At 38.6% G+C, this 60,948-nt stretch overlaps 1 protein-coding gene across 3 annotated transcripts; it reads left to right on the top strand.

Annotated features, from left to right (window-relative positions):
• The first annotated feature begins 12,633 nt into the window (after positions 1-12,633).
• AKAP11 (A-kinase anchoring protein 11) lies at positions 12,634-57,236 on the top strand. Of its 3 annotated transcripts, none has more exons than XM_051625354.1 (12): positions 12,634-12,713; positions 18,017-18,124; positions 25,614-25,730; positions 29,129-29,176; positions 30,646-30,780; positions 31,753-32,017; positions 32,480-37,136; positions 39,051-39,206; positions 43,368-43,451; positions 44,206-44,252; positions 47,367-47,527; positions 52,822-57,236. In XM_051625354.1, the coding sequence occupies exons 2-12, from the start codon at positions 18,065-18,067 to the stop codon at positions 52,966-52,968; spliced, it is 5,877 nt and encodes a 1,958-aa protein (XP_051481314.1). In that variant the 5' UTR covers positions 12,634-12,713; positions 18,017-18,064; the 3' UTR covers positions 52,969-57,236. The 3 variants fall into 3 exon arrangements, with proteins under 3 accessions (XP_051481314.1, XP_051481323.1, XP_051481333.1); XM_051625363.1 differs by lacking the exon at positions 12,634-12,713 and adding an exon at positions 13,346-13,373; XM_051625373.1 differs by lacking the exons at positions 12,634-12,713; positions 43,368-43,451 and having other exon boundaries at positions 17,960-18,124.
• Positions 57,237-60,948: the final 3,712 nt, after the last annotated feature.

Here is a 60,948-nt window from a genome sequence, read left to right as displayed (position 1 = left end):
TAAAGATCATCTAGTTCCAACCTCCCTGCATGAGCAGGGACACCTCCCACTAGAACAGGTTGCTCAAAGCCCCATCCAACCTGGCCTTGAACACTTCCAGGAAAGGGACAACCACAACTTCTTGGGCAACCTTTTTCAGTGTGTCACCATGCTCACAGTAAAGAAATTGTTCTTAATGTCTAATCTAAATCTACCCTCTCTCAGCATAAAAATTCACCCTGTTGCTCCATGCCCCTCTAAAAAGTCCCTCTCCAACTTTCCTGCAGGCCTCTTCAGGTCCTGGAAGGCTGCTATAAGGTCTTGCCAGAGCCTTCTCCTCTCCAGGCTAAACAACCTCAACTTTCTCAGCCCATCTTCATACGAGAGTTGCTCCAGCCCTCTGATGATCTTTGTGGCCCTTCTCTGGACTCTTTCCAAGAGTTCTTGTGCTGAGGACCCGGAACTGAACACAGTACTCCAGGTGGGTTCTCTACAAGAGCAGAGTAGAGGGGCAGAATCACCTCCCTTGACCTGCTGGCCCCACTTCTTTTGATGCAGCCCAGGATGCAATTGGCCCTCTGGACTGCAAGTGCACATTCACAGCTTATGTGGAGCTTCTCCTCAACTAATGCTCCTAAGTCCTTCTCCTCTCAATCTATTCTCTGATCAGCCTGTATTTGTCTTTGAGTGTTGAAGTCTTTTTACTGGACTAAGTATGGGAACAGGGAAATGCACTTTTGAAAACACAGATCATACTGTTTCAATATACAGAGTTAATCCTTAACTGCTGCCATTGCTGCTTGTTGAGCTGAAAGTAGAGTCTGTAATGGCTCATACTCATGACCATGTCATGGGGTACCACATCAGCTGAGCTGTGGTTATTGCATCTGTCACAGCAAGTATGAAAGAATCCAACTACATCACTATGAAGGAAGCTTAAACTAAGGTACAGCAAGAGCCTGCATGCTGATAGTTTTCATTTATTAACTTGATGCTGTGTCTAAACAATTTGATAAATCACCTCTAATATTTAAGAAATGAGTTCAATATTCTGTGATTTCACTGCACCGTAATAAATAAAAACTGATATTCCCTGAATTCATCACACACTAGTGCAATTTATAAAATGGATGTATAAATTGTGTAAATTGTACTTTTAATCCTCTCTTGCCCACTGAGATGGATAGGATTTCTCATCTCCTTTAAAAGCAGGCCACCTAGTGCTTGCAAAGCTTCAGCACAGTGAAAAACTGACTGCGAACAGCTTGGCTTGCTCCTTGATTTGCACTCCCTTTAAACCATGGAGCTGCTCACCTGCTTTTCAAGAAATACTATGCTGTAGTGTAACTTAAATGAAATCTTAGGTTGTGATTTCACATGCCTGTTCCTGTCTTGCTCTCTGCTATTTACATAGCTCCAGCACTGGTTTTTGTCAGACCTATCTTGCAACAACCATAGCTCCCTAACATGGTCAGGAAGAGGCTATGACCACAACAGGATAGGGATCCATTTGGTTAACCAAAGGATAGAGGGATCTAGCAACAGGACTGGCCCAAGGAGGAAATAGTACTGGGACAAAAGAGGAATGACAAAAGGAAAAGAGGAAAATCTCCTGGCAGTAACTGCATCCTCAGCTTCAACAGAGAACAGAACTGAGGTAGAAGTCCTGATGAAAACTTCTCCAGAACAACACCAAAGCACAATTAGAGGAGTGAAAAAGCCCCAGTGCTATTAAAAAATCATGAGCTAAGTACTTTCTGTACTGGAATGTGACATCTCCAAAGAAAGACGAAAAGCATAGCTTGGAATGATGTTACTAATTCTGTAGCTGTCTGATTTGACATGTAAGCAGTGTCCCGGGAAGATACTTCATCCCAGCATTTTGCATTGAGCTTTCCTTCCTCCTCCCAAGTGAAACAGAAGGAGAAAACTCATTAAAGCTCCTATGTCACTTTTCATGGTGTGTCTAAACTCTGGTGATGGTCAATCCTGTTGGAATTTTCGGTGATCTCAAGTGAGAGGTGAGTCTGGGGCTTTTTGTGCTTATGTAAGAACCGTAAATACTGAGCTATTCAGCCTGGTATATGCTATAGCATAGCTAAATTCAGCCCTGCATGGCTGCCAATGTATTTAACAACATTGTACTTTTTTTTTTGGCATGAATTCAGCCTTTCAATTAAAGTAAAAATTCAGTGATTTCTCATTCCAACCTGCTTTTAAAGAAGTGCAGAACTTTTGCTTTCATTTTTATTTATTTATTTTTAAAAGGAAATTTAACACTAGCTATAGGATCATATTGGTATCACTAAGAAGAACATTTGTAGAAATACCACCTTGCAGACAGGATTGAGAAAATTATTAAATGCCAGATGTTTTAAATAAATGCTTTCTATATTTGGTCTTCATCAGATAATGGGCACCTTCATGTAACAAATCTTTTGTCAACTACCATCAGAGACAGAATATGGGCTGGGCTGTTGGATCTGGTATGGCAATGCTGGCTTCCTACAGTTGTAGGAAATGTAAGGGAAGGAGTTCTAAACAAGCTTCTTCCAGTAATAAATTTCAGAAAATTACAGAAAGACAGAATTTTAAAGCAAACTTTGCAATCTTCAAGAGAATGTGGCAAACTGTACTATACTCTACTGCCTGTGTGCTTTGTGCAGCTTCTTGTCAGGTATTTCAGAGGACACCTGTTATGTCAAACTGACAGAATATTTTGTCCCTGGTAAAAATAGTACATGCACATGTGAAAAAAAAAACCCAACAACAAAAACCATCTATCAACATCCTCCTCAATGCTTTGCTCTGTTCACTTCACTTTTGACTTAGAATAATCTCACACTAGTTTTGCATCATCCATGGTAAAAGGACATTGAATGGAAAGAGAGTTGTACATGATGACACTTCTCATGAAGGTAATTGAGCTTTTTAATATATAATAAAAAAACAGCAGTCCTGTATGTATACACAGAATATATCTTTTAGCTCAGAACTGGGAAATACATTATTTTGTTTTAATGCAAATGAGACATTCTCCCTTATGTGGTGTGTATTTTTCTCTCAAATACACATATATATTGCCCTGAGAAATACCAATTAGCCATGCTAAGTGGCAACTTATTATTTAAACGAATTATAAATACTAATTTCACTTTTTAAATCATATCTTAAAACTTGACAGCTATAAAAATTAAATTAAGTTTACTAAGAAACTCAGCCTTAACACCATCTATACATATCAGGTTTCTGCAGTCTCTTCAAATACATTTGAAAATGTGCCTCCTGGCACACCTGAGACAGAAGAGAACAAAATCAATGTCTTGAATTAAAAAAAAAAAAAGAAAGAAAGAAAAAAAAAGATGCTCTAATCTCTAGATCCTGGCATATTTCCCATGTCCCAGGTTTATGCTCTTCCCCCCACCACATACCAGCTATCAGGAGCGGATTTGTGTGTTCTAACACGTGCCTCATAAAAAACTCCTCTGTTTTTTGTGATAAGGAAAATCAGCCATTCAAAGCTGCAAGGCCCGAAAGGGTTCCCCCTGCGTGGACAATGAAGGAGTCAGGAGAAAGTGTGCTTTCAGGCAAGCCTGCCTTGTCAGAGCCTGAGGGAACTAGGATCTAGGATTAGAAGACAAAGCATTAAACTATTCCCTAACAAAAGCTTCGTGCAAACTCCCCAATGCTTCTTCTGAAACCCTTATGTTCTTCCCAACACAAACCATTCACATCACTCAGCTTTCAACCATAGAAAAACACTTTTGATGCCCTGAAAAATCCACTGAATTTTGCTGATTAATAAGCTAAATAAGATTAATGTAACTTTGTTTCCAGATATAAACATGTAAGTTAGGCTTATAGGAGAAATTAAATCCATTCCCATTTTTCTCCTCTGGATAGGGTGTATTACTAAAGAATCCATCATCAGAACATTATTGTAACTTATCCTTCAGCGACTTTATTGTACCACTAACTTCAGCTCATTGAGGATTGGATAGTTTTACATTTATGACTGTTGTAGACATTTTAGCATAAAGAAATATGAATATTAGAGGCTTCAGACATTAACTTGTTTCCTGTACCCCATCTTCACTGTTCCCAAAGAACAGAAAATCACAATTGGTTAATCCTTACCTAGCATTTTGTAGCAGGAAAACACTTAAGAAACCTTTTGACAGCAATGTCTCCAGATAACCATCTTGCAGGGACAGGCCTCAACATTTCCATATCTTCAAAGCTGATGAAATGAAAAGCTGTTGGTAATTCTGGAAACTTTTTGGCAGATAAGGAAAAAACTAAACGGTTAGTTTTACAACACAGCTTTCAGGGTCAAATTCTGACTTATCTAAAGCACATCTGCTTTATTACACAGCATGTGACCTGGGCATTTATCTGAAAGCAAATATTAATTCTCATTTTCCATTAATTTATAGACAGAACATCCATCTATTTATAGATGCTGTCTTACTGCTCAAAGCAAAATCATGGAACTGCTTCATCCAGAAAGTGCCAGGCTTGCTTCTTTTTAAGCTGCACCTTGACTTAATGACAGAATATGACAGACGTTACTGTGACCATTATCCACATACCCCTAGATGCAGAATTTTAAAAAATCATTCCTATTTAGAGTCAGAGGTAGTTTTCCATTATCCTGCCCATTCCACTACTGACCCAACAGACTATCCAGATGCTGTACTCCATACAACAGGAATCCATGGGATAGCCATCACTCCCAATACTTCAGCTAAACTAGATGTATTCCAGAAATACATTTCAGACATTGTTTACATTCTACATAACTGCTCTGATTGGCTTCAGTGACAGTTGAAAAATTTAACTTATTTGGTTCTCATTAGGCCATGTAAATGTAACATTACTGAGCTGAGAAATTTTCCTGAAGAAAATTCATCAGGAAAATCAAATAGCCTTCAGCAAAGGCAGCTCAGAAGCAGCTACTCAGAAATCTTACAGTGGTAGGGAAGAACTCACAGTATTTTCTTTCAAGCATTTCTATTGTTTGTCTCATTCTTGCCAAGATTTTCTGTCTTCAAACAGTCATTTGCAAAGACTTCCTTGGAAAGGAATGTTGCAGTGGCCATTTTTCACAATGGCAGCCCCCACAGGGTAGTATTTCCCTCTCTCTGACATAAGGCTTTTGTTTAACAGTGAGCTCTTACACAACCAGGTGGAGTGGGGTGCTGCTAGTTTGTCAGGCCATTGATTCTTTTGATTCTTTGTCACTCCTCGTTTTTGTTGTTGTCCTTGTTGTTTTTTGTTTGTTTGTAGGATTTTTTGTTTGTTTATTTGTTAGTTTTTGGTTGGTTGGTTGGCTGTTTTTTTCTGGAGAAATGAAAAGGAAGATTGGGAGAAGCTATTGAATGTTCCTATTCTTGCTGAAAAGGTGTCACCAAGCAGCGTAAGGATTTGATAGTTTCCCTGCCTTATTTTGATGGAAAAGACAGTAACACTTCCATTAAAATGTGCTGATGTTTAAAGAGCATTTATTTTATATTCTGAATCAGGGAGGAAATGAAATAACCTCTGAATATGTGGCAACACCAAGGAAATTAAGAACCAGATAATTAAATGTCACAAGAGAGTAGTTACTTGTGTGTGGATTCAGGCAATTGAGATTAAACATATACTCAAGTTATTGCATCTGTGATGAAGAGCATTTTTTAAGGTGTGTTGCAGCAGTGCACAGCAAACTGTACAGCAAAGCCACCAGAAATGAAGAAGAAACTACACCATGAACAGTCCACTAAACTATTTTCATTGTGGGAAAACACTCACAATGCAAAAAATGTCCAGCTCAAGAATAAATTCTGTAAAACCAGTAATAAACTGGACCATGCATAGAAAATATACAGGTCAGTGAAAAGCAAAGCAACTGCCATAAAATTAATTTGGAATCCAGATGGTAATAGCACTGGATTCACCAAGATGCTCTAGCATCTCCACAGAAGTTGAATTTGAGAAAGCAAGCAAGCAAGAGAGAAAGAGTCAGGTTTATTTACATGTGGAAGGAACAAGATTTGACATGTAGCTCAGTAAAGCATCTGGTGTTCCTCTGATTTCACAGCAGGAGTATTAGAGACTACTTAAATAGATGAAGTTGCAGAAAATTTAATTACCACTAAACATTTGCAAGGGAATTCATTGTTCCCTGGAGTTATCACAGTTGAAGTAACAATGGTATATGAAACCTCTGGGCTTTAAAGAGGAAGTATACATAGCAACTAGTTGGAAACAAATGAGAGAAGCGTACAGAGTGTACAGTATCTGCAGATTTAAGAAATGTTGTGTTTTATACTACAACAAAAATTATCTAAACACAAAAAAAAGCAGCTGATACCTTTTATGATGATAACATAATCTGCAGGAAGGCAAAGATGTAATTTTTCTTACAATTTCCAAAAATACACCAAAAGGGAAAAATAACTGGAACGCTGCCAGAATTCTGCAAGAATGTTTAAGGTTACATTCAGCAAACTCAGTAGCTGACCATGGCTACTTCTGACAATGACGGGGGCTCATATCAACACTGACCTCAGCATCACCAATTACCCAGTGAAGATCTGTATCTCTTACCTAGTTCAGAAGCTATATTTGCCTCATTATTGCATTTCTTGGCAAGTTCATTCTAACTTAAATTCATTCACAAATACAGACTGAAGACAGTAAGATAGTGTGTTATCTAATAGCAGACAGAAGAGTTTGTTTCAATCTAATAGTGTTTACTGTAGCTGTACCTGTTGGTTAGCAGGCATACACAAGCAGATACTATTTGGTATTGCTGGCATGCAATGTTATTTGAATAACAGTAATCACAAAACTAGCAATGAAGGACACCCTGAAAACTCCCTCATGGGCTTGGGTATCGTCGCTGATCCTTAAGCAAAAATTAATTTATTTAATCAGCTCATTGTAGCAATAAATGTGTTTTGCAAAAGCTGGAGCAATCTGTAAGGAATCCAAACTGCAATATAGTTTCATTCTTTTCTGACAGTAGTCAGGTATTGAGAGTATGTTTGACCATTTCCTAATTGAACAGATTGGCACTGGAAATGCTGGATTGCCCTGGTTTCATCAAAACTTTCTACAGGAGCTTAAGCTGTGATCTGGTTGTGGCTGCTGGCCAGAAATCCAACCAAGCTGGCTGCTTACTGTAGCTCAGCTGACTGGCCATCTAGCTCCCTGGCATTATGCCGACTGCTCAGTTGGTTTCTTGGCTCCCCAGCCTTGTCAGCTGGCAAAGAAATAGATTGTTCATTTTTGCCAGAAAGGCTGCAGAGCCAACGTGTTTTGTTCCAGCGCTCAATGAAACAAAATATTGACAAGCTGGAATTTCCTGTAGAATAAAAAATTTGCTTCCCAGCCAGCCCCACTTATTATTGTACACTCTTGTGTAACACAGGGACGGCGTTATCACATCCTCTAAGTAAACACAATGCACAGAGCGGATGTGAATCCAGAGAGCCTTCCAAGCCTGTGGATAAGAATCTCATAGCATCTGAAATCCATCTCTATGCAGTACAATGCAACATTTGACAAACTGAGTATGTGGCGCGTTCAATTTTGCATTAAAAGGCCTATTAAGGTGGCTCTGTGTCCTGGTTTTGCTGGGACAGAATTCAAAACTCATTTTTCTGTTCAGAGAAGCGGTGATTTTGAGAGACCCCAGAGTCCCATTCTGTGAGAACAAAAGAGGGAAGATGCTCTGGTGTGCAGGTTTCCATAGTGACCAAGGTTGAGGGTAGTTTTGAATATGCAAGTGCAGTGGGCCAGGAGGGGCAAAGCACAGGGCAGCTGTCCCAGGCTGGACAACACAAGTATTCCATACCATAAATGTCATCCTCACTATAACTCAGGAAGTTTGTGAGGATTTTGGGGGGCTTTTTCCATTGCTGCCTGCCAATAGGGGTCCCATCCATCCTCATCAGTTGTCCTGCACTCCTTGTCTTGGTGTGACCACCACATTCTCCTTGGAGCTTTTGTGCTGGCAGTGTTGGGCATTCAGCCTGCACTGCTAGAAATGCACAGTCTGCGACCACTATCTGGAGCTAAGCATAACTTTGTATCTTACATGAGCATTTGGATTAATATTAGTTCTTTATCACTATTCCATTAAATCTGTTTTCACTTCAACCCATGGGTCTCCTTTCCTTTTCATGATTCTCCATCCTGGGTGGGGTCAGGTGATAAAGCAACTGTTCAAACCTGATAATTCAGTAGTGTCAGCAGGATGTAACTGGCCCGTGAAGGGATGAGTTCAGTATATAGTCTATGGAATATATCCTTTATGCTTGTTGTTTTGGAAGATGACTTATATAGGTTACAGATCAAACACCAGGGAAAGAAAAAAACCAGTAATAGCTGCATCATAGTTATACATAGAAAGATTAGGTTTTCGCTGTGGAAAAAGGGAGTGAAAATATTCATGAACACACAAATAAAAATGACTTCTCAAACTGGAAATGAGAGATTCAAGAAATACTCAGTGAAACGAAACCAGAAAATATCATTGCATTACACCATAACACCATAAACCCAACCCTTGTCAGAGACAAATGCCATGGTGCAACCCTGGCCAAAGATTCATGACAGGATGCGTAATGAAACTAGGCACTTGGTCGAAGAGCTCCAGTATGGTAGTTGGTAGCTGGTAGGTGTGTCAAGAGTGTTTTCAAGGAGACACTGAGTGAAGAATAAATGGCAAAGTGAGTCAACACATGGGCATGCACCTGGTGGCAGAACAAGCCCATTTAAGCTGTTTCCATTCTCGGTTGTCTCTCTGCTGTCCCCAGTGCTACGCTGACACATTTATTATGTTGGAGAACTGGATCAGCAAAAAAGGAAGGAAAGCAGGTTGTTTTCTAGTCCTCTCAGTTCAATCTCATTTACTGCTTGAATTCACAAATGTTCACGCTGGCACAGTCCAGAAGCAGTGCAGATGCAGAAGCAGGTAACGGGGATGGGGAGCAGAAGGGTATGTTATAAACAGATAAGCCACTAGAAGTCATTCATTAAATTAGTACATTACGAGCATTAGACTTTGGGGGGATGAAACAGTATCAAGCACAGCAGATCCTTCCCAGCTTGCTATGAGGGGATCAATGGAAAGGCTTACCCAGGCTTTGAGAGCGGAAGCATATGCTGTGCCGACTGTTCAAGGCAGGAATACCAAGACTACGTGTTACCTATCTGCCTTTGAGAAGGCAACCTCTGTTATTATACATTGCACCACTGTAGTTTATTGGATGTAATTTAAAATCTTGCCTGAACTTAATAAAGCTTTAGTTATACAGGGATATTTTTCAGAGGGAGTATCATGAAAAAACAGCCCCAACAAACCCCGAACTCAACACAATTATGAAACTGAGTATTTGTGCACAGAGGAAAAAAAAAAAAAATCTAAGTAGGGAAGGTACTAGTAAGAAAATGGATGGAAAATGGCCATGAAGTTACAGCCTAGTTCTTCATCTCCTTTTATAGAACTGGCATTCAATACCTTAGGGAGATGACATACAAGTCAGTCTGAGATAATCTTTCAACAAGTTGCTCCAAGCTAGTGATCCTGAAAATGCCAAGCTGAAAAGACAAGGGCAGACAGTGACTCAGGATAGGTCCAGGGACATGACCATATTTCTGACAAAGATTCTAAAGATGCTTATTTTTTATACTGAAAGTGCAGGCAGAAAACAGTACAGGTGCATGATTCCAGCCAGCCAGCTTTGCCTGATGCTCTTTGAGCTCACTGAGCCTAATCTTGTCTCCCACACAGGGACTGATGTTCCAAGCCTGGCCTTGACCTGTCCCTGTCCCCATGGAGGTGCCGAGTGTCCTAGGCTGGATCCCTACCCCGCTTGCCCTGCTCCCTGGCTGGTGCTAGTGGGATGGGCTCCAACTGGTCAGCCCCTGCCCTGAAAAATAGAAAACAGAACACAAAATATCAGTCCAGAAATCAACACTCTATTTCTTCATAATTGATATACATTTTAAGAAGTGTTCGTTGACCAGCCAAGTTTCCTGTGCTTTTCCATAGGCAGTATTCAAATAAATTGTAAAAAAAAAAAAATAAAATCACTATTTCAAAGAAATCCCCATTTTTATTATGGCATTAAAACCCTTTTTTCCCCCCCTAACAAACAATGGTGTGCTGTGGGTTATGTTTCATAGTTTCCTGACAAGGGTAAATCTTGATTTTTCCCAGGGTTTTGGCAGGGAGCCATAGGAACTCATTATTCTGAATAGTCTCAGGGGTATTATGAAACAAAGGGAATAAAAGGTTTGAATTTATTTTTATAGCATGCTTTCTCATGTTTACTTTGCTTCCAGATCTATTTTGTTTTCAAAATTTTTTATTTACTGGAAGTCTTGATACTTGATAAACAACAAAACCCTCTTACAGAATTTTTAACTGTAATGAAAACTGAAAAGTATTTTGAATGAATTTTGAATGAAGGAGTTTGTCAAAAAGCGGCTGTTTTTTTGGTTAACCAAAGGGTGTGTAAAACTGTTATAATTTCTTTAATCAAATGACAGTGTATTTCCAAGCCAGGTTAGTCTCAGTGGGCACTGAAATGATGACTAACTTGAGTTAAATTTCATTCTATTATTCATTTACTTTCTCTCCATCCCTGGGAGATGATGGAGAGGTCCCCTGCAGTCCCTGGGAATATGAGAAACCTTTTGTTTGTCCCACTTAGCTGACACACTTTGGAACCAGTACCTTTGCTTCTTTTACCTACCTGGTCTGGGCATGGCTTGTAGGCTTTGTCGCACAGCTTATTAGTTTTTTAGTGTAAATAAAATTAGTTTATCTACCTATTGGCAAAATGACTAAGTTAATATGAAGTGTCGAAAATGATCATACAACCCAGAAAATTTCTATGATCCAGGACTAAACAGAAATAAAAGCTACAGCTTAAGTAAAACCAGAAGCTAGGCAGAAGGAGGATTGTCCAGAAACATAGTGGGAGATCCAGCAGCAAAAGTTCTTTTACCCTTTTCATGGGTTCAGGTCGTACCCAGAAGCAAATGCAACTTACTGGTGAGGCTGCACATCAAGTACTGTGTTCACTCCTGGGCCCCTCACTACAAGAAGGACATTGAGGTGCTGGAGCATGTCCAGAGAAGAGCAACCAAGCTGGTGAAGGGTCTAGAGAATGAGTCCTATGAGGAGAGGCTGAGGGAACTGGGATTGTTTAGTGTGGAGGAGGCTGAGGGGAGACTTCATTGTTCTCTATAACTACCTGAAAGGAGGTTGTAGGGTGGTGGGTGTTAGCATCTTTTCCCAAGTGAATAACAATAGGACTAGAGGAAATGGCCTGAAGTTGTACCAGGGGAGGCTTAGACTAGATATTAGGAAGAATTTATTTACAGTAAGAGTGGTCAGGCACTGGAACAGGCTGCCCAGGGAGGTGGTGGAGCCACTATGCCTTGAGGTCTTCAAAATGTGTACATTTGGTATTTCAGGACATGGTCTAGTGGGCAGGGTGTTTTTTTTTCTGGACTGACTGTTGGACTCAGTGATCTTAGAGGTCTTTTCCAACTGCGATGATTATGTGGTATCTGTAATAAGGACGTCAGGGTAGGATCTGTCTTTCTCTCCATAAAGTGAGACTGGTTACTTTGAAAAAGCTAGGCAGCTAGCATTTTTTTATCTACTAATTAATTGAATTTTTTTTCCTACTTCCTCTCCCAGTACCCAAAGTTTTGGATTCTTGCTGAATTCAGCTTTGGGAGCTCTTTCTTTTCTGTCTTCCAGAAGCTGTTGCAACCACATCACCTTCTCTGCGCCTGTAGCCACAGTGGGACTCTGGTTCTGTTGTTCCTTCTCCTGAGGTTCACTCTGTAGGCTGGGTCTCAGAAAGATCTGTTCCGTATTTCAGGAGTCTCCCCTGGGGATACAGTCGTTAGTGAACAACCTTCAACTATCCACTGCATGTTATTCCACGCACTTCCTCCTTTGTGTCATCCTTGCTGCCAGCTTAGCGTCTCAAGGAGCTGCTGCTGCAACGGAGTGATGCTGGGAAGCTGCGAAAGGCTACTGTTCCCGTGCAGACAGAAAGAAATCCCAGCCCCTAACAGCACATGGGGTTAATTACACACCTCTCTGTAGCTTTGCAATTTTAAAATCAATCCCGTTATTTCCTAGGGAAAACAGCGCACATGACGCACCGGGGAACCTGGCAGCAGCGTGTTTAACAAGGAGCGGGGAGGAAGGCAGCAGGCATCTCAGCCAGGGCCTGACAGCTGTCTGCCTGTGCCTCATCGGACTAAAACCAGGCTCTGTCCTCCAGCTCACCCGCCCGGCCAGGCCAGACCAGCCTGCGGGAAAGCGAGCCTGGCGCCAGAGGCTCTCAGGAGCAACCAGAACCCACCTGCGGCCCCGGCTGGCGAGGCAGGCAGGACCCACCTCACCGGCCTCCCTTCCCCCGCGGCTGGGCGGCCAGAGCTCAGCCCCCCCCCGCCTCCCGGGGGCTCCGCCAAACCCGCCACCGGCGCGCGCCGCAGGGGAAGCGCCTCCCGCCACCGGCGCGCGCGGCGGGGCGCGGCTCCCGTGACGCGCTCCCGCCCCCCACCCCGGCCGGGGGGGCGGGGCTGGCGGGAAGCGTCGCGAGAGCGGAGTCTCGCGCCCGGGGGGGCGGGGCGGCGGGTGCTGGCTCCGGCGCCCCGGGTGGGGAGGTGGCCGCGGGTGCCGGGCGCCGAGGAGCCGAGCCGGGCAGGTACGGGGCGCCCGCTCCCATCGCCCCCCGCCCTGCTTGGGAGGGGGGGAAGGGGGGGGGGGGGCTCTGCCGCTGCTGTCCCGGCGCCGGGCGGGGGGCAGCGCCGAGGCGGGGCGCGGCCTGCCGGGCGGGGCTGGCTCCCACAGGTGGCCCCGCTCCCTGGGGACGCGGGGGGGGACGGAGCATCCTCCGCCGCCTCTCCCCGCGGGGAGGAGGCGCGGCGGCTGGCGCCTGCCCAGCGGGAGCCGTGTGGCCGGGGGAGCAGCGCGGCTCCTGGCGGGCCCGGCGGCCCGCACCCCCGTGAGGGCAGGGCGGGACGCGCTTGCACCGCAGCGCGGAGGGGCGGGCGGGAGCGTGTGGGAGGCGCAGCGCTTTGGCCCCGGAACCCGCGGAGCGAGGGTGGGCTGGGTTGGCGGCATCCCTCCCTCCCTCTTTCCCTCCCTCCTTCCCGGTGAGCCGTGTGGGAGGCGGCGGCCTGCGCCGAGGGCCCGCCGGGGGAGAGCCGGGCTGGGAAATCCGGTGACCCCCTCGGCGCGGGTTGTCTGCGGTCGCGGCTGGAGACGCCGACTCGTGTCGCTGTGTTGTTGTGGTCGGTGCACGGGGGCACCGTGCGCTGGTGTTGCCTCCCGCCTCGGCTGGCTTGTGGTTGGTGTGCGTGGGGTAAGTGAGTTCACGCCGCTCTCAGCATTTCGGTTTTTGAAAGTGTCTCCTCCTCCTCCCTCCCTCCCTCGTCCTAATTGTTTTCCTCACAGAAAGAAGGAGGAGGGACGAGCGTTGCTCGTTCGCTTTCTTGGCTCTTCTAAGGAGCTTTCTTTATTCCGGCGTAAATACCTTTCACTGTTTTTTCCCCCCGTTGGTATAAAATGGAGAAAAAAATGGCTATGAACTTCAGGTCCGGCGTTACAGCCTTCTTATTGAGGCCCTCATATAATACCAGAGTGAGATAGGGAGGAAAAAAAAAGTTGTATCTGGAAAAGATCAGTGATGCTAAATCAGTGGTAACATGGTGCACTTGATTTATCCACCTTACGCTTGGGAAGAGTCTTACGTTGCTTTGTATTTGCAGGATTATTTCAGAATTGTGCAGTTAGCCTTTAGTGATACATGCTGCCGATATTTAATTAATGATTGAGAAATTAAGTGTTATTCAATGATGTTGGTCCCGTTGATCCAAGGCTATTTCTTGGTCTGTAGTCAAGGTGAATTTTTTGGGGCACGGTAATTGAATTATGCTATCTTGGTTGATGTATCATAATTTCATTCCCTCTGGGGATCCTTTCTGTCAGCAATTCGTGAAGTATAGTGGTAGAAAGTCTTAAACAAGGTGTAAAAATAGTAAAACAGATTATATTTTCCCCTCTTTCTGGTAATCACTTGATATGATATAACTAAAAAAAAAACAACCCAAAACATAACAGCAAAATAATAAAAAAGTATTCTCTGGTGATGTTTTTTCTGAGGGGAAATGAAGCTGTTTGAGGTAATGCTACATTAGGAATTAGACGTGCTACATTAGACATTAGGAAGAAATTCTTTACTGTGAGGGTGGTGAGGCATTGGAACAGGTTGCCCAGGGAGGTTGTGGATGCCCCCTCCATGGAGGTACAAGGCCAGGCTGGATGGGGCTTTCAGCAACTTGGTCTAGTGGGAGGTGTCCCTGCCCATGCAGGGGGTTTGGAGCTAGATGACCTTTGAGGTCCCTTCCGACCCAAACCGTTTGGTGATTCTGTGGTTCTGTGATACTGATTAAAAAATAATGTTCCCCCCCCACCTTATTTCATATAGTTGTGTTATGTACAAAATACACAGCAATAAAGTACAGAAACTTGAAGTTAATTTTACAAACCACAAAGTCTAGACTAATGGATGTTTCTGGTATGTTGAGCAGTATTTTTTCCCAGGATGTATTTGAGACTCCAGACCCAAGAGCAAGGGGAAAGTGACAAAAAATGCAGCATAAACCAATTAGAACCCAACAAGGAAAAGAAGATCCAACCTTCCATATCTATCATTAGTGCTGAAAAACGATGATGTGTTCCATACACACCCTTCCTCCCTTTTTTTTAGTGTGGATGTGGTCAAGACAACTTGTCATTTTATAAATCGACTTTTGCAAGACTGACAACCCAATTAGTGAAAGAGATAAATAATTAGAAATGAGAAATAGAGAAGAATCCAATAGACTATTCTGCCTGCTTGTCTGTGTAGGCCTGATTAATTTTCAATAGCAATTGTTTTGCTAAGGTTGTAAAAGAAGAGTGCATATTATTGTTTTTTAAGGTATTTGTAATTTCATATTTGGAATTAATCTTTCAAACCTTAGTATTTAATTAAACCTGGGTTTTGCAAAACATCAGCAAAGTTATTCTGGCTGCTTCAGCCAAAGTACACCAAAGTACTTTTTGGAAACATAATTATCAATAGACTGCTGTCCACTGCTTGAATCTTTTATTGGAAGTATAATTGAATAAGAACATACTATATATCATATCTATTGCCTACATGGTTCAAATTCCTCATGTCTGTGTATGCCTTTAACATAGGTATGCACCTGTATAGCTATTTAAGATATTTACTCAATGCATTTGCACTTTACAGAAAAATGTTGCAGTTTTCTTCTATTTTGTCAGGTAATGATTGTCAATACACATTGACTTTTAATAGAACTATGTATAGGATAAGTTTATATAAAGTGATGAAATCCATGACAAAATTCTTGTTGGATTCCCTTAGGCTGCTTTCACTGTTTAGTTTTTCTCCTTAAATGCATCCAAACATGATTGTTAAAGCTCACTAAATTCTTATTACATGATCTGATGACAAAGATGTTGCTCAACAAGTACTGGGAAGATGGATTTAAGGTGAATCAAACTTGTTAGAAAGGTAGAGACGGTTACACTTAGTGTAGGTGTTTATCAGTTACCAGTATCTACTGATGATTATTCAGTAACAGGTGCCATTTGTTCCCCCCATTTTTGGGGGGGTTTTTGAGTTTAGAGTAAGAGGAAATAAAATTTAATAGTCATATATAATATGAAGAACTAAAAAATATTTTTTAAGAGTAGGGTTTATTTACACAAGAAGCAGGCTATTAGCTATTTCCAGGCTGTTTTGTTTGTTAGTGCTTTCACTTCCTTTCCAGTTAGTCTTAAAGTTTCCATACTTCTCAGATTATTGAACCATTGTTATTTTGAAAAAGGATATTTTATGTATTAAAAAAGGCATTTTCAGGTTTAACTGCATTGTTGGACAACTGGATCCCTTCACATTTTTTGGAAATGGATGATGGAGAGTTGAAATGTCATAGGTGCTGGGGAGAACCTGTATAATTCGATTTCTGAAGGACAGGATGAAGACAAGACAAAATGGTTCTAGTGTTGTGTTGGTATTTCTGTCCAGCATCTTTCAGAGCCTTTGTACTGTGATTTACAAGGCTGTTGATTTCATGAGGTAGGTGACACTGCAGGTGAGTCTGTGTTGATGCATGGGTCTCCAGAGTTTACTAGCTGATGCCACAGGAAAAAACTTACTCCCTGAAGGCAGTGTAACTGCAGACTGCTGTTCCTGCGTAAATACTTCGGGTCCCAACATAGGTATGAAGTCCCCTCCATGATTTTATTGTGCCAGGCTTTTGCTGCAAGGAGTGATCAGTCAAAAAATGTAGAGCTCAAGAAATTGACTTGACCCTAGATGAGAAACCAGCTTTTCCCATAGATGGCACTTAAGGATGTGTCTGAGAGTATTTCTCTGAGAGTATTTCACTGATATGATTAGATTAACAGAATGGATTAGCCATTTAAGACAGAGCAGTAGGAACAAGTGAAGTGTGTTTCTTTTTCTTGCTTGATATTGTTTCATGGCTTTTTTTTTTTTAAACATACGAATCTTCCATCCAGAAAAGCTTGCTGTGATTCCAGTTTTTTATTTGTTCTTGTACATGTACCTGCTGCTTCATATAATTGTATTAATTTTCCAAACTTCAGACATCCAGTTAAGAGAGATGCTGTATTCCAGAGATTAAAATCTTGCAGTTTATTTACATAACTGTAACTTTTTTTTGAGGACTCTAGCAAGTTCATCTGTATGAAGGAAAGCAGAAATGAAGGTGGAATATGAATAGAAGTACCAAATTATCTCTTGCCATTGTATTCTTGAGGAGATTTTACTTTTATGGGTGCTGAGGGAGTTGGGATTGGGAGGGTGTGAAGAATATAGTTTCTTGATGCCACTACTCCGAATCTTATTTAAATTACATATCCTCAAGAACAAACCAATATAAATATTTCTTTCCTATATAAAGGTTACATATGTGCTTGAGATGAGATTGAGAAAACCATGCCAGTCAGTTGTGCATAGGAGACCTGTACTCTTTTTGTTTTCTGTTTTGCGGTAACTTTTACATGCATCTGCTCCTTACCTTATTTGTTTTGGATGATTTAGGAGTTCTTTTATTTCTTTTTTCCTCATTACATTGTGTGATTGTGGCAAAATATGAAGCATTGAAACTTCAGTCGTACTTTCTGTCTTTACTAATACACTATATTTACTGCCTGTTTTGTGGATGTAGAGATGAACGAAACAAGCTAGGTTATTCTGTTTCTTTTCATTGCTAGTGATTAGACAAGGAAACTTGAAAAACTTGATTTGATTTAATTGCTGTACTTTTTTTGTTCTTCATGTTAGAATTAGATCTGGGCTCAATAAGGGTAGCTGAGTTGAGCAGAAACTCTTCTGACCAACTTTGTTGAACTAAGAGTGCTGGTAAATGCATCTTTGGTCCCCTGTGTCTTGCCAGCAGAGGCAGGACTGGCAAGTGCCAGGGCAGTGCCAGAGGAGGAGATTGTTGGTACACGTTAGCCTGAGCAGGAGTCATATGTATGTGTTTGTACTACTTACAGTTGACAGAAATAAATAGACCAGTTGATTGAGTAGGTAAGTAGTACATTTCCTCTTGAGATTCTTGAAGGGTAGTTCCAGTGCGTTGTATGGTTTGTCTCCTGATAAACTTCACCAGAGTATCAGTGATAATAAAACAATATTTACTGTAGTGTTTCCCCACCCATTCAACGCAGTCTTGAAATCTAGTTAAAGAAAAATGTAGGAACTAAGGTGTGTTTTATATTTTCTGTACTGGTGTAAAAGTTCATAAGGCAATACTTTTAAAAAGGCACTAATTGGTATGGATGAGGTTTAGAATGCTTTTTAATTGTTTTTATTGGTTCTTGTTTGGTCTACTTGCATTTTCAAAATGTATACAAAGTAAAAGGGGAAACATAATCAAGTATGATTTTTTTTTTTGGTAGGTATTTTTGAGCTGACTTCTTTCATCAAGTGCTAAGACTGGTAAAATCATGGATTTGTACACCAAGGCTCAGAGCAATCGAATGAAACCAAGAATATCTGTGAAAAAGGTAACTATCTGTATTTAAAAAAAAATATTTCAGAGCTTTTTGATCTTTATTGCAACAGTCTTATAATGAACCAAGGGAACTGATAGGTTTAGGGGTTTTTTCTGTTTTTGTTTGTTGTTTTGTTTTTTCTTTAAATGAATCGTAGAATCATAGAATGCCAGGTTAGCAGGGACCTAAAGGATCATCTGGTCCAACCTTTCTAGGTACTACTATAGTTTATATGAGATGGCTCAGCACCCTGTCAAGCTGAGACATAAAACTGTCTGATGTGGGGGAATCTACCGCTCCCCTTGGAAGACTATTCCAATGTTTGACTGTTCTCATGGTGAAAAATTTACCTCTTGTGTCCAGTCGGAATCTCCCCAGGAGCAACTTGTGCCCGTTACTCCTTGTCCTTTCCATGTGACTTCTTGTAAAGGAGCCTTCCATCTTCTTGGAAGCCACCCTTTAAGTACTGGAACATGCTAATAAGATCTCCCCGAAGCCTTATTTTCTCAAGGCTGAACAAATCCAGTTTTCTCAGCCTTTCCTCATATGGCAGGTCCTTCAGTCCTCTTGTGGCCCTTCTCTGGACCCTCTCCATCTTTTTTGTAGAGCAGGGACCAGAACTGAACACAATAATCCTGGTGTGATCTGACAAGCACTGATTATAGTGGGATGATGACTTCTTGATCTCTGCTGGTGATGCCCTTGTTGATGTAGCCCAGCATCCTGTTGGCTTTCTTTGCCACTGCAGCACACTGCTCACTCATGTTGAGCCTGTTATCCACCAAGATCCCTACGTCCCTTTCCACAGGGCTGCTCTCCAACCAGGTGCATATCAGTCTGAACTGTGCTCCTGGGTTACGAGTTCCCAGGTGCAAGACCTTCCACTTCTCCCTGTTGAATTTAATAAGGTTCCTGCTAGCCCACTCCTCCAGGCTGTCTAGGTCATCCCGGAGGGTGGCTCTTCCTTCTGGTGTGTCAACCCCTTCAGTCATCTTGGTGTCATCAGCAAACTTCATCAGGGTGCTCTTGATCGCAACATCCAGGTCACTTATGAAGATGTTAAACAGCATTCGGCCCAATATCAATCCCTGGGGGACCCCACTTGCCAGTTGGAGGAGGAACTATTTACTATCACCCTCTGGGTATGGTCAGCCAGTTCCCCACCCACTGGACAGACCACATGTCAAGGCCGTAACAAGTCAGTTCCTCCAGGAGGAGGTCGTGGGGGACCGGATCAAAAGCCTTGGAGAAGTCCAGGTTGACAGTGTCCACTGCTCGCCCTGCATCAACTGGTGGTTTAATATTGATTGCCTAATATTGCAAGGAGGCAAAGAAACTGTCCTTGCTTTATGCTTTGGCATATTTAGCATAGTTTAACTGGGATACAGAAAAAATTTCAAGGAAGGAGTGGAAAGGAGTGCGTGCCTTTTCCTTGCCTTTTGTTTAAAGTGATATGATGAAACACTGGTGTGTTTATTTCCTAAAATTTGCCTTTTTCATTGGAGTGTAACTTTTATTTTGAGCACAGGAATTTCAAGTTTATGTCATAAATTAAAATACAAATATGTAGTGTATGTTGAAAACTGTTCTGTGAAGTTCATGTTCTGACTTTCTGTAATAGCTTTATCTTTACATCTTGGTTTCTTGACTGGCTTATCCCTGTGTTTGCATGACCTTCTAGGCAGTGCTCTGGTGAAAAATAGAATATGCCCAGCACTTACAAAAAGATACCAGTGGGGTTTTTTAACAGTATTTATCCTTTATTATTTGGTCACTTCAGCTTAGAGGACATAAATACTCTTCCTCAAATGTTCTTGCAACTTTACTGTAGGCACTTACTGAAATTAAAGTTGCAATTTATCCTGAAGGAAAAAAAAATATGTATCCAATTATAAGCATTAAGTACAGATGAGTATTTTTGTCATTCTGTTCCTATTACTAATAAGTTATTTATTTACAAGTGTGTACAATGCTCAAGAGCAGAAGCTGAGCTAGAAAGTGTCTTGTCACATGAAAATTACTTTTATTTTATTCCATAAGCAGATTTTGTGGTTCTAAGGAAACAAATTCTGTGATACAGGTTCTGTAGAAACTTCTTGAAGGCAAAGGTAAGCATTAGGAGTCTGCTAGGCTGGTAATCACTTGTTCCGGGTCCTGATCTGGAATATTAACTGCCATCCCTTAAGCAGATTGTAACTGTAGGTGATGTTCTTTTGTTTAACATCTGGTATAAAAACTTTTATTTTATTGGTTTATGAGACATCTCCAGCTGAAATAGAGTTCTGTTACTACAGTCAAGTCATTCTGTGTTCTCAACCTGAACATAGTGTTCATAAAGGATTTTAGAGGACTTTTTCAGTCTGCCCTTTTCTTTGTTTTTCTTTTTTATTTTTTTTTTTCTTTTAAATTTAGGAACTAAAACACAACCCTAACTTCCCCTAGGGTTTTTAGACCTTTGGCTTGCAGAAACATCTTTCTAATAGTGAAAGTGACCAGTGATTCCTCACTGATTCCAGTGGTTGCCTAAAATACTAGGTCTGTGAATTTCTCTATTAATTGCCATCAAGCATGCTGGACTGTGTGCTTCTAGGAGCTTGAATTCCACCCTTCTTGGGTGTCTTTCAGAATTCTACATTTTCATACAGCCAGGCTTCGATGTTCTGGTCTGTAGCTGCCTCCTCTTGATTCTTCCCTGAGGAGTGGCTGCTTGTAGTGTGGAATTTTCATCCTTTCTCACAAAGTCAGGCAGCACTATGTTTCATCTTCTCTTGATTGACAATTTGCTGTCTGATTCATGTCCTCTTTGTAGTAACTTTATAATTCTCAATGGGGATTGTTGCAGTAGCACTTAAGAAGTAAGTGAATGGTTGGGGTATGCACATGTAAAGCCTAAGTTTCCATTTTTACAAAATTACTTCAAAATATTCAGTCCATTTAAATATTACAGCACACGAAATCAGGAAGAGCTATTTTGTTACTTAAGAGCAGGAGCTACATGACTCTACAGCACTGGACTTGACTTCTCTGCAGATCTGGCAACTTCCAGGTTTGTGGGTTTTTTGAAATGTTAGAGAGCAGTTGTTTCAAGCAGTTAATGAGACCGGTTAGTACAGAATTTCTTCCAGTGTACTGTGGAAGACCAATAGATAATGACTTCTTGATTTGCTGGCCACAAATGCAGAGCTTTGAATTGCTTATTTGAACTAGAGGCCTGTCAAGGGTTTTCATTATTCAGGTCTGTCTTGCTCTGTGCACATTTGAGGATATTTGTGTTTTTTCCCTAGTAGGACTTAGTAAGTTCAAAATCTGTGCTCACAATTGAAATAGCATTTCTTGTGAAATGTGTGGCTTCAGAATTTCTGTGAGGAAAGAGTATGCAGGCCTAGTAAGTACAGCCTTATAGATTGTTTTTTTTTGCCTATTTGTTGATGTATATTGGAAGTAGTTGTACTTTCATAGTAATAAATTGCATCCTTTCATGGAAGATGACCTCTTGTCCTTACCTAAACTGACCTGATGGTCTTGGGAAGTTGTTTGTTTTCAGTTTTTAATGTAGTTACCTCTCCTAGACTGAAATTGTGAGAGAACTTGCTTTCATTGTCTGTTGGATAGGAGGGTTTCTCTGAGATTCAATTGAGTCCTTAGCTGCCACAAGCACATTTTTTATAAGAATATGGAAATATTATTAAGTATAGTCTCACAATTAATGAAGGAAAATTAAAAAAGCTCCAAACAATGACAGACCTACTGCTGCTGTTAAGTCTCAAAGAGCCACAGTGCTGTAGTAGCTAAGAATCATGAATTCCAGGCTGAAGCTATACACAGCAAATTTGTACCTGTTTGTTCATGGGTGTCATTATTCTTCAAGTTAAATAGGATTTTTATTTTGCTGATGTTCACCCTCGTCATGTTTTCACAGATGGTGATCTGTCCTCTGTTAGCCTTGGTTTTTAGAAACTGTTTAGACTAAGGTTTTAGTCTGCTTTTATATGAAAGCCTCTGCATTCCAGCGATTATCCTTCATAGTCCTACTTTCTGTGCTTGTTGTGAGTTAATCTTAGATGATACTGTATGTGCGATTACACAGAATGTCCTTCTCAGTGACTCAGATTATGTCAGTTCTTTCACTAAGGGATGTAAGGTCACGTTTACTGTTTTCAGTGCTGTATCTTATTGAACGTTCCTTACTGTACCATGATCATGAAGTCAACTCGGGTCTTTTATTTCTCATCTTGGGAGTTCACAATTCTATTTTAATGCTTATTTTTACCTTTTACAGACATAACTGCACTTCATACAGTTGCGTTTTAAAATACTATCACATTGAGCATATTCTTCCTGGATGGTATACTGTTCTTCCTCTTAACTCATGAAACCTGCTTACTCTGAATTTTCATCATATTTTGTCTACATACTCCACCCCCCCCAATACATTTATTAATGATGATGATGCTTGAATACAGTCTCAAGATAAATTTTGAGGTAGTTGGCTACAGAGTTACTGACCTACATCTACTATATCCTCAAAAAATGCCTTTGCTATCTCCTTCCAGGAAGATTCTTTTATTCCAGAAACAGATATTTTCGTAAACTCTGCCTTTTTCTGGTTTTGTTAGCTCTTCATATTTCAGTATAATCAATCTGTGAAAGTCCAGATGGATAGGATCTTTTTTCTGTGTATGTATTTTGCTTGTTAATTTCACTATCTTTATTCTTGCCATGGTCTGAACTCTTATATTCATTAATGCGATCTTTAAAACAGTCATTGATTCCTTCCTCCTCCATTTTTGAGTATGGTTATGTTATCTCTTCAGTTATGTAGTGCCACTATCAGTGTGCTACCAGACCTACATGTAGTGTTGTATTCTGATTCTTCCAGACCTGAAGGACATTTTTGCAATTGTTACATCTTTCTTTTTCTCTACTTCCACTTGGTGTTCTGCAAAATCTTGAATTTTCCTTCACACTCACCTATGGTAGCTGTACTGTACTCTTGTTCCAGTTATCCATCCTGCCTTTTATTTCAGGATGTAAAACTAGGAAAAAACCAACTTGCTTACAAATAAGGAACATGTAGTAGTTTGTAGTCTTAGAAAAGCTAAATAGTAGAGAATAATGATAAACTCATCTCAAACTGAATCACTCACTGTTGGTCTGCAGAAAATTAGCAGGTCACCTTGTATGACTTTTTAAAATTACTATTTTGAGTGCTGTGACTGATTAAGTTATTGTATAAGCTGAACATGAGACATTTCATCATGGTTGCTTGACTTCCCAAATGACTTTTGTATGTGATGAACAAGGGAAGAGAGTCTGGAGGAGAGTCTTGGAGCAATATTGGTGTTGCAGCCACCTGTAAATCTGGAAGATCCAGAGAATCAAAGAGAGACACTGTTGGCATACTTTGCCAAGTGCAAAATAGTATGGAGGTAAATTGCAACTAATGTGGCAACAGAGGAATAGATGAAAGTAGAAATTGGGTGAACAGTTCATTAATTTATTTCATATGACCAGTTTTCTTAAATGCATTTTAAAACAGTTCAACTGTTAATTATTCATAAAAATGAGTGTTTTAACTGCTTTAATGTCATTTGGCCTTGGCTATATGATGGGGTTCAGGGTTTTGTTTGCTAACGTTCTGAAATACACTTTGGTAATTTCAAGGATCCTGAAGCGAAGTTTCTATTTTGCTTTTGTCTATTGATTCTAGAAATACTTTCCTGATTTTGTATCGCCATAAACACAAGGATGGTGACACTGGCCAAGCTGTAATAATTGGGCTTGCCGTGTAGTAGTACTCCATGCTGATTTTCCTACAGGAAAAAAAAAATATCTTTCTTGAGGTTTAACTGTGATACATACGGTCACTTTTTACTAGAAAGGGATTGTTTTTGCTGTGGAAGTATCAGGAAACACAAAACATTCCTTGACTAAATTTGGCTATCTAGCACTTCTACTGTTGTTTAAGGAGCTATGCAAATTTGAAATAACTTGTAGTAAGTTGTACACACTGATTTCTATTTTTAACAGGGCAATCACATAGAGATAAATAGCCAGATTAGCAGTTTATAACCATGTCATAGAATCATAGAATAGTTTGGATTAGAAGGGACCTTAAAGATCATTTAGTTCCAACTCCTCTGTATAGGCAGGGACACTTCCTAAGTTGCTCAAAGCCCTATCCAACCTGGTCTTGAACAGCCACAGCTTCTCTGGGCAACCTGTGCCAGTGTCTCACCACCCTCACAGTAAAGAAATTCTTCTTAATGTCTAATCTGAATCTACCCTCTTCAAGTTTAAAACCAACACTCCTTGTCCTATTCCTACATACACTTGTAAAAAGTCCCTGCCCAGCTTTTCTGTAGGCCCCTTCAGGTACTGGAAGGCTGCCATAAGGTCCTGCCAGAATCTTCTCTTGTTCAGGCTGAACAGCCCAAACTCTCTCAGCCTGTCTTCATAGGAGAGGTACTCCAGCCCTCTGATCATCTTCGTGGCCCTCCTCTGGAACCACTCCAACAGCTTCATGTCCTTCTGATGTGTGGGGCTTCAGAACTGGGCACAGTACTCCAGGTGGGGTATCTCTTCCTTTGACCTACTGTCACTTCCACTGTTCATGTTGCCAACAAAGACGTTAAACAGCTCCAGTTCCAGTATGAATCATGATCTTATTTTTCTCCTTAACCTTACCACTCACTAGACAAGATGACAATTTTTAAAATACAAAAGTTTTCAACTTCCTCAAACAAATGAGACGATGTTGTCTTTTTTACAAGCTGAGTGAACAAGTTTTTATTGTTCTTCTGTGTAATTGTTTTATTTAACTTTAGATACCAGTCATGATAATTCTTCTATTTTGCTGCACTTCATTGCACTGGAAGGAAAATTCTTAAGCCTTTTTTAGCCATCCGTGGGTGCTTGCAAGTCACCATAAGTATAAATACAATAAATGTTACAAGAAGTATTTATATGGGATTGTTTTAGTGGTTTCGTATTCCTCAAGGAATGGGAGAGGAGAATGTGAATTTCTTGGCGTTTTGTTTGTTTACTTTCTTCCTCTCTGACTTTTGAAGCCACCGCCATTAATTAGCTAAATTTGCTTTTCATCCTTTTTTAGGAAAAGCTGGTGAAAAAGTTCTGGCTACAGGCTTTGATGCATGAAATAGATGGGGCTTAGATTTCTTTTTACATTAGTCTCTTTCTTTTTCTCGAAGTCTGTATGTTCTCACCTTTTTTTTTTTTTTCCTTCCCTCTTTTTTTTTCTTAATACAGAATGGCCAACTTCTTTTGGAATAAAAGTATCGCTTGAAGGAAACACCTGTTTTAGTTCCATGTCCTGCAATAAATTTAAGCTTCAAACCTTCAAAGTCATTTGAAATAATACTTAGAGTAGGGAAACCTATGGGGGCAGAGGATAGATAGACAGACACAGACAGCCTCTATATCCAAAACTGAAAATGTGGTGCTTTTTTTTTTGTCTTATGTATTTTTCATTGTTTTTCAGAGTTTTGATGAAGGTGTACTGCACTCTATGAAGTCACTGCTACACAGCAGAAAAGAGTTATGCAGTGTATCAGCAGAGGAATGTCTAAATCGGGAAGAACAAGATAATTTTATTGAGGTTTGGCATAACCTGACCTTTTTATATATGTATATATTGTGGCTATGATAGAAAATCATTTAGCTTGAAGCAGTATGGAAAGTTGCAATATAGTAAATGTGAACAATGCTGCAGGTTACTGGCCATAAAATCTGTACTCCCTAGTGTGATTCTTGAATCAGTCACTGTAGTCTTGAAAAGAGGTATGGCATTTCAAGATGACGTTTCTCTGCTTTCTAGGATTTGTGAAACTAAAAAGCCAAAACACATAGATGATTTTGGAAGAATTGTGTAACTGTGTGTGCTGCAGTTGTGAGTGCTCCTGTTGTCAAGGTTGTATGGATGGTACCCTAACAAAGTAGAAGAACATTTTGATCCAGGTTTGAAGATAAAGGGTTTGCTCCTTGTTTGCCCTGTGCTCAGCACTAACAGCTGAAGCCTCAGCATTGCTGATCTAGGCTTCTTTTACATTAATACAGATGGGCTGAAATCTGGACAAGGTCTGGAGAGAAGCAAACCTTGACAGAATGCAGGACTTTTTAGGTAAATCTCCAGCTGTGAGGAGGAATGACTGGAGCTGTTTGAGTGACAAGACTAACAGCAGCTTCTCCAAAGGGAAAAGGAAAAAATAAGAAGCAATGTATACCATGAATCTCATATTAAGTATCTTAGAAGACTGCTAAGTAGTAGTTGACAGAGAGGAAGACCTGAACTGGGCAGGCAGAGGAGCTGAGGTAGGGAGAAATTAAACCAAAAAAATTCAGGAAGTAGTTAGGGAAAACTGACAACTGGGCAAGAAGTACTAGGAGGAAGGGAAGAGGCAGGTTGTTTGATCAGCAGAGATGAGTTAGGATTGCCTGGATAATATCAGGGGGTTTGGGACTGGCTGGATGGTGTAATTGTGACTGCATGAAGCTTTTATGGAGCAGAAAGAAGCTAAATTTGTGAAAGATGATGAGCTGTGGTAGATGAGAGTGTAAGGAAGAAGAGCTAAGCAAAGGAGGAGTGGGCAAATCCTTGTCTCTATCTGTTCAAGCAGACCATGCTCTAAAACCCATTTGGGTTTGTTTGTTTTTTTCTATTTTTTTTTTTTTTTTAATAGCTGGCAGTGTTTTTTATATGCCTATAATGATGGTCCCTGTAGAGAATGACTGACTATATTTAGTTACCTTATTAGCTCAAGGAATTAAGAGTCCACTGGTTGAAATGTAAGAGGATCAAAATCCTGCTGCAGAACAGGTATCTTCTTCGTAGGAAAATATAGGGAAAGACACCCAAATGCAGAATAATGTTGAAAGAACATTATTAGGACTGCAAAGATAATTTACTCAGACTTGGGAAAATCAGAATTTTCCTGTACCATTTTAATTAATTTCCTCTGTACATATAGGTTATGATAACCTTCAAATGCAGTGTTTCATACACTATTTTTAATTTAAAGAAAAGACTTGAATTACCGACTGTTGGCCTGTTTCCCTGTCCTACTCCCCAACAGGTTTTGAACTGGTATATTGATGACAGACATGTTCAAGGTATTAAAAGGTGGTTATTTTTCTGTGAAAATTGAATTTTGGGCACAATAAATAAATGACAATTAGTGTTGTCATTGAGGCAAAAACAGGCAGAGTAGGCAGTGGTGTGATATCTTTGACAGCAGTCTGCTGGCCTGCCTGTGTACACATGGACTTGTTTGCCTTCATTTTTGTGAAGCTGTGACTCCTGCACACTGCCATGTCTTGCACAATGAGTTATCCCAATGGGATATCTTGAGGAAGAGGAAAGGGTATGTAAGAAGACAAAAGAGCAAACACCCATCAAAAAAACCAAAACCCTACCAAAAAAGACCCCAACACCAAAAAACCCTAATGCTTCCCAAAATGATCTTGGGAAAATTCTTTCCAATGCCTTTAAATTGTTTGCTGTTTCGCTTCTTCTCTGGAGGAATTCAGTTCATATTGTAGCTACTGTATGGATAAAAAAATGTAGAATTTAAAAGCGTCTTGAAGATATTGAGCACATAAAAGATTTAGGAGTTGAAAAAAAGATGTAGGAGTTGAAGTGTATGTTGTTTCAAACAGGCTCATTTCATAGTTAATACAGTGCTGGAGACCTGTAATTTGTCTGTAGCTATTTGGAATGCTACTGCAAAGCATTGTTTCATTGCTGATGTTATGATAAGTGAAATAAGGGTAAGTGGACATAAACAGGAAGGTATTTTCTGGGAGCACAGTAGCTTCCCACGATGAGACCCCCTGAAATAAACAAATCAGAATTTTTCAAATTTTAGTTTTATTTCAGTTTAAAAGTTTGGGTGTGGGTTTTTTTTGTCACACATTGAAATAACATATTCAAAACTCAAATACAGAATTGTTCTTCAGCCATTTCTTTTCTAGCTCTGTGCCTTTCAGAGATTCTGTGTATGCACAAGCAAGTAGCTGAACCAGTTAATAATAAATTATTATAAACATAGTGATGTTCTTTGCTTTTTTAAACTTGCAAACTGGCTGACTACCTTGGAGTAACATGGAGTTACTACAAATTACTACTTATTATTACAGGTTATTAGAAGTTACTAGTACAGGGAGCTGCTACAAATTTAGTATGAGTTGTGGCTTGAATATTAAAAATTTAGTCTCTTGCATAATGCTCTGAAATAATTGAATCCAAATAATATCAAGCTTAAGTCCAAACGTCAGTGGAAGTATTGAATCATTGCACTTTATTCCATGTGTATAAAATGGAAGTGAAGTTTGTTATTACAACCTTGTTTTGGAAATGGACTTTTTTTTGGAGCGTGTAGATATCCTATTGATTAGGGTAATTAGGGAAATTTCATTACGGAAATACTAAATTACTCAGGAAATATGACAATTGAAGCAAAGTTTGAGGAGTGGATGTAGAATAAATGATGATCTGACACTGAATAACGAAGATAAGACAAAATACTGACTCTTCAGTTGGTTTGTGTTGAACGATACAAAGACACCGTTAGACAGAAGAGTGAGACAGTGGGTGATGAAATATCTTCCCTACCCACAAGCACAAAAATCTGAGCTAAAACTAACAGTTCCGTTGTATTCCAAGTTCTTGACCCTGACAAGAGAGGTTTGTTTTTGTGGGTTTTTTTTGAGGTTGAATATTTAAATTCTTTCAGGGGTTTATCTATTGGGTTATTACATGCAAACGTGTGGCTTAAGTAATCTGTATATCCACGTTAGTTTGATCTGACTTTTCACAAGTCAGATACCATAACAGTACAGCTGCTACTGTTTGAGCAAGCTATGCTACCCTAAGATATCGTTTTCATGGCAGTAGAATGAAGTTTTATGGTAAAGCTTGCTGGATTTTTAACTCTGAAGTATCTATAGAAAACAAACAAATTTTCTGTGCTTCAGTGTATTCATGTATTTATTTTACAGATGACATTTATAGGTTTTGCTGAAGAAATGAGTGCTGCTCATTTGCAGGTACAGTATATATTTATCTATATTGGAAAACGGTGTTCTTGAGCACAGGTGGTTTCAGCTAAGTAGTAAATAATTTTTAGTTGGAGGAATTTTGGTGTTTGAGATATGAAGTATGTTTACCTTTAGCATTTAAGAACATAAGTTTTAAATATTGTAGAAAGGTTGGAAAAATAATTACTTTCATGTGATCATCAGTGTTTTATATGTATTTAAAATATTACCTGAGCCAATCTTTGTATTGGAATGATCTGGAATAGCTTACTTAAATTCGAGGGGGATTAGTTTTTTATGTGTTTTTTTGGGGGTGGGCAGGGTGTTTTGTTTTTTTTTTTTTCTTTTTGTTAAAAACCTTTGTGTATAGTATTTTGGTTTATAACTTTCCTTTTAGTAGGGTTGTGCGTATTAATATGCTGCAATAGTCATCTGCAAAGCTAAAACTGAATTGACTGCTAGCTTTGAATTGCCATTGGAAGTCTGGGAGTCAGTGCTGTGGTTATGCCTTAAGATGTTATTCTGGAGAGTCAGATGAGGAAATTATTTTAAAAGGGGAAGTGTAGCAGGCTAGTGGGGATGTGCCATGCCATTTTTAGAAGTTAAGGATTTAATCCTCCCATGCAATTGACACATCAGTGTAACCATAAAATACATGTTTACAGTGCACCTTCACCCTTCTACTCTGTGTATATCTTGGTAGATAGAGATCTCTGTAATAGTTTTCTAATGTTTTAAATTAAAAAATAGACTCTGAGTCCATTTGTGTTCAAGGTTGTATCAATGATGTTAATTAATCAAGTTACAATAGTGCTAGACATTCTTTCAAGTATGGTTAAGAAGTTTTGTCTGGAGTTAGATGGAATTTAGAGAAAATTGGGCTGAAGAAGTTTATGGAGACTTGTTTTGTACTGTATGGATCAGTAGTGTTTAAACTGTTTAAAAAAAACCAAAAATCTTTCATAGGCTTTTTGTATATTGGGTAAGTCTAAAAGTTACCCAAGATGGTGTGTAAAGAAGTGCCTTGTCCCTGTTTTTGTAGCAGTGAGCTAAAACACTATTCCAATAACACACACTAATTGCGTGCAGAATTCCATTGAGAATGATTACTAGGCTGAGTTGTTCTCTTTGCAGTTGCATACCTTGTAGGATATGCAGCTGCTTTTCAGTGCTTACAGGGTTCTCCTTTGTGACTTTTAAGCCTGTTCTGGCCCCTGAGAATCACTGGAATTTCTTCTTTTGGTGAAACAGTGAGTTGGGAATCAATGTGCACTGAATTAAAGCTTGTTTACACAAGCATTGCACCACAGTTCCAGAAAGTAAGTGGGGAATGGGACAGGAAATAGCGGAGAAGAGACAAGCTTTACCAAATATAGCAGCTGTTATTATTTAGGGGGGATATGAGATCAAAACCATTATCCTTTGCATGCTTGGTTTTTTCACTGTGTATTCTCAATGTGTTTTTATATTTAAATCAGGAGTTGGCAGCTGTTTCTGCAGAGCTCCCAGATGTTCTGAAATCGCTCCAGTTGTGCAAACTAAAGGAAAATGAGGTTATGTTTCTAAAAGATGTTAAGAAAACTTTAGCAAAACCTTATGTCATGAAACATCAGGTAAACGTTGTGCATCTTCTTGCATCTCTTAATTACAATAACATTTTATTTGGTGTCATAAAGAGTTTACTCATACCACATCTTGCCTTACTTGTGGTTTTGGGCCATCTTACCCACAGTAGTACTAATGCTGTTATATTTCAGTGGTTTCTTTAAAATGAATGTTAGGAAATCTCAAAATAAACTTGGTGCTTTCAAGTGCTGTTTTATTAACAGAAAATACGTAACAAGTATTTCGTTACGGTGCTGATCCTATGCTTCTGCTAGGCTACAGTCCCTTTCTCTTTCACTTTGGAAAGAACATTGTCAGGTTACTTCTCTGCTCATATAGTTTTCATCCTCAACAGACTGCAGTTCTTGAAACAGAGGTGCCAAAAGTTATGACAATGTCAGGTGTTCATAAAACTCAGTGGGCTCTTATTTTAAAAAATTTACAATTATAAATGTTACTACTTTCCTAATTTCTACAGTCTTTATTTCCAGCATATTTCTATTATTATTCCTAATTTGTATTATTTTCAATTATAAATGTTGTTAAAGCAAAATTCTTACAACTATATTTAATAATCATGCAGGTTAACTTTAGCTGTGTTGTATATAAGGTAAAAAAATACCTTGAAGAAACAGTTACCTTATAAAGCGAAGCACTATGCAGCATAAACATGCTTTGAAATACTGTCATCCTCTACATATTTTTAACATGCATTCTTTAGTTTGTAGATTCTTGAGTACATATGATTAGGGTCGTACTACACAACTTTTTGTTTTATTGCAATGATTTATTCAGAATGCAGAAGCTATGAAAATGAGGAAGTGATTCTAATTATCACTCTACATAAACTCTTCAGTTAATTTTCTTATATTTAAAATATTTTTTGTTTACTATTCATGAAAGTGCATCGAAGGAATCCCTTGCTACTCGTAAGAGTTGAAAGTTGTTATGCTTGTCTTATTTTTCATTTCTTTTTCAAGAATCAACTTCCTGAAGTGTTCTGTGTGATGAGACTGGTTCCTTCATTTCCAAGGATCAAAGTTGATTATATATTTACCTTACTGAGCAAGTATACCACAGGCATAAAATATGCAGTGGAAATCAACTCATCGCAAAAACATCAAACAGAGACATCCCATGGAGAAGATGATGACACTAATCAGTCAGTTTCTTCAATTGAGGATGATTTTGTCACTGCTTTTGAACACTTAGATGAAGATGAGCCTTCAAAGATACAAAGTGCTGGTAAGTTCTTGCATGCTGTTGACTTGTAGAAATTGTTATTTGAAGTTTAGGCTGTCGGGATTTAATGAGAAAGTAAATGTAAATAAGTAGTAATTTTTTTACATTAATGATATTCTGTAAAGGGTTATTATGCAATTGAAAATTTATTTTTTTTTCTGTTCTGTTCACGATAGTTTATCAAATAATAAAGAACAGATTCTAATTTCAATGTCAGATACAGATCAGATAAAATCTTGTTCTAATTTTATGTGCTAGAAAATGCATTAATTTGTCAGTGATTAGATTTGTATAAGAAGTTTTGAAAAAAGTTAAAGATTGCTTTAATCATGGAAGATCGGTTAATATTTTGCAGCAATAACAAGCCCAGCAGTTGCCATCAAAATCTGTCCCCAGTTTTCTGTAGTTCTGCAGAAATTCTTGGTTTTGAAGCAATCTTTTTATTTTATTTTTTTTATTTTACAGGTGCCTGCAGCTTAACTTCTCGAAACCATCGAGATGCTGCTTCACAGACCATCCCTGCTCAAAGTTTAGAAGCCGTTGACTCAAAGATCCTTGTGGGTTCTGCACGTCGGAAGTCATCTGCCAGATCTTCTACTCTGATTGATATTTTGGGACTTAAGGAACTGTCCTCAGTAAAAAATTCAGTTACAACCTCCATTTCTGATCCATGGATACAAAGGAGTTTCTATAAGCCATATAATCCTTCTGATCAAGGTGTTAATTTTTTATGTAAAACATTGTTTTCTTCCTCTCCTGCTGAATCCTCTGGGTCAGATTGCTCCAGCCCAAGCCCCATCATCTTCTTAGATGAAGAAGGATATCAGAAAAGCTTGAAAGCAAAACTTCAACTGCCAAAAATTCCAGTAGTTAAAGATGGTATAGAGGATTCAGACTCGGAAGTAAGTGAATTTTTTGATAGTTTTGATCAGTTCGATGAGCTGGAACAAGCCTTGGAAAACTCTTGTAAAGTTATTAGGGATCCCATCTTAGGGAATACCTCCCAGAAAAGGAGGACTGCACATGAACAATTGTCTTCTGTAAGCATTACCATGAATCCTCAGAAATTCAAGTCTGATCGTCCTGCTCTCCCAGCCAATGTAAAGAAACCAACTCCTCGAAAACCAGAATCACCATATAGCAGCATCTTTGATGTCCCGGATTCCCCTCGTCCAGTTAAAACTTCAGGGGAAGAGAATGGAGGCTTGTTCAGCCCTATTAGATCATCGGCTTTCAGTCCACTAGGGAGCTGTGGTTCTTCTGAATGTTTATGTCGAATTAGTCTCTGTGGAGATGGGACAGGTCAAAATCAGCATGATGCAGTTTATAATAGTTACTGGGCATACGCTGATAGTGTTTCATTTGAAATACTGGGTTCTGTTTTTCACTCTGAGTCCTCGTCAGAGCAAGCATGTGTGGGAAATTGCTCAAAACACAAAGGGATTGCTTTGAAAGAGAAGAAAGGTCAAGCTGCAGATCTCAAAATGAAAACAGATAAAGAGCCAGATAAGCAAGCAAAATCTAAACATAAGTCATTAATGATTAGAGATAGTATTCAAAAGTTCGCAACTGAGTTAGTTGAAAAAAGTTTTGGCAGTGCATTTAAAGACCTGCAAAAAGGCGTTTCTTCGTGCACCAATGCACTTTGTCATTTGGCTGCTAGGTTGACTTCTTCCGTCTTTCAAATGGCTTTTTATGAAATTGGAAGACGTAGAGCAATCTCCCTGAAGGAGCGTGCCATTAATGGGATAGCAAACTTTTTGGTGAGTGAAGCTATAACTGGTGCTTTGAAAGAACTGCGGCATGTAAAGAAACAAATATTTACCAACACCGTTGCACGCTTTGCGGCAGACCTTGCTGAGGAACTTGTGTTTGAAGGAATCATGGAAGTATGCCAGTTTTCATATCCATCAACACCTACAGCTGTCCAGCCCTCATCGTTTGATTATGAAGACAAAGTGGTAAGATCCTATGCCAGAGATTTATCTGAATCTGTCATTCAAGAGGCTTTTATTGAACTATCTCAGGTTGATGTGACCTTCACAACACAAGCAGCCATTAGTGTTTCCATGGACAACATTAAATACGTGAGCGCAGAAAGTATGCTGGAGTCAACACAGACTTCCACAGTTTTTCCTCATTTTAATGACAGGGTGGCACTGAATCCTGTCCAAGATTCCAAGAAGGACTATACAGTACAGCAAGCTCTCTTTTGCACCTCTGGTGTTGTAAGTTCAGTACCTGTGCCCTTAGCTGGAAGAGCTCTTTGTCAACATCAGCTTTCGTCTGATGCTTCTAAAGCAAAAGTATCCACTACTTCAAATTCTGATGACAACACAAAAGGACACAAAGATTGCACTCATCCATTTTTCACAACCAGAAAGAGAGAGGAGGAAGTAGCTTCTTTCAGAAATATATACCTAACTTCAGATGGCAGTCAAAGTACTGAAAGTACTCCATCACTCCTACATAACCAAAACGATTCCAAGCAAACAAATAACAGATCTGGAATGAACAATAATTCAGAATTAACAAGTGGGTTGAAAGGCATTAATACTTTCTCTGGAACTATGGTAGATATGATAGTAAATGAAGCTTATGATGCCATAACCTCATCTAGAGTAACAAAAGCAGAAGAGTATACAGATTTTTTAACTGGAAAAATAGGAGATAGAGAACCTTATGCACAATGTGTTGTTGAAGATTTCCCCAAGAATATGTTTGCAGATCAGCTGGCCAAGTATGTCATAAAACAATCTGTGGATGAAAGTAAAACTGTGTTATGCAACACGAGTGATAACTTAGCGTGTAACATGAGCTCACAGACTTATGCAGATATAAGTAGAAAAGAACAATGTGTGATAAAGAAGCAAGAGGCAGAGAAGCAAAGTAATGTTTCTGTAATTGTGGAACAACAACAGATGCCTTTGAATAATCCATGTAAATTTTTTCTTACTCCAACTCATTCTGTTCAGTGTTTTTCAGAATCTAAAGATTGTTGGCAGGAGCAAAAAGGACACATGTTTCCTTCAAAATCACCACCACCTTGTTCCACAGTGACTTTTGCTAGGCATGTGCTAGAGGACTTAGCTGACACAAGAAGCTGCTCAATACCATACTTAAACAAGCCCTTAAAAACCCATGACACTCTGAAACCATCATCAGGACCTTTGGCTTACAGGCAGGCTGATTGTTTTCAGCATACTAATAGCTTTTCTTCAGTGAGGTTTGGCAGTGAAGATGTATTGCAGATGGAAGATAAATCAAGTCTCAAAGATGGAAGTACCGGTGTAACGCCTGATACACCCCCACCAACTCCTTTAGTACCATGCCAGGGCAGTTCTGAAAGAAACCTAAGAAAACTATCTAAGAAACTTAAGGGAGAATTAGCCAAGGAATTTGCACCTGCAACACCACCTTCTACTCCGTACAATCCATCTGTTACTGGTCTCTCTGAAACTGAACATGACTCTATGGAAAATGAGGAATTTATGTTGAAACTCATGCGGTCGCTTTCTGAAGAAGTGGAAAGTAGTGAAGATGAATACCATTCTGAAATGCCCATTGAGAAAGAGAAGCGTTCAGAAAAAACAATTCAATATGCAGATTGCTTAGCTAGCCATATAATTTCAATAGCAACTGAAATGGCTGCTTCCCATTTAGATGGTAAAACAAATGAAAGAGAAGCTGATAGACAGGTTCAGTTAGGTATGCGAAACAAAAGATGTGGATATACTGCATTTATAAATATCCCAGAAGAAACATGCACTTCTGTATGGAATTATGCAGGGAATATGGCAGGAAAAGTCATAAATGAAGCCAAGAAAATAGTGAAGTCAAGGCATTGTAAACTGTTGAGGTTGAAGCGGGTTAACTGTCAGGTGGATTGCCTGTATCTGAGAAAAGGTGACAAAGATTGTGGTTCCAAAGAACTGTGCGGTCCAGTGCGGGACCAGTGGCTGGGCGAGGGAGATCTATCTGTACTTCCTTTACCTCAAGGTTCAGGCATGGCAGGTTTGACTTCCAAATACCCAAGCTGTGAAAGTGTGACTGATGAATATGCAGATCATATTATTCGAGTTTTGAAAAGAGAAGGTGGTAATGGTGAGCTGTTAATGGATCAGTATGCTAACAGACTGGCTTACAGATCTATTAAATCAGGCTTACAGCAAGCTGCTAGAAAAACCAAATTGAGGTACAAAAGAAAGACACTTCCTGGGCAAAATGCACAGGTAAATGATAAACTGGAGCTGACCAAAGCAGTGAATAAAGATCGAGCACAGCAAGTGAAAAGCAGTATTCATCACTGTGAAGACCAAACGTGCGAAAAGAACGTCAGCTCACGAAGAACAGAGTGTACTGAGTTGTTATGTTTTTCAGAATCCCTTGCTCACAGTATCACTTGTGATGTCAGGAAGAAATTGAAAATGTCAGGAGCGTGTTTGCCAAAGTCTCTAACAGATTCCTGTCTATATAAAAAGACTGAACTTGATGAAGTCACAGGGGATCTTATTAAAACAAGATATTCTAGGACATTTCTTCCCTTCTCCCCAGACCATAAACTTTATCATAGTACAGGCAGTTTAAATGAGAATGGCTACAGTGAAGGCATAATTCAAGCTATAGAACAATATGCTAGGAAAGTAGCAGATGATACTCTAGAAATGAGTTTAGAGTCAGCTGTTCTCCATGTGGCTGAAAGGAGAAGAAATGGGGATGGGCTGTCATATATTGAGAAACTGTCTCCTTTTTCTGGAACTGTCTGTAGATGCTGCAGTATGAAGGAACATAGGTACTGTAGTGAAAGTACATCTCATAGTCTACCTGTGCAAGAATCCCCCATTCCAATGAGGCATTTTCTTCCTGCTGGATTGGGTGGTGCCTGTCAAAAAGCAAGAGTGTTTCAACTTGATATTCCTAAAATTCACCTTGATGTAGAGCAGAAGACAGTGTTTTCTGACAAGGGGACTACTGTGGCCATCAAGAAAGCAGGAGAGCAAAGTCACACAAGTCTGGCAGCTGACAGTGGTATTGGACAAGAAGGAGTCAGTTTTGCTGAAAGCCTTACTACTGAAATAATGACGTCAGCTATGACTAATATTGGTCAGACAGTTAACATAAGGTAATACTAATTTTCTCTTACTTGTTGCATTATATGCCAGAAAAAGGATTGTTCATACAAATACCTGCTCAGAAGGAATTTTTTAAGTATTTTGTTAGAAATATACACTTCATGTTCTAATGTTTTTATTTGTCTGGTGATGTTTAAATGATGCAGAATTAGAAAAACAAAAACCTTTTTTCCACTTATGGGAGCTTGAAACGAAGGTTTCTATGTGTATCAACACACATGCATTCCCTCAGGTGACTAGTACTTGCCACGGAAACTTAGCAGAAAACAGCAACTGTTTCTTAAAACACACTGTGCAGTGATCAGAGTGACTTGAAATCTCCTCTTCATCAGGCCCAAGAGCAATCTTTACCATATTGTTTTTTTCCAATTTATGGTAATACTTATTTTCCTGCTTTTGTGTGTGTATGTGTGAATTACTCACACTATCTGCAGATTTCTTTTCTTGGTTTCTAGAGGGGCATCATGATGAATAATAGATGTTCAGTTGCTAAAGGCCACAGTGGGACTGAATGAAATTTGTCAAGGTTTTATATGAAACACATGCATACTAGCAGCATGAAAGTGCTCATAAGATGTTTATGTTGGCTCTCAGTGCAACAGTGTTTAGTTCTTAGTGTGTGACAAAAAAATTAATGTGGTGATGCTTTTCTATACCTGCAGTGTCAAAGATGACACTTTGTTTCTGAATCACTTCTTAAAAGTATTATTTTAAAAAATCTAGTTAGAATATGACAGCAATAAAATGCAAGGTTCAAATACGTACTGTTTATTGTTATATCTGTGACAAGGAAGTGGTGTTAGTGTTTTACTGTAGTAAAATTTATAAATGTTTCTTGCCATCTAATGTATGATATGTGATGTATGTTTTTCGAGAAGCTGCCTTGTGTGGTGAAAAACACTGCTGCTAGTGCTTCTATAACTATAAATAAAAAATGGGGAAAAAAAAAATCACTGTATTACCCAGATGGGTTCCAATTCAGGCTGTGTATGTTGGCCCAAATTCGTGCTCACAGTGGTGTGGTTAAGGTTAACTTTTTAATTAGTGAATGTTACAGTGGTTGTTTGCTATGGTGTTATTAGGATGATAATTTTTCTTCAACTTTCTAGCACTTCATAGATAATCACAGTTTGCTGCTGGAAGTTAGTTCATAACTGCATGTTCTTATTGCAACTTTTTGTCTTATAAGGAGTTTAAACTTCTTTGAAGTTATAAAACTGGGTTTTTTGAAGTGGATTCTGAAATTTACCTTTTTTGAGCATATTTGCTTGCTTGTTTTTTGGATAAAAAATTTAAATTTCTTTCCTGAGGGAAAAATTCTGTGCAAGTCATGCATTGTTACACTTCTGTGAAGTGGGAAGACAAATCTTTTTCTACAGAAAGACCTTTTTAAAAAATGGAATCCTAACATTTTAAACATTAGCGTGTACTTCAGTGCTTTGCCTGCAACAGCAGACCACCTAGTTGGTTGTACCAGAAGCAAGCAGGGGAAAATAGTCTGTCCTCTGGTAAACAAGTATAAAACTACTGAGTCTTCTGCTTTAAAAGTGTACCTTGATATGCAGTCTGTAACACTACAATGCTTTCTATGCTTTAAAGCAAGTCATCTTCATAATCGGAGAGTTTTTTGTGCCATTCCCTTTGTCTTCTTGTGAAAAAATTCAAAATAGCAATCCCTGTCCTAAGCCTGTTGACATTTCAGATTAATTTGGTTGCTCTGTTTCTTGTGTAGAGAATAGGGTGCAAATTAATGGATTCATTCTCTCTCTCTTTTTTTTTTTTTTTTTTCCTTCTCCTTGGAATTTACAGTGGGACTGGTATTAAGTGTTATTAAATTCCTGTAAATGAGCCAACACAGATCAGCATGAAATGTAGTGATGTTTTTGTCTTAATGTTTTATTTAGCTCTGTTGGAAGAGAAGGATTTCACTCTGCTGAATCTATTGTTAGCCAGCAGATGAGTCTTAGTATTGGTGATGATAGCACTGGGAGCTGGTCAAATCTTAGTTTTGAAGATGAACATCCTGATGAGAACAGCAGTTTTCTTCACCTCAGTGACAGGTAACTATCAGCATATTAATGTAGTTTTACAGTTACCTTGACATCAAATAACTTGGCGTCAGGCGTGGGTAGGGGAGAAGAGATTATTTTGTCTTCAACACATACTGAATTTTTTATTACAATTAGCTCTAATACTATGTTTGTCTTTTCATAAAGAATGTTGTTGCCCATGAACGTTCATACTATACACTCTGTAAAATATGTGGAGTATGCATTGTCATTAATATCAGGGAATCCCATCAAGTAAAACTGTATATAATCTAAGTATTAGCAAAACAACTACAGTGTATAAACTATACCTTGCAAGTACTGTTTATAAGTTATGCTCTGAAATATTAAAATGTCATAATTGAGAATGTTTTATGTAAATTTATTTTTGAAAATACGTAATATGAGCTTAATTTGCAAAAGGAGCTTTAACAGCTATTTTTGTCTTTTTTGGGACTTAAATTTATAAGCTGTTCTAACTGATCTTAATGGAGTATTTTTGTGCTACTAACCCTGAGCTTATGGCTGAGTGATATTGGGACTTAGCTGTTCAGGGTAGTGACTTTTCCCACAGAGCTTCTTACTACATGTGCCTAGCGGATAATAACAAAGAAAGATTAGAATGGTAATTTAAAAAATATATAGTGTCTCTGCCAGGAAAAATTATATTGTGAGTTGTGGCCCAAGCTTTTATATAAGGACTGTGTGAGGAATGAGTAAACTTAGTTTTTTATGATTGATTTGCCACTTAGGTTACTTAGGAAGTTCAGAATAGCAAAAGTGGGGGGAAGGGTTTTCCTTTTTAGTTAATACTTTGGGCGTTGCTGAGATTAAAGAAAATATGGGAGATATACTTCCTTATGTAATGTACAAATAGTTTATTTGGTACCAAAGTGAAATTGCTCGCTTAAATGTCTACAGCATTTTTCATGTTTTGCTTAGTAAATATTTCAATCAAACCACTACAGAAATCTATCACTCATACAAAGGAATTTGTAAGAGAATAAATTGCCTTGAAGTTATTTTCATAAAGTGTAATCTGTTGAATGGGTGAAAATGAGGTGGATTTACATGATGAAATTCAGAGTATAAAGCAGAGTACTCAGCATACTGGCAGTTACAAATAGTGTATAAAATATAGGCTAGTTGATGCTGGAAAAAATATATTTAAAAATTGCAGGACCTGTAGTGCCCATGTTGTATTTTTTTTTGTTTATCATCCGCAAATAAACATATTAAAATGAAGATAAAGTAATTTCTATAAATTGCAAGGAAATTTACAGTTCATTAGAGGAGGAATGACCTAAATTAGCATTAGGGGAAACATAATGTGGATACCAAGGTGTTGGCAGAAGAAACTGGCTTGTGCAAATTGATCGGCTAGTTTTACAAAACTATCTGGATTGGTAATAGCACATGTCTTCATTTGTGCTTCTGAGGATTAACAGGTGGAAGTGACAGGATCTGGGCTTATTGCGCTGAGTAAAAAGACAATGATACAGTATAATTAAGTGGCACAGTGAACATTAAGCAAGTTTTACTGGGTGAGGGGAGGACCTTTTCCTTCCCCCAGTATTTTCCAGGGTGTTTGCGTTATCCAGTGGATACTGGTATTTGAGACTCCTTTAGCTGGTATGTTGGGAATTATTTTCATAATACTAAATCTAGAGATTCCATTAATGGTATTTGAAAGTATTTTGCTATGCAGGATCACAATACCCAGAAAACAACACCACAATGCAAGCTACAGTGGTCCAGTTTAATTTACCTTCCTTTGCCTTACTTCAGGAAAAAAAAAAAACCAAAAACATTTTTTCTAGGAGCTCTGCTGAAATGGTACATACCCTTTGCATCTCAGATCAATATAAAAAAAAAAAGTACTTTGGTGCTTCACAGAGGATTAAACTATGTGTAAACAAGGGAGCAAGACAACTTGGAAAGAATTATCAAAGCGTGATCTCTGCAGTTCCATTTGAATGGAAATTGGAATTAGAGTTCTTCAGTGGACTTTGTAAAGCTAGTTGTACAGAGGTGTGGTGGTGTCTTCTTTGCATACCTAATGTTAGTGACTTCAATTTAGAAATAAAAGTCTTAAGTTTGCTCTGTAGTTAATGTATAGGTATAGACATAGACAAAGGCTTTTCCAGGTGATGAATCAGAGCATCCAAGTTAGATTATAATTAAAGTAGCAGCCTCTTGCCTTTGATTGTATGTACATAATGCAGAATCACAAGGCAGATGGTCAGAGTTATAGTTCCCATATATACTGTCTGTATATGTGTATATGCGCACACACACACACACATATATGTTGAGAGGTTTTCTTGCAATTCTGCTGGCTTTGTTGAAGACTTGCAAGGTGCATGAAACATTATAATAGCATTATGATGCCTTAGTCTGTGTATTACTTGTTCAGCAGTTGCAGGACTTTATTTTTAAAACTGTTTATTTAGCATCTTAAAACAACAAAAAGGTTGCATAACGAAAAAGTCTCATACATTGCTAAATCATATGGTTCAATGTATATTATTATTTCAGACCACGTTTGACCTCTGAAATATGTTCATCTCTTACCTGATCTAAACAGCAGTATGCAGGAGGTCATTCTGTTTGATTGCAAATACTTTTTCCCTTAGTCCAAAAACTGGGGTAGCTTTTACTTCTGCTTATATGTATATTACTTGTGAAGTTGGCTGATGGAGTGCAAAGTATTAGTACCAGCAGGCTAATAATTCTTTTCTATACATGTAATCCAAACCAAATGTAATACTTTTTACTGTGATAGCCTCACACAGTAGCTTGAGGAATGTTCTTATGACCAGGTATGGATACTCTATGCAAATCAAGTTGATTTCTTTGGAAGCTTCTGCTCTTTGTCTTTTTTTATTTTTTTCTTTGTTTGCATAATGAGAGAGCTGCTTGGTTGTTCTGTGTGCGTGCAGTCTAAATAAGCTACAGTGTGCTGAATGAAGCACCTGCAGCTTTGTATTTTTTTTTCCAGCTACAGTGTGTTTATATTGCAGGCTTGCTGACCTGCTGCTAGTCTTCTGAAATTAGGATCTAGGCAGGTGTACTGGAAAGCAAAGGACAGTGATAGGTGATACTGGCAGACTCTTGAAAGAGGTTAATGTCTCGTCTGTCTCTTTAAATATTTCTTTCCACCATTTGTGATTAAAAATTTTACTATTTGCCTTGATTGGAATGAGTAGAAAATAAGAGCTTTAACAGTCATGCAAAACTTAGGTGAAGAAAGCATCTTCTTGCAGCAGTTTTTCTCTGTAGCTACTTCATGGCTTGTCTTAGCATCTGTAGTAGACAATGCAGTTTTCTGAAAGAATGATGGTTATCTTGAAATTTTATTCTTGGAAGGCTTCCAGATGTACTCTGGGGGTGGTAAGAAGTTGGGCAACAGAGATTTAATCCTATGACTAGCTTAGTCTTGTATGTAAGCACAGGCTTAACAAACTCTGCCAATTATAATGCCTAAAAGGTACCAGTGTAAGGCCATGATAATTTTTTTTTCTTTGCATTGGCTTGAATGTAGTCATGGTATAAATGCAATATGTTTATGAACTGTGCGGGAAGTAATCTTTTAGTATTGTTTTCACGGATCTATAAACTCCCCTATTTTTAAAATATCAGCTTATAGAAAATATTCAGAATTTGAAAAATATAATATTTTTTAGTTTTTAATTTTTAGCTCTAAGAATTCTTTCTTATGAGGCTGTTGGAAATAATTAGTGGATCTTTTTAATTAAATGAAGTAATTTTCTTTGTGCATTTGTCTTCACAGTGTATTATTTTATGAGCCCTTAGCTAGTCCTTAGGCAAGTATTATTGTTGTAAACCATATTCCCCTGTAATCATACTGGAATTGTTGAGCTTGTATAAGTAACGAGCAATGTGCTTAGACCTGAGGACAGAATTACTGCTAGCACTGATCTGGAAAATTGACTACTACTACTACTTTCACCTGCCTATTGAAACTTACTAGTTTTGTGTGATTGTGCACATTGCTGATCTAAGTAGCAAATTCTTCCAGCAAACCTGAATAGGAGGTTTCAGTGCTATTGCATTAAATGTCTTCACTAAACACCTCAAAGGTAAATGAAGGTTCTAGTTTGAGCTATTGTTGTTTTCTAGTTCAGCTGTGTTCTCTTCTTCTCCTGGCAGTAATGGTAACAGCAGTAGCTGGAGCAGTCTTGGTTTAGAAGGGGATATGTATGAGGAGAATTTATCCTTTCCAACATCAGACAGGTTGGTTGAGTTGAGAAATATAAACCAGATGGGTGTCTCATAATTAATGCATGAAATAATCATTTTGGAAAATAAAAATATGGTGCATTTTTAATGCTGATACATTATTCACACTCTTCTCACTTAATCACAATATGTTTTTATCATTAATTAATCCATACTTAATGGTTAAATTTTGCTGTGCTAAAGTGATGAGTGTGTTATGCTTGCAAAATGAAAGGTCCCTTTTGTGCCTGTTCTTGCTTGCAGTTTTACAAGTCTTCAGATTGACTTTTTCATACAAACTAGAGCTTGCTTCCTACAGGATTTCTGTTTTTTCCTTTAGTGTTTGGAAACTTGCAAATTGCTTGGTAACTCATTTTTTATACCACTTGTGACTTACAGCTTTGAATAACCTATAGCTGTTCATACCTGTTACATAAGATGGCTCAGGCTTTTCACATACAAAGCAAAACGAAACTGTCTTTAATTCAAATCAATACGTTTTCTATTTTAAAATGTCTTCATAATTATAGTCCTTCTTTTTAATACCCTTCTCTTGTATCTCTCCTCTCCCTTCTTTACCTAAGAGCAAATCTTGTGAAATTGATAAATCTGTTTCCAACATGAAATGGTGTGAGAAGCAAAGCTTTTAAAATGATCACTTGTTAATTCTTTTATAGCTTTCCTGTCCTTTAACTTTCATTGCAGTCTTAGAGTTGACTAAATTTATTGTGCATGTATTAATATTTTTTGTTTAATTTTAAAAATACAGTGATGGGACAGAAGATAAAGATGAAGACTCCAAAGATGCTGTAGAAGGTAATGTCAATTCCACCATATACTAATGTTCTTAACCTGTGCACTCTACATGAATGATTTTATTAATTCTTTGCTTCTGTAGACTGCAAAACAAGGTTGCAACCCTGTTTTTCCTATTCCTCCTAATGCATGTCAGCCAAAGTGTCAGAATATATTCTTAATACCCTACATACAGCTCTTAATGCACTGAAGTTTACAGCCTCTGGGAAATGCTAGGCTCCTATCCTCACACGTGTATTTAGTAAAGTAAGGCAGTGAACTCTCATCAGCTTGTGAGAAAGTGTAAATCTATATGCATAGAATAACTTATTTGTAGGATGTTTGAATCATAAAACTATTCAGGTTGGAAAAGACCCTTGGGATCACCAAGTCCAACCATCATCCCTACTCTACAAAGTTCTCCCCTAAACCATATCCACCAACACCACATCCAAATGACCCTTAAACACATCCAGGGATGGTGACTCAACCACCTCCCTGGGCAGCCTATTCCAGTGTCTAACCATGCTTTCTATGATTTTTTTTTTTTCTAATGTCCAGTCTAAACCTAGCCTGTTGCAGCTTGAAGCCATTCCCTCTTGTTCTGTCACTAATTACCTGTGAAAAGAGACCAACACCGACCACTCTACAATGACCTTTCAGGTAGTTGTAGAGACGGATGAGGTCTCCCCTCAGCCTCCTCTTTCTCAAGCTAAACATTCCCAGCTCCTTCAAGCATTCTTCATAAGATTGATTCTCTAGGCCCTTCACCAGCTTCGTTGCCCTCCTCTGTACTCGCTCCAGCACCTCGATATCTCTCTTGAATTGAGGTACTCAAAACTGGACACAATACTGCAGGTGTGGCCTCACCAGTGCTGAGGACAGGGGGACAGTCACCTCTCTACTTCTGTTGGTCACACTGTTTCTAATACAAGCCAGGATGCCATTGACTTTCTTGGCCACCTGGGCACACTGCTGGCTCATATTGAGCCGCTTGTCAATTAGAACCCCCAGGTCCTTTTCTGCCAGACAGCTTTCCAGCCACACTTCCCCAAGCCTGTAACATTGCATGGGGCTGTTGTGGCCCAAGTGCAGGACCTGGCACTTGGCCTTGTTGAAGCCCATACCATTAACGTTAGCCCAATGATCTAGTCTATCCAAGTCTCTCTGTAGAGCCATGGCAATGCATCTGCATGGCTGTGTTGAGATACTCAAGAAGTTTTTAAAACTGGTCATATTAACCTTGGGAGAGGGGTCAGGAGATAGGATGAAATAAACTTGGATTTGGTACATTTGCTATAATCTCTTCCTTCTTAGTGAACTATAAAATAGACTCTATGCAGAATCTTGTTATAGTTTCCTGATTTGCAGAAGATCTCTGCACTGTTTCTGGTCTGATTGAAGTGCTAGAGGTTGTTAATTCAAATGGGAACAGCCTGATTTACACAGTGTATGAGGCTGGTTTAGAGATGAGCTGATGTTGGAGCAAGTTGTGACAGAGCTTTTCTTTGGCTATATTATGAAGGTGAAATAAGCATTTTGAGAAACTTCTGTTACCAGAGGTTATTCAGCCATGTTCCACATCTTCAAATGTCTTGATGTAAGCAGAAAGATACGTGGTTATTTATTTTATTTTAATCAGATCTGACTATAAGGTTATAAAGAAAGAAATATAAACTAAGTATTTTTTTCCTCAGAATAATTATAATTAAAATACTTTCTGCTCTGTAGGTTTTATCTAGGTTATCAGTATATCATTGCTTTCTTTTTGTCTCAACTTTAAAAAGTTCTAGCATCTCAAATGTTCAAATTGCTTGATTAAAATAGTGCTTGCTTTTATTTTTTTTTTACGTAGTTTAGGTGTCTCTTGGAGTGTAACAGGCTGCTTTATACTGTACTAGATTTTCTAGTGAAATTTGTCATCTCATATCTTTTGAAATCACCTTCTGTTACTTTCATTGTAGAACCATTTAAATAGTATCCTAGGTAGAAAACCTTTGTACCTGATCTTGTATGTTTGGAAGTTTTGTTCATGTCATACCTAGAAACGTCTATCTTGTTCTGGGCTGGCTGTGACTTGTTCACCAAAGAACTTCAAACAAAACCTTGTTCTTTCCAAATGTACATCTATTTTATAAAACTAAAAGCGATACCAAATTTTCCCTCTGCTACATTATCACAGTGCTTTCCATCCACTATATATATATTTTTAATTGATTCCTTGTCGTATAAAGACACTAGATTTTGGGGCTTCTAGATGAATATTCTCTTACCCACCAAAAACATTGTAATCTTCATGGTTGCCCTAGTTAATTTGCTCTCTCTTTTACCTCCTGGGGGAATCTATGTCATCTTGTATAAATTTGCCAGTTACGAATTAATACCTTAAGTACCTCAGTTTTCATAAGCTTGACTGAAAGAGTTGTGAGATAGACTGCAGAAAATCATGTGTTTGTATTGCAAATGCATCTCTTGTTTCTGTAGAGTTAAGTCTAGAATTTTGGAAGCAGAGACTTCAAGAACAACTTGGAGAGCGCTAGGTGTGTGCTTAGTTGTTTTGGGAGTGTAACAAAGGATGACTGTGATAGCTGGATACAGAAATTCAGAGTGGGAACAAAAGATGACAATACTGTAGTTTCTCTGTGTTGCCTTGCAATTGCTCTTTCAATACTCTGTTAATTTTTGGAACTCTTGCTGTAAAGAAACCGTTGGAAAATTGGATAGGCCTCAGTAAAAACAGCAGTATATTTTGGAAAAACTCAGAGGCAGTCTGAGTAGTAGATGAAGGCGTAGCAAAAAATAGCAGTTGGAAATGGAAATGATGGATGGACAATGTGGGAGACATTGCTTTCTAGTTTGTGAAGGGTACTGTTAAATTCCTCGTCATTTGGAATATACATTAAAGTGTATATGTCTTTTGATACTCAGCTATGTTTGCATGTGATTGTAATTGGGATAAACAGTACTTCTGTGTGTGAAAGTACAGAAACACTTCAGACCAGCATAGCTTTTTTTTTTCCCTTTTATATTATTTGTGTGTAGTAAATTGAAGTTTTTAAGATAATATAGTCCAAAAAGTTAATCACAGTGACTTTTTTGAAGCTATAGCTTTCGTTATGTTATTTTTAATGTTAGGTTTGGAACAAATACGAAAGACTTTAGCAATAGTGAATATTGATCTGGAACCACATCTAGTGGACCCCCAGCTCAGAGCAGCACTCCAGTGGCTGGCAGCTTCTGAAACAGAGATGTCTGATCTTCACTTTCATGACACTGCTACAAGAGAATTTGTTTTGGTAAGTACTTGGGTTTGATGGATGGTGGGGAAGAGGAAGGATTTGCTTTATTTCCATTTGCTGTGATAAAATAGTTGCTACTGCTTTATTTGCCACTCAGTAATAATGAGGTATTTGCTGTTGAGGAAGGTCATTCTTTAAATTCTGAGAGGTCAAAGTGGAACAGCCAGTTAGTTTAGCCCGTGCATGTACCATATGTAAAACAGCATTAAAGCTGAGTTCACTTGATTACAAATTGTTTTCCCTATTTTACTCCAAAGGGGATACCATTATAGCATTTTTGTGTCTAAAATAAATTTTCCCAAGCAGTTTTTATTTAGTATTTAATTTACGTAGTCGTTGTAAATTGAATCTCTCTGAGAACTTGGTCATGCAAAGTAGTTTCCGATCTGGTATGTTCTGCCTCCATTTTTTTTTGGTAGCAAATACACATTTTCATACCAGAAAGAAGTTTAGGGTCTAATTAAATATTAAGTATGTCTTTATTCTGCAAGCAACTGCAATGAGGGCTATTAAGAAAGAAGGCTCAGTAAGATTGTTTTGTGATCAAGTTGAATATGTGAACAAATGAAAAAGCAAAAGTTTAAAGAATTTAGCAATTTTTGTCTGTTAGGGAAGGGTCAAAATTTTGCTGTATGCACTGACCTGGAGTATTAACATCACACACATGTAAGAGAAATTTCTTATAAGTATGTAAGTGAAGTTTATGCTTTATGGCTACACACCAAACTGCGCAATATAATCTGGCATTTGTTAAATTTGACCTATTTCTTTTTTATCTACCAAGGAATGATTGTATCATTACCTGGCTACTGAAAGGTCAGCTTAACAGATACATAGCCTTTGTCTCTAATGATGAGGTTGATAGCAGAGATAAGTTTTCAAATAATTTTATTTTGTGAACTGGTAACCTGTGAAAAAGTGTTAACATGATGCCATTAGATTATTTTTAATAATAAGGTCTTGGCAAAAGTAACTTAATGTGCTTGTCAGTATATTAAGGAAGGAAAAGCTTACTCTCCATTTCAAGAGGTGGTATTGAGTCTTCAACTTGGTGCTTTGCTGAGCTCAAATCGTCATTTCAGCAGAAAAAGGTAGTGGCTGGGAAGTAGGGTTCAATGTGACAAAATAGACTCCCAAATGTAGATGAATGTGTGTGCCTGTGGTGCTTAGTTACTGGAGGCTGGTGTTAAGAGTGTGAAAGTTACCTAGAGGTCAGTCCAACTTGTACCTGGGCTGAATTTTCCTGTGAGTAGCTTTTCCCTTTGTAGACCAGAAAAAGAATGCTAGTTTTGTTTTACTTTTACCCATGTAACTGTAGTATATATATATCTTCTCAAGAAGTCACAGAGTCACACAGAATCACAGAATGTTAGGGGTTGGAAGCAACCCCAAAAGATCATCTAGTCCAACCCCCCTGACAGAGCAGGATCCTCTAGAGTAGGTTGCACAGGAATGAGTCCGGGTGGATTTTGTATGTCTCCAGAGAAGGAGACTTCACAACCTTTCTCAGCAGCCTGTTACAGTGCTCTGTCACCCTCACAGTGAAAAAGCTTTTCCTCACATTTATGTGGAACCTCCTATGCTCCAGCTTGCACCCATTGCCCCTTGTCCTATCACTAGACATCACTGAGAAGAGCCTGGCTCTGTCCTCCTGACACTCCCCCTTTACATATTTGTAAACATTAATAAGGTTGCCACTCAGTCTCCTGCAAGCTAAAGAGACCCAGCTCCCTCAGCCTTTCCTCATAAGGGAGATGTTCCACTCCCTTAATCATCTTTGTGGCTCTGTGCTGGACTCTTTCCAGCAGTTCCCTGTCCTTCCTGAACTGAGGGGCCCAGAACTGGACACAATATTGCAGATGCAGCCTCACCAAGGCAGAATAGAGGGGGAGGAGTATCTCTCTCAGCCTACTAACCAAATCCCTTCTAATGCACCCCAGGATGCCATTGGCCTTCTTGGCCACAAGGACACATTGCTGACTCATGGTCATATTTCTGTCTACCAGGAGCCCCAGCTCCCTCTCTCCTGTGCTGCTCTCCAACAGGTCACTCCCCAGCCTACACTGGTGCATGGGGTTGTTCTTTCGTAGGTGTAAGACTTTACACTTGCCACTTTAGTTCTCATTCAGAATGACCCAGAATATTGGGACATGGTTTTTGGGCAAGTTGTGCTCCTTTTCTGGAAGTTGGTATGTTTCATTTAGAATTATTTCAGAAATGTGTTTTGTTGTGCATTAGTTCTGACACTTAAAATGGACTTAATGCTTTCATGTGCTCCTTTCCTCTTACAGTTCATAAGCATCTTAACATGAAGAAGAAAATACTTCTCTTTTTCTGTTCCTGCATGCCTGGCCCAGCATTCTCTGATGTTCTTTTGATGTCACTGAGCTGGGTTTAGTGACTGCAATAATTCTGACCTCTTCAGTCGTTTTTGCCATCTTTTGAAGATCTGTCCATCCATTTCATGCTTTTCATACGTGAATTGCAATTTTGCAAATACGCAGAACAGTGGTAGGACCCACACGTGTTAGTAATCTCCTTTGTGTCGGGGAGAGACACCTGTATTTTACACTGCAACGTAACATGTAAGGCAACTAATAGAAAGCCAGGCCCTCTTTTATAAGTTTTCTTTAAGTGTCTCATTCTTTTGCCAGCTCTGACTTAGTAGATTTCAAGTTGTGATGCTAGTATTTGAGCCAATGCCTCGAGACACACCAGAAAGTTACTTTATGGCTGTGTATCCAACCACCTTCCCAACCTTAGTAAGATAATGTACTCAGAAGAGCACTCTGGAAAATAGCATTGTCTATTATGTGTGCACTCCTAAAAATTATGCTGTTTTTCTGCTTGACACTTCAGTTATAAATTGATACTGGGTTGACACCTAAAGATAAAGCATAAGACCTTCAGGCAGATGTTAGTTATGCAGTCCTGAAAATGTTAAAGTAGTTCATGATTCACTTAGGTTTATAGATTTGTTCTTAGTTCTCCAAATGCAGTTACGTTAAAAGGAATTGAAATCCTGTTTGCTCTCCACCCACCCCCCTGCCCCGGGGGGCAGGGAAGGGTTACCTGCTTATATTATGTCCCATTTCTCATTTGGAATGATCTCTGGCCCAAACTAGGGGGTTTAAATTAGACATAGTAATTTTGTTCTGTCACTAGTAAAGCTATACAAGCACCTGTAGAGGGCACTGCAGGCCAGCAGAAAACTAAACTGACCTGTATGTACTGATGTCCTTCCAGCTATGGGGTTTTGGTCATCTCGTAGGTGCTTTGGTAAATTACCTCAGTTGCATGGGGAATGAGCTTGGGTTTTAGATCACATTGAAAACAGAAATTTTCACTGTAAGTAGTTGGTGGGTTCTGGAAGGGAGGAAAGGCTTGTGTTAGCTGATCATAGCAGGGCAGTGAGCCACTGATGTGATGTGGCTGTATAAATGACAAAAATACCCCTAGCAGGCAAGATATTACTTGCTGCAACTGAATATGAGCTCTTACTTAAGGATACATGTTATGCTTAGCAAGGCAGAAAGAAGTTAAAAAAAAATTACCTTTGCTAGAGCAAGAAACCACTAAATTAGAAAAGAAAGCTCTTGACTTCTTCAAGAAGCCTGACAGCATGGAAATGCAAGTGCCCAGATTAAAAAAAAAAATAAAAAATTCTGTCCCTTTATCGGACCTTATCTAGCTAGTTTGTAATTCCTGGTATCTATTTATAAACTCCAGTATTTCACTTGCCTGACAGTAAGAAACAGGTCAGCTAAAGAAATAGTGGGATTGAACTTTGAGCTTTAAATTAAAATAGAAAGATTAATGAAGCCAGGTTGCCAGCTCTGTCATCCTACCATGGTGATATGTTCTTGTTTGGACAGTGTTTCCTGAAGCAGGTCTGTGGACATTAGCCAGAGTTTCCTCTGGCATAAGGAAAATGACCATGCTTTTATAAACCAACAAACACCATTTACAAAATTGCCTGTTGTAGACTATAAAACTCCTACTTCCTGTGCTCTGTTTTAAAAGTCACAGAAATAACTACAGATCTCATTATCTTTTTTTAATATGGAGAAGATGTATTTTTTTTTTTTCACTGAAAAAAGTTTCAGTATTCTGGATATGTTGTAGTCAAGATTAGAGAGGATCTTTCTTGCTCATTCAAGTTAATTGTTGGCTCAAGAAATCAATTGGTTTATAAATGTTTTTATGCACACGTTCTTTGTCAGTTCCATCACTTGGAACTGTTGTTGCAGTTGGAACATCACCCATGTGAAGAAGCACAGAGAGATTTTTTTCGTTTTTTAATAGAATTTCAGATTGCAATCTGACAGGTCTCATAGAAGAAACATGATGAGTTTTAAACTTTGTAGCTGTGTAAGATACTTCACTGAATTTTGTTTGTGACTTTTTTGTAAACTTAATGTACAAGATGTCATGGTAGGGACTGTAAAAGGCAATTCTGCAGTTCCAAGGAATAAGTAGAGAGTTAGTATGTAAATTGAGTTTACTAAACACATTGACAGTTGTTCAGAAGGCTACAGAGAATGAAGTTTGTTTGTGTGGATGTTGGTTTCTGTTGTGTTTTGTTTCTTTGTTTTGTTTTTTTGTTGTTGATTTTTAAATGAAAATATTTTATTTACTCAAGCAAACTGGCAAATTCATCCCTGTCTTAGGGTAGGCTTTCTTCCTTATATAGCTGAGCTTGACACATAAGTAAAGATTTTGTTTTCTTCTTAGACCATGGGCAAAAAAAAAATGTTTTCAAGTACACTGATCTCTGCTGGCAAGTGGTTGTTTAACTTAACCCTCACCTTTTCCTCTTCCTCAAAATGTTATAATTTCCCAACTCTGAAGGCACTGTTTTCTTTGAGGGTAGCATCTGTGCCACCCCAAACCACACTATATGTTGTGAAAGGAAAATCCACATCCTTTTATTAAGACTAAGTTTTGTCTTTTTATATGTGCGTTATTGGCATGGGAGGGGTGGCAAATGTCTTAATCTTGTGTTCAGAATTTCCTGTTTTCTCCAGTCTTGATGAACCACAGCCCTCATACCTGTGGCACCACATCATTTGAAAATATCACTCCCTCCAGAAAAAAAAATTGTGAAAACTGCCCTAAAGAAAAGTGCCTGATTCTTGCGGAAGTTTTTGTTTGTAGAGATGTAGGAATAATGATTAACTCATTACAACTGATCTCTTTTGAGCTAATGTTTCAAGAATACTTCCTGTAACTGTTAATCAGGATGTGCCAGTCAAAATATTCTATTTTGTGTCCTCCTGTCTCCCCTTTAGCTTTCCAGAAGACTGCGAGAAAGAGATTGGAAAGTTGGAGATCTCTTGCAAGCAGTTCTGAAATATTGTGAAATGATAGAGAAGGCATCTGATGGAGAACAAGCTCTAAATAAGTCTTTGGTTGGTTGGCTTCTGGAAAATGTCTGAAAAATCCAAAGATGCAACACTCTTCACTTCATTCCTCTTTGGAAAGGAGCTAGAAAGAATGCAAAAACGTAAACTAAAATGCAGCTCATGTGTGTTGAAGTGATTTTCAGCATTTAAAAGACCTTGAGGTGAAAGTCAAAATAGCTGTGCTGTGCTTTGTGATACTGTGCACATGGTATGTTTATTCAGTCCTTAATCGGTATTGTCCACCCACGCATAACTTGTATTTACTGCTGTGTTCAGACCATTGAAATATTTATATTAAAAAACCTTGTATATGATAGTACTTCAGAGGAGACAGTCTCAGGCATTACATCCAGGATTCCTGCTGTGCCAGGATAGCTCTTTTTCCAACTTGTACGTGTCCTGTATTCACAGGGGCACTGAGAGCACTGCTGTTCTGCAAAAATCTGTTCTGTTGTACCTTGCTTGCAATGGAAAAAATTACTGACATTGGCCAGTTGTTGTGTGCCCGAGGGCACCATTGCCAGGAAAAAGATTGTGATCTGCCCAAGCAGCCCCTTAATACAGTCTGGCTTCTTAGCCACCTTTATCAAGTTTAACTTTATGTGAAGATGTGAGAGTCTGCTCTGAAATTGTTGAGGTGTAAATACATGTTGCCTTTTGTTGACTATTGTAGAGCTGGTGACTTTTGGAATAAGGGCAGAGTGGATAGCTGAGCATAAGTCCATACGGAATTCTTCAGCAAGGTTTCCTGAAGCTTGCCAATCAAGTTTAAATTGCTAAATTTCTTACTGAAGCTTTTTGTATGCAGATACTTCTGTGACATTAATTATGTGTCAAAAGAATTTGTATGTTAGTCTCTCACATAGGTATGTTAAAAGTAGCAGATGGCAACACCTTATCCTGCAGATTTTGGACATTGTTTTGACTAGTCCAGTTCTTATTTCTTAGCCTCCATATATGAATTTTCTCTTTATTACTAAAAAGAATCTTCTTACTCAGTGAGCACTTCAGCATTTAGCAAAGAAAACAAATGACAACACAAAGGGGAAATTTATTGCAAATGGATTTTTTTCATTTTTCTGAACTACCATTACAGATTATTATTTTTATTTTTAAGGCACTTTTAATCAAGTCTTTTTAGCAGTCCAGTCAGGTTTCTCTCCAGCACTGCTGAGTTGCCTTTCTGTCTGAAGGGAAATCTGGACCTTTACATATCCTTGTGGTTTGAAAATGCTTTTTGAGTTTTGTGTTTTTATACATCCTTTGAGAGAAAAAGGCATGTGCTCATAATTACTAGGTTGCCACCTCAAAACTTGTATCACTTGCAAGAGAATCATGGAGTCTTACTTATTTTGGATGAACAGAAGAATCTTAATAGCTTTTTCGTAGAAAAATACACTGTTGATATGGTGCACGAGCTTCAGATCCCAAACAAGGAGAGAGAAAACCTCTAAATTTATTCCTGAATTTTAATGCCATATGTACAATTTTGATTTCCCCTACTTCATAAATTGCTATGAGGTGACACACTGGTGAGCACTCTTCTTACAATGTCGTTGTGATTCAGAAAGACATTCCACTAGTCTTTTTACAGACCCCTACTTTGTTTTAGTCCTCGTTTGTCCTCTGGGTTTCTGCCTTGGATCTCACAAAGTTCACTTTCTCACAGAATTAAAGATTTTTGGTGTTTCTGTATATGCACATTTGTATGTTCACACACATGCACACTCACATAGATATGTGTATATATCTGTATGTGTATGAAATCTCACCAGTATGAACTTACAATGTGAATTTTTACCACTAAGTTAAAATTCTGTTACGCTCATAGTTTATTACCTCACTTGGTATTTCATTTCACTGATTGATAGATCCATGGATGCCATGTGACAAAAAGACTAAAAACCATTACAAGGTCTTTTTGTGTTGTTGTAGATAATACAATACAAAGCATCAGGAATCACTTTTTCTAGAGCCCAAATCACAGGGGACAAGTCTTAATTCCTGTATTTGGAAGGTGGTTCTAGTAACAAATATTTTTGAAGAGGTGTTCAAAAGTTGTCTGGAATATTTATTTTATTTTTTTTCCCCATGCTCTTTTCTTCATTTTCTTTCTTTTAAGGTTGACTTTTGACATCATTTTAGAGAAAGAAGTGAAACCATTCTCTGGCTGTAACATCTTCCCTTTAAGACGGCAATAATGTACAAATTTACCTATAAAACTGAAATGTCAAAAAAAAATCAAACACTAAAAGCAGTGCTTCAGGACTAAATTTTGCTGTGGGTTTTGGACCTTTATGTTCTCACCAAGGGGATTTTCAGGACATGAAGTTGCAGTTAAGACTAATTACAGGCTTTCTGCACATGTCCCAAACCAAAGTGAGAAAGATACTTGAAGGCATGGTAAATGTACAAAGCTGCACACTTTAAAAAAAACCAAAACGCCACCACAGGAACGGCCATTTTTTAACAGATTTATTCAGTATATTAAATTTTATAAAACTGGTGAAGTGTTTTTTCTTTTCATTACTTTCCTGGAGAAAGGCAGAATGTTGTGTTGTTCGCAAAGCTTACAACTATTCAAAAAGTTAAGCAGATAACGGTTTCATTAAAAATCGTTTTTATAAATGGAATACTGTTTTCAAACTAGGTGAAATATATTCTATAACCGTTGATTGGTATTTTATTAAGGAAGAGCTTGACTTACTAGCCTCTGAAGAAAGCAGCATAGTTCCAAATTTACATGAGAAGAATATGGTATAAAGTGCTTTCTTCTTATTTAAGACAAAAATCTCCAATTTTCTACAAAAATAGTTTTACATTTGTCCTGTATGACTTGACTTTTCTCCTTGGTTATCAAAATTGGGAAAGCATTAAACTAGCCTGACAAAATTATCATTTAGTTAATCTTTGGGAAACCTTACTGTGGTGATACCTAACTGTGGCTGTCTGCCATCTTAGTGACAAAGCTGTTCTTTGCTAATGCGGGTCTTAAATAACTTTATAACTGAGTTTATTTAAAACTCCTGGCCACAAATACACAAATTACATAATAGAAGTGTAAATGAAAACTAAAAACATGAAGGACCGTATTTTGGTCCTTTTAAACCAGGCAACTGTGCTTTATAAACAAACATCATAAGATAAGAGTTTGTTTCATTTTGCATTTTTTCTGTATTTGAAACCTGACTGGGTAATTTAATTTTAGGACAATGATAATATATACAGTGACACCCTGTCTTAGACACTTCATAAAATATATTCAGTGTTCTGAAAAACTGAAGTGTTTGGATATTTTGTATGATTCTGTAGAAAAAGCACTTTGAAAGTAGTCCCTGTATAAACAAACAATTAAAAGTGGCCATATTTAAAACAAGTTTAAACATTCAGAATGGGGTGCATAAATAATACAGAAGTATGCATAAAGCCTTAAAATAAAAACTAAACAAAACTTAAACCCATATGCTAAAATTAAAGAGGATTTGCTGTCTCAAAATAAGGATGTGAAATAGTAGCTAAGATGATGTACGTGAATGCACTTTGTGTAGTATGTTCGTTCTTCAGTTTTGAAAGATTGTAAGCTTTTTAAAAAGCAAACAAAAACCAAAAATGCAGTAATCCACATTCCGAGACTAATTAGGTCTCTCAAAAACGGTATCAGATTTTAAAGGTTACATACTCTAATGTAACTTTGTCTGGGACCTTCTCTGTAAAGAGCCACACATTTTTGGAAATGGGAACACGGTGAGCACTGTTACCAGTGCAAAATCCCTTAGTTTTACACAGTTGATTTGCAAGGAAAAATTCAGAAATTACTCTAGTGTAAGAATTTTGGCTTTTCAGGAAGAGCCACTACTGTCGAGCATTTTCTGTACTTGAGCTCTGAAGACCCGAGTACAGAGGCCAGCCACTGTAGTCACTTTATTTTGTACCATCTTTGTACATTCCCGTTGTATAGCTGGAGTTGTAGTTTTAGGGGGTCTTAGTTCTGTTGTAATGTCCAAATAGTATTTAATACATAAAATCTATTATAATTTGCTGGAACCGCTGCTTACTTGTGCAGTGTTACACTAATTCACAGCCCACTTAGTGATGCAGTTGTATACCAAAAGCAGTTTGAATAACTATAAATGTTTATGTAACTGTACTCAATGAATATGAAAGTCTTGTACTGTATAATGGTGACAAGTTTTGCCATTTTAGTAATTTAACTATATTCAGTTTTCAGATTATGAACTCCAGGTTGCACTAAGTTTGTCCTTGTTTTAGCAGTGGCTTAAAATAAAACACATTTCACTGTCTTTGAGAGCTCTGTTATTTCTTGTAAATTCAGAGAGTATTATTTTTCTTTTCATCTAACACAGCTGAGATTGTTCTTGGTCAGTGGTTGTGTAAAGGCACTTTGAAGAATGGTATAGTAAATTGTGCATCAGTAGATGGCACACTTCTTACAGAATGAAATTGTTGCCCAGGAAGAATGTGAGAACACAGTTTTAGCATCTTGGGGTTGAAAGGAAAACCCATAGTTCGGGTTATATGGAAGCAAAGCGTTGTATGAAGTAAGAGAGGAGAGTCTGGGCAAGAAATCCATTTAATCAGCATAAGTAGGATGTAATAACCAGTCTACCTCAATCTCGTCTAACCTGGAAGCTACATCACAGAGTCACAGAATCATCCTGGTTGGAAAGGACCTTGAAGTCCAACCTAAATCCACCAATCATAACCTCATCTACCTGTTCAGTGCTTAAAGGTCAGGAAGGGTGGCTTGATATTTCCATGTGAACTGAGGCTGGTCTTTGGCACATTGTACAGCATTTGGGGAATGGGAGTAAAAGCCAGCTGGACAAATGTCAGAATACACTGCTGATGAAAATGTATGAAACATGAAGGCTTATTCGGAATCCTCAAGTGTTTTGCTCTCCTGTGAAATCTACAAAACAGCATATTGTGAAGTACCCCAAAATAAAAATGCTGTGCACAGATACAGTGTCTAAGATTTGCAAGTACTACTTTTGCAAATAGAGGTCTTAATGTTTTTTTGATTTGTATGTTGTGAATCTACTAATCTCAGCTGGGTTTTGTTTCAAGAATTGAGTATTTTTTGCTGAAGTTGCTTTTAAACCAGTGAGCAACTCTCCTTGATCCTTTATTTTTGCAATGGTTATTTAAAGGAGGTTTCTATAGTATTTATGAGATTATTTCCAAAAGGAGCCTTCTTTTGTTTCCTTATCGGTTTGTTTTGTTTTGTTTTTTTTCAAATATATTTTGTTTTTTTGTTTGTTTAGGTAATGCTTCACGTTCAGTCATGTAGAAAATACATGTTAACTGAAGCAACTAACATTTAACTTACTAAAATATTGTACAGCCAAAACCAGATAGATAGCAAGTTTGGGAACAAAAAGCATTGATTTTTGCAAAGGGAAAGAAGAGGATATTCATGTTGAAGATTAGTCTAAGCTCTTCCTGCCTGGACTTTATTTTTCTTTCTTTCAGCAGTCTGGTTCTGGCTGGCTTTATTCAACCACAGAACAGTATCCATGCACTTTGTTTAACCTTGGTGTATTAAATTGAGAGTTAAGTCTCCAGCTATTCCATAGTCTTCTCCTAACATGTGTGCTACTGCATCTCTTGCTGCTGTTGGTCAGATCTTCCTCTTGCTCTGTAGCCTGAGCTTCTGGTGTGACTGAATTCCACGCTGGTTACTGCTCTGAGCCTCTGATCGGAAGGTGGCTATGGAAAGTGAGTCATGCCAAGGCCAAAGAAGTGTACCCAGAGCATTAACCTTACTGGTTATTGAGCACCATATTAATCAATTGCAGTCTCTTACCCTGCTGTTACGGCAAACCACAAAGTGTGTGACTGCTTGGGGTAGGGGAACTAACCATGACAAGTATGAGACCGTGTCCATGGTCAAGGTACTGGCTATATTGTCTGCAACGACACACCATCTTTCCGCAGGACTTGTGAAGACTGAAATTGGTGCCTTGATGTTGTCAAAACATGTAGTCTATCTTGCCTTCATTTCTCCAGAAGTTGCTGCTGCTTCTAGGACTGTGAAGGAGCTTTGTGTGCTGTTTTTGGGATTTGTTGTTTTGTTTTGCTTTGTTTTTAATTAAGAATGGGCAGAAGAGAACACTTGTACAAGTTGCTCAACTTTGTTTCCTAAAGATCCAGTGCTTTGGCCGGGAATAAGATGAGTATCAAGAAAAGAAATGGTGTGATAATGTGGGGTTATTTTCTGCTATCTGCCCCTGTAGCCCACTTATTGCCAAAGTCTTTATTTTGTACAGTCAACACAATGTGTATTGTCCAAGTCTTCTATCACACTTTTCTCGTGGCTGTTGCTGATTTCTACTTTTTTCTGACCCTTCTCCAGTCTCATAGTATGGTTGTCATCTTCTGCTTCTTTCTTGACCCTTCTCTGTTGTCCTGATGTGACTTCTGGCCTTCTTATTCTTGGCCGGTGGAAGTGGTTAAAAACCAGCAAGTGGAGTCTTCTTAGCTGAGAGGCAATGGAATAAGGCTTGCCTACCAGAAATCATCAAGCAGTGAAGAAGAGCTAAACTTGCTTTTGGCTGAGTTTTTCACTCCTGTAGGAAAGTAATCTGTGGTTGCTTTGGTTTGGAACCCAACTTACTGCTTGCAAAACCCTTCGTTTTTATGCTGATTTGAAAGTAACTTTTAAGCTGATACTGAAGTATAATGGAACTGTAACATAGTGTTCATGTGGATGTATATTCTGTGTACTGCTTAACAGCAGCTTCCAGATGCACACAGGGCAAAACTCATTCCTTTTGGAAGCTAGCAGAATCCCAGTTATCTCACCCACTTACATCACGTCTCTGTTTAGATAGACTTTAAAAACAAACAATCAATGTCTCTGTTTCTGAGAATGTGTTTTCATAATTACTGCCCCGTAATACTGTGATCTGAGCAGATGTTGCAGCTGGATTGATTAATCACACAATCAGATGTACTGTTTATGCTGCTACAAAGATGGTAATGCACAGAAATGCAGCAAAGGACATCTCATGCTGGGAAGTCATAGGTTTGGAGGAGATGCCCGATGTTTCTCAGGAAAGAAGACTATGACCCTATGGAAACCAAACTGTGGAAGCAGCTCACCAAAACATAGTTGTTTAGAAAAATGATAGCAAGAGAAATGTCAATACTCAGCTGTCAAGTTGAACAGAAGTCTTTGCAGTATTTTATGCTGTCTGTATCAGAGAAGATATAGAGTTCACAGCTAAATCTATTGGAGTGAAAAGGCACCGGGCGTTAAAGGGCTGCCAAGCTAACTGTTGCAGGGCTGGGAGATGTTTAACTACTATTTATGTGGCAACAGATCATACACATTTTTCATCCTGTTAGCTTAAGAGGTTCAGGACTTGGTTGACATCCTGATTTAATGCCATGAACTACAATAGGAAGTTTGTATCTTCAGGGTGGTCAGAGTCATCAAAGAGTTAAGCCTGAGACATCCTGACAAGCCTAGTACATGCTGGCATCTTCAACAAAACCTCTTTTCCTGTGACTGCCTGAGAAAATAGAGGTGGGTGTTGGAAATTCCCCAAGGAGTCTGGAGGGCCCTCATAAGTATGATCAAAGTGCCTCTGAGAGGCTCCTACAGACATGATTTCAGAGAAGGAGTAATGGTAATTTTTGTTTTAAATTATTTTGTGAGATTTTTTCCTTCAAGTGTTGGAATGCTGCTACTTATGGTATATATGCCCAGCATTTAGTTTGTGTGTTTAAAATATGACTTACTTTATTTTCCTCTGTGGTTTGGATTTCCACAATTGTTAAAAGAAAGTACAAGTCCATAAAGAAGTCATCCTTGTTGCAGTCATCCAAACTACACTGGATGAGTGGTTTAGATTAATTAGGGGAATAACCATTAATCTGAATACACATCAACAATGAGAAGGTTGCTTGTTACTGTTGTTCGTTTTTCATTTTCTTTCTTAAAATGTGAACCTATTTTTGATAAATAGACTGGAAGTGCAGTAAAGC

Source organism: Apus apus, chromosome 1 (genome assembly GCF_020740795.1).
Source record: "Apus apus isolate bApuApu2 chromosome 1, bApuApu2.pri.cur, whole genome shotgun sequence".
Classification (NCBI taxonomy): Eukaryota; Metazoa; Chordata; class Aves; order Apodiformes; family Apodidae; genus Apus; species Apus apus.
The sequence above is the reverse complement of the archived record's forward strand: the minus strand, read 5'-3'. Positions and strand labels throughout refer to the sequence as shown.

Coding starts and splice junctions, on each gene's coding strand:
- AKAP11 (XM_051625354.1), top strand. CDS start 18,065: ATGGATTTGTACACCAAGGCTCAGAGCAATCGAATGAAACCAAGAATA. Junction 18,125..25,613: donor CAAGAATATCTGTGAAAAAG/GTAACTATCTGT, acceptor ATTGTTTTTCAG/AGTTTTGATGAAGGTGTACT. Junction 43,452..44,205: donor TCCTTTCCAACATCAGACAG/GTTGGTTGAGTT, acceptor TTAAAAATACAG/TGATGGGACAGAAGATAAAG.